Source organism: Apodemus sylvaticus, chromosome 6 (assembly GCF_947179515.1).
Source record: "Apodemus sylvaticus chromosome 6, mApoSyl1.1, whole genome shotgun sequence".
Taxonomy (NCBI): Eukaryota; Metazoa; Chordata; class Mammalia; order Rodentia; family Muridae; genus Apodemus; species Apodemus sylvaticus.
The window spans coordinates 75,405,813-75,477,901 of NC_067477.1; positions in this window are offsets into that span (position 1 = coordinate 75,405,813).

A 72,089-nucleotide genomic window follows, 5' to 3' on the forward strand; every position below is an offset into this window, starting at 1 on the left:
AGTTAAAGATACACTCACAGCAGTTGAGGATATACAGAACTTAGAATAGCTGAGGATATACTCAGAGTAATTGAAGATCCACTGTACCTAGAGCACTTGGACAACAGCTTGACTGTTCCACTGAAGACCCAACAGTCTGAAGACCTCCCAGAAGATCTACTGTGGCCAGGCAAGAAGTCAGCAGCTTCTCTGCCCCTCTGAAGAGCTATAAGTTGGAAAGCCCCACAGATGGTCTGCTACAGCCAGGGATGCAGGCCTACCAGATCAGAAGCGATCCAGGGACAAAAGAGGGAGACTCCAGAGGGTCACCCAGATCAACAAACACCAGGGATATCCAGATGGAAAAAGGAAAGCACAAGACCATAAGCCACAGAAGCCAATATATGAGGGCATCATCAGAACCCAATTCTCTCACCACAGCAAGCCCTGAATACAACACATCTGAAAATCAGGAATCTGTCCTAAAATCCTACCTCATCAAGATAATAGAGTCCTTTAAGGAGGCTATCAATAACTCACTGAAAGAAACACAGAAAAGCACAGGTAAACAAGGGAAGAAATTGAAATAGTGATCTAAGACCTAACAGTACAAGTAGAAACAATAAAGAAAACAAAAATGGAGGCAAACTGGGAAATGAAAAACCTAGGAAAAAAGTCAAGAATTACAAATAAAAGTATTAGCAACAGAATACAAGAGATAGAAGAGAGAATCTCAGGTGTAGAAGATACCATTAAAGAGACTGACACAACTGTAAAAGAAAATTCAAACCATGAAAAATTCCTAACCCAAAGCATCCAGGAAATTCAGGACACAGTGAAAAGACCAAATCTAAGAATAATTGGAATAGAGGAGAATAAAGATTCCCAACTCAAAGGACCTGTAAATGTCTTCAACAAAATCATAGAAGAAAACTTCCCCAACCTAAAGGAAGAGATGACCATAAAGGGACAAGAAGCTTATAGAATACCAAATAAATGAGACCAGAAAAGAAAATCTTCTCATCACATAATAACCATAATGCGAAATGCATAGAACAAAGACAGAATATTAAAAGCTGCAAGGGAAAAGGTCAAGGTAACAAAGATATTCCTAACAGAATTATACCAGCCTTCTCAATAGAGACTATAAAAGCCAGAAGAGCCTGGTCAGAGGACATGCAGACTCTAAGAAAACACAAATGCCAGCTCAGGCTACTATATCCAAAAACACTCTCAGTCAACATAAATGGGGAAACCAAAATATTCCAGGAGAAAATCAAATTCAAACAGAATCTGTCTACTAATCCAGCCATACAGAGGATTCTAGAAGGAAAACTCCAATAAAAGGAAAGTATTTGTACCAAAGAAAGGGAAAAATATTAAGCATCTCACAACAAAGTGAAACGGAGAGAACCAAAAGCACATAAAGTCACCTACAAAAACAAACATATCAGTATCCAATAGTCATCTTTCTTTAATGCATCTCAATATTAATTGACTCAACTCACCTATAAAAAGATATAAGCTAATAGACTGGATATGCAAGCAAGATCCAGCATTTTGCTGCATATAAGAAACATACCTCAAAAACAAAGACATATCTCAGAATTAAATGATAGAAAAAGGTCTTCCAAACAAATAGTCCCAGGAAATAAGCTGGAGTTCCATCTTAAAATATCCAATAAAATAGACTTTCTTTTTTTCCTTTTCTTTCCTTTTTTGTTTTGTTTGTTTGTTTGTTTTTGAGACAGGATTTATCTGTGTAGTCCTAGCTGTCCTGGAACTCATTCTGTATACCAAGCTGACCTGGAACTCAGAAAACCTCCTGCATCTGCCTCCCAAGTGCTTGGACTAAAGGCACGCACACCCAATGCCTGGGTCTAAAATAGACTTTCAACCAAAAGTTATCAAGTGTGATTAAGAAAGACACTTCATGTTCATCAAGGGGAAAATTCACCAAGAGAAAGTATCAATTCTGAACATCTATGCCCCAAATGATAGAGCATGCACATTCATAAAAGAAACTTTACTAAAACCCAAAACATACATTGAAACCAACACAATAATTTTGGGAGAATTCAAGACCCCACTCTCACCATTTGACAGGTCATTGAAACAGAAACCAGAGACAGAGTGAAAGTAAGAGAGATTATGACCCAAATGGATTTAACAGATATTTGCAGAACATTTCACTCTAAAACAAAAGGATGCATCTTCTCAGTACTTCATGGTACCTTTTCTGAAATCAACCATATAATTGGTCATAAAACAAATCTCAACCAATACAAGAATATTGAGATAATTCCCATGCATCTTATCAAATCACCATGGCCTAAGGTTGATCGTCAATAACAGCAAAACCTACAGAAACACATATACACATATGTAGAGTCCAGCTCCTGCATTCTAATGGTGGGTTCCCTGGAAGGAAAAATGGGTATAGGAACAGGTGGCAAGAGAAAACACTTGAAGAGAGACAAAAACAAGGCTTCTGGTTCAACTCTCCATCTTTAATGCATCTCCCCAAGATACAAAGGCAGGCCAAGCCCCTCCCCTGAAGGCTGGAAACTGGTTCTTCTTGTTCTTCAATGAAGCAGCAGATCAGGTTGCTGGCTGCTATTCTTGAGAACAGTGGGCTGGGGGAGGTCACACACATAGAAAGTGAACAACTCTTTTCTCAATGATAACTTGGTCAGGGAAGAAATAAAGAAAGAAATTAAAGACTTCCTAAAATATAAAAAAAATGTTGACATATCAAACCCAAACTTATAGGACACAATGAAAACTGTGCTAAGAGGAAAATCATAGCAATAAGTTCCCTGGTAAAGAAACTGGAGAGATCTTACACTAAAAACTTAACAACACACCTAACTGCTCTAGAACAAAATGAAGCAAACTCACTCAAGAGGAATAGAAGGTAGGAAATGGACAAACTCATGGCTAAAATCACCCAAATGGAAATAGAGAAAAATATACAAACAATCAACAAAACCAAAAGCTGGTTCTTTGATAGAATCATGAATATAGATAAAACCCTAGGCAAACTAACTAAAGGGTGGAGAGGCAGTATCCAAATTAACAAAATCAGAAATTAAAAGGGAGACATAACAACAGAAATGAAGGAAATTCAAAATTATCAGATCCTACTATAAAAGACTATATACAACAAAACTTGAAAATCTGGATGAAATGGATGATTTTCTAGACAGATACCCCATACAAAAGTTAAATCAAGAGCAGGTAAACTATCTAAACAGGCACATATCACACAAGGAAATAAAAGAAGTCATTAAAAACCTCCCAACCAAAAAAAACTCAGGGCCTGAAGGTTTTAGTGCAGACTTCTATGAGACCTTCATAGAAGACCTGATACCAATTTTCCTCAAACTATTCCATAAAATAGAAAGATACAAAACACTATCTCTTTCTATGAAGCCACAATTATGCTGATACCTAAACCACACAAGGACCCAAGCAATAAAGAGAACTTCAGACCAATCTTGCTTATGAATATTAATGCAAAAATACTCAATAAAATTCTTACAAACAGAATCCATGGACACATCAAAACCATCTTTCACCACGATCAAGTAGACTTCATCCCAGTGATGCAAGGTTGGTTCAATACACAAAAATCCATTAACATAATCTACTATATAAACAAACTCAAAGAAAAATATAACACTGGATCATCTCCTTAGATGCAGAAAAAACATTTGACAAAATGGAACACCCCTTCATGTTAAAAGTATTGGAGAGATTAGGAATTCAAGGCCCATACCTAAACATAACAAAACCAATTTACTGCAAACCAACAGCCAATATCAAATTAAATGGAGAATACTTGAAGCAATCCCACTGAAATCAGAGACAAGAAAATAATGTCCACTCTCCTTGTATCTATTCAATATAGTAATAGAAGTACTAGCTAGAAAAATAAAAAGAGATCAAGGGGATATAAATTTGCAAAGAAGAAACAAATGTATCACTATTTGCAGATTATATGATTGTATACCTAAGCAAACCCAAAAATTCTACAGGAGAAATTTTCGTGCTGATAAATAACTTCAGCAAAATGGCCTGATATTAAATGAATTCAAATAAACCAGAAGCCTTCCTTTATACAAATTATAAACAGGCTGAGAAAAAATTTATGGAAAGAACTCCCTTCTCAATAGCCACAACTAATAGCAAATATCTTGGGGTAACCCTAACCAAATGAAAGACTTGCATGACAACAATTTCAAGTCACTCAAGAAAGAAATCAAAGGAGATCTCAGAAAATGGAGAGATTTCCCAAGCTCATGGATTGGCAGAAATAACATTAATAAAAATGGCCATCCTACCAAAGGCAATCTATAGATTCATTTTAATCCCCATCAAAATCTCAACACATTCCTTCAAAGACATGGAAGGAGCAATTTTCAAATTCATCTGGCAAGGCAAAAATTCCAGAGTAGTGAAAAAATTCTTAATAATGAAGAAAACAGCTGAAGAAATCACCATTCCTGACCTCAAGCTTTACTACAGAACAATAGTGATCAAAACTACAAGGTATTCATTCAGAGACAGACATATTGACCAATGGAATGTACTTGAAGACCCAGAAATAAAACCATTCATTAACAGACACTTGATGGTTGACAAAGACACTAAAAATGGAAATAAGAAAGCAGTTTCAATAAATGATGCTTGTCTAAATGGCTGTTTGTATTAGAAAAATGAAAATAGACCCATTTTTGTCACCTTACACAAAGCTTAGGTCCAAGTGAATCAAGGACCTCAACGTAAAACCAGATATACTGAATCTAATAGAAGAGAAAGTGGGAAAGAGTCTTGAACTCTTGAACTCAGGGGGAAATTTCCTAAGTAGAACCCCAATAGCTCATGTTCTATGATCAAGAATTAATAAATGTGACCTCATAAAACTGGAAAGATTCTGTAATGCAAATAACATAGTCATAAGACAAAATGGCAACCTACAGAATGGGAAAAAAAAATAACTTCACTAACCCCACATCCTGCAGAGGGCTAATATTCAAAACATATAAAGAACTCAAGAAGTTAATCATCAAAAAAGCAAACAACCCAGTCAAAAAATGGGGAATAGAACTAAACTGAGATTTCTTAACTGAGAAATCTTGAATGGCTGACAAGCACCTAGAGAAATGATCAAAGTCATTAGCGATCAGAGAAATGCAAATCAAAATGATCCTGAAATTTCACCTTACACAAATCAGAATGGCTAAGATCAAAGCCTCAGGTGACAACACATGTTGGAGAGGATGTGGAGAAAGAGGAACACTCCTCCATTGCTGATGGGATAGCAAACTGGTAAAACCACTCTGGCAATAAATCTGGAGGTTCCTCAGAAAATTGGAAATAGTTCTACCTGAATGCCCAGCTATATTACACTAGGGAATATACACAATAGATGCCCCCACCATGGCCCAGGGGCACATGTTCCATTATGTTCATAGCAGACTTATTTTTGATAGCCAGAAGTTGAAAACAACCTATATGTCCCACAACAGAAGAATGGATACAGAAAATATGGTTCATTTACATAATGGAATACTATGCTACAATTAAGAATGAGGATATCCTGAGTTCTGCAGGCAAATGGATGGAACTAGGAAATATTATCTTGAGTGAAGTAACTCAGATGCAAAATGACATGAATGAATTACAGGGATGGAAATGGAGAGGAGTCTGAGGAAAAGAAGGTCCAGCAGCAGGCTAAAATTGGGATCCAGATTCATGGGTGATCTCAAGGCCTGATACTATTATTGAGGCTATGGAGCACTCACTAAACGGAACCTAGCATAACTGCACTCTGGAAAACCCAACAAACAGCTGAAAGAGTCAGATGCAGATATTTAGACCCAACCAATGGACTGAAGCAGCTGAACTTTATCATTGAATTAGGTAAAGGCCAAAAGAAGCTGAGGATAAGGGCAACCCCATAGGAGGACCAGCAGTCTCAATCAGTCTGGACTCTAGATATCTCTCAAACACTGGATCACCAAACAGGAAACATACAGCAGCTGCTACGAGGCCCAACACACATATAGCAGAGGGCTTCTGGGGTCCATGTTCATTCATAGATGATGTACCTAACCCTCAAGAGGTCCCAGGAAATTTAGATATTATAGTGTACATGATTCAGAAGTATACCCGTGAAGCTGCAGGCATCCCTTTCTACAAAAAGGTATGAAAAATCATGTAAAAAAATGATAACCTCTTTAAGAATGTTAAAAATGGATAGTACATATAAAAAAGGAAAATTTAATTAATATTTCCTATATGGACAAAAACCATTTCAAAGTAGATAAAAAAAATCTCAATAAACTGCAAGAAACTTTAAGCTATTAAATATAAAGTTTGAATGTGGTAACTATAGAAGGTGGAGGGGCTGTTATTACTAGATACAACAGGCTACTGAATAAAAAAAAATCTAGTGCCAAAAATAGTTTGCTTTATTTGGAGTTGTTAGGCAGTGGAGCATATTGATCCTCTTCAAAAATTACAACTCATTGACATTGCTCTAGGGTACCTTCTTTAATTTGGTGGCAAGATCCTGTTGTTCAAGACACCACATATTTCAATCACAGGACAGAACTATAGCTTGTATAAACCTAGAACCTTCACCCAAGTGAAGTAACTTTCATAGTGCTGTGACATTTTATACATACTTTCAGAAAGAAAAATAATAAACAATTTTGTATATCTGTGAAACCTGAAATCTTCAATAATGACTAGCCTGGTAATATCTGTTCACAAATGGAACACCAACATATATTTTATTTGATTTAAAAAATTGTCCACAAGTAAAATATTCAGTGTGGTATCATCAATTGGATCAAAAACATGTTAGATCATAGGGGGTAACAAAGTACTATTATTCAGGCAAATGGGGATAAAACTCAATCCATGTATTAGTGCATACACATATACTAGTTCATCTCTCACTTCTAATCAGAACATCTTTTTGTATTAGATGATGATCAGTACAGAGACATATATATATATACAGAGAATGAGTTACTGCAGTATGGCAGGTCCTAAATGGGACGTGTATATCATCTTTCTCTTCCTCTTTAAGGCTTGGGCATCATTGCAGAGGAGGGATCAGAAAGATTGTAAAAGTCAAAAGTGGTAGATGACTATACTGAAATTGTTTACTGGACATAAAAGCGGAGTTAAACACATGGACTCATAACAGTTGTTTCTACATATACAAGATATGTAGAAGTCGAGAGGCAGTCTGGGAGCTCACAGCACAGCTCTTTCCTGTGGTGCAGAGCTTGGGCTTCAGTCCTGAGGCCTCTGGCAGTGGCCCTCAGGCCTCTCCACTTCGGATCCAGATCAGCCTGAGTGCCAGCACCACATCTCCAGGTCCTGGGGGAGGCAAGTGGGGCTTCCGGGCAGCCAGCAGGAGAAGTCGGTGTGCTCTGGTGAATCCAGCGGGCCCCAGCGGGAGCCTTCAGGCACCTGCTTTGGGATCTGAACAGCCTGGGACTCAGTGCTCGGTCTCCAGGAAGTGCAGGAGACCTGGTGTGCACCCAGAGGCAGTCTGGGAGCTCACAGCACAGCTCCTTCCTGTGGCACAGAGCTTAGGCTTTGGTCCTGAGGCCTCTGGCGGTAGCCCTCAGACCTCTCCGCTTCCAGATCCAGATCAGCCTGAGCAGCAGCACCTCATCTCCAGGTCCTGAAAAAGGCAAGTGGGTTTTCCGGGCGGCCATTGGGGAGAGGTCAGTGTGCTCCTGTGAATCCAGTGGGCCCCAGCAGGAGCCTTCAGGTGTCTACTTCAGGGTCTGAACAGCCTGGACAACAACACCCTGTCTCCAGGCAGTCCAGGAGGTAAGCTGTGCACCAGAGGCCACCTGGGAAGGGGCAGCTTGCACTGGTGAGTCCAGCATTGACAACATCAACTAACACCAGTGAGAACTAGATGGCAAAAGGCAAACACAGGAATGTCCCTAACAGAAATCAAGGCAAGAGGGCAACATCTGAACCCAATTCTCCTTTACCAGCATGTCCTGGATACCCCATCACACTAGTAAAACAAGATTTGGATTTAAAATCACTGGTCATGATGCTGGTACAGGAACACATGAAGGACATACTTAAAGAAATTCAGGAGAAAATGGATCAAAAGTTAGAAGCCCTTGCAAGGGAAACACAAAAATCATTGAAAGAAATCCAGGAAAATACAAAAGCCAATAATGAGGAAACACAAAAAACACTTAAGAAATACAGGAGAACTTTGGTCAACAGGCTGAGGTCATGAAAGAGGAAACACAAAAATCTCTTAACGAATTACAGGAAAGCAAAAACAAGCAAGTGAAGGAGCTAAGCAAAACCATCCAGGATCTAAAATCAGAAGTAGAAACAACTAAGAAAACTCAAAGGGAGACAACTTTGGAGATAGAAAGTCTTGGGAAGAAATCAGTGGACATAGATGCAAATATCAACAACAGAATACAAGATATAGAAGAAAGAATCTCAGATGAAGATACCATAGAAACCATGGACTCAACAGTTAAAGAAAATGCAAAAAGCAAAAAGCTTGTAACCCAAAATATCCAGGAAATCCAGGACACAATGAGAAGACCAAACCTAAGGATTATAGGCATAGATGAGAGTGAAGATTTACAACTTAAAGGGCCAGCAAATATCTTCAATAAAATTATGGAAGAAAACTTCCCTAACCTAAAGAGAGAGATGCCCATGAATATACAAGAAGCCTACAGAACTCCAAACAGACTGGACTAGAACAGAAATACTTCCCGTCACATAATAATCAAAACACCAATTGTACTAAACAAAGAAAGAATATTAAAGGCAGTAAGAGAAAAAGGCCAAGTAACATATAAAGGAAGACCTATCAGAATCACAGCAGACTTTTCACCCGAGACTATGAAGGCTAGAGGATCCTGGGCTGATATCATGCAGACTCTAAGAGAACACAAATGCCAGCCAAAACAACTATATCCAGCAAAACTCTCAATCACCATAGATGGAGAAACTAAGATATTCCATGAAAAAAACCAAGTTTACCCAATATCTATCCACAAACCCAGCCCTACAAAGGATAATAGGAGGAAAACAGCAATACAAAGAGGGAAATTTCACCCTGGAAAAAGCAAGATAGTAACCTTTCATCAAACCCAAAAGAAGTTAACCAATCAAAATTAAAAAATAACTTCAAAAATGACAGGAAGTAACAATCACTATTCCTTGATATTTCTTAACATCAATGGACTCAATGCCCCAGTAAAAAGACATAGAATAACTTACTGGATACTTAAACGGGACCCTACATTTTGCTGCTTACAGGAAACACACCTAAGGGCAAAGACAAACACTACCTTAGAGTAAAAGGCTGGAAGACAATTTTACAAGCAAATGGTGTCAGGAAACAAGCTGGAGTAGCCATTGTAATATCAGATAAAATTGACTTTCAACCCAAAGTCATCAAAAGAGACTCTGAGGGACACTTCTTGCTGGTCAAAGGAAAAATACAACAAGAAGAACTCTCAATCCTGAACATCTATGCTCCAAATGCAAGGGCACCCTCTTTCGTAAAAGAAACTTTATTAAAGCTCAAAGCACACATTGCACCTAACACAATAATTGTGGGTGACTTTAACACTGCACTTTCCTCAATGGACCGATCAGGAAAACAGAAACTAAACAGGGACACAATGAAACTAATTGAAGCTTTGGACCAATTAGATTTAACAGATATATATAGAACATTCTATCCTAAAGCAAAAGAATACCTTTTTCTCAGCACCTCATGGTACCTTCTCCAAAATCGAACATATAATTGGTCACAAGACAGACCTCAACAAATATAAGATCAAACTAATCCCATGCCTCCTATTAGATCACTATGGAGTAAAAGTGGTCTTCAATAGCAACAAAAACAACAGAAAACCCACACACACGTGGAAATTGAACAATATTCTACTCAATGATACCTTGGTCAAGGAAGAACTAAAGAAAGAAATTAAAGACATTTTAGAACACAATGAAAATGAAGACACAACATACCCAAATCTATGGGACACAATGAAAGCAGTGCTAAGAGGAAAACTCATAGCCCTGAGTGCCTCCAAAAAGAAAATGGAGAGAGCATACACTACCAGCTTAATGACACACCTGAAAGACCTGGAACAAAAAGAAACTATTTCACCCAGGAGGAGTAGAAGGCAGGAAATCATCAAACTCAGGGCTGAAATCAATCAAGTAGAAACAAAGAGAACCATACAAAGAATCAACAAAACCAGGAGCTGGTTCTTTGAGAAAATCAGCAAGATAGATAAACCCTTAGCCAGACTGACCAAAGGGCACAGAGAAAGTATCCAAATTAACAAACTTAGAACTGAAAAGGGAGATATAACAACGGAAACTGAGGAAATCCAAAAAATCATCAGATCTTACTACAAGAGCCTGTACTCAGCACAACTGGAGAATCTGGAAGAAATGGACAATTTCTTTGACAGATACCAAGTACCAAAATTAAATCAGGACCAAATAGATCATCTAAACAGTCACATAATGCCTAAAGAAAATGAAGGAGTCATAGAAAGTCTTCCAACCAAAAAAAGCACAGGACCAGATGGTTTCAGTGCAGAATTCTATCAGACCTTCAAAGAAGAGTTAACACCAATACTCTTCAAATTATTCCACAAAATAGAAACAGAAGGAACACTACCCAATTCCTTCTATGAAGCCACAATTATGCTGATACCAAAACCACACAAAGATCCAACAAAGAAAGAGAACTTCAGACCAATTTCCTTATGAACATCGATGAAAAAATACTCAATAAAATTCTTGCCAACCGAATCCAAGAACACATCAAAACAATCATCCACGAGGATCAAGTAGGCTTTATCCCGGGAATGCAGGGTTGGTTCACTATATGGAAATCCATCAATGCAATCCACTACATAAACAAACTCAAAGAAAAAAACCACATGGTCATTTCATTGGATGCTGTAAAAGCATTTGACAAAATTCAGCATCCTTTCATGCTTAAAGTCTTGGAAAGAACAGGAATTCAAGGCCCATACCTAAACATAGTAAAAGCAATATACAGCAAACAGGTAGCCAGCATCAAACTAAATGGAGAGAAACTTGAAGCAATCCCATTAAATTCAGGGGCTAGCCAGGGCTGTCCCCTTTCTCCTTATCTTTTCAATATGGTACTTGAGGTACTAGCTCGGGCAATTCGACAACATAAGGAGGTCAAAGAGATACAAATTGGAAAGGAAGAAGTCAAACTATCATTATTTGCAGATGACATGATAGTCTACCTAAGTGACCCAAAAAACTCCACTAGAGAACTCCTACAGTTGATAAACAGCTTCAGCAAAGTGGCAGGTTATAAAATCAACTCAAGCAAATCAGTGGCCTTCCTATACTCAAAGGATAACCAAGCTGAGAAAGAAATTAGGGAAATGACCCCCTTCACAATAGCCACAAACAGTATAAAGTATCTTGGGTTGACTCTTACCAAACATGTGAAAGATCTGTATGACAAGAACTTCAAGAGTCTCAAAAAGGAAATGGAAGAAGACCTCAAAAAATGGGAAAACCTCCCATGCTAATAGATTGGTAGAATCAATATAGTTAAAATGGCCATTTTGCCAAAAGTTATCTACAGATTCAATGTAATACCCATCAAAATCCCAACTCATTTCTTCACAGAGTTAGAAAGAGCAATTATCCAATACATCTGGATTACAAAAAACCCAGGATAGCTAAAAGTATTCTCAGCAACAAAAGAAAGTCTGGGGGAATCAGTATCCCTGACCTCAAGCAATAATACAGAGCAATAGTTTTAAAAACTGCATGGTATTGGTACAGTGACAGGCAGGAGGATCAATGGAACAGGATTGAAGATCCAGAAATGAACCCACACACCTATGGCCACTTGATCCTCGACAAAGAGGCTGAAAACATCCAATGGAAAAAAGATAGCCTTTTCAACAAATGGTGCTGGTTCAACTGGAGGTCAGCATGCAGAAGAATGCAAATTGATCCATTCTTGTCTCCTTGTACTAAGCTAAAATCCAAATGGATCAAGGACCTCCACATAAAGCCAGACACTCTGAAGCTAATAGAAAAGAAACTGGGGAAGACCCTTGAGGACATCGGTACAGGGAGAAAGTTTCTGAACAAAACACCAATAGCATGTGCTCTAAGCGCAAGAATTGACAAATGGGACCTCATAAGGTTACAAAGTTTCTGTAAGGCAAAGGACACCATCAAGAGGACAAATCGGCAACCAACAAATTGGGAAAAGATCTTCACCAATCCTACATCAGATAGAGGGCTAATATCCAATATATATATATAAAGAACTCAAGAACTTAGACTCCAGAAAACCAAACAACCCTATTAAAAAATGGGGTACGGAGTTAAACAAAGAATTCTCACCTGAAGAACTTTGGATGGTGGAGAAGCATCTTAAAAAAATCCTCAACTTCATTAGTCATTAGGGAAATGCAAATCAAAACAACCCTGAGATTTCACCTTACACACCAGTCAGAATGGCTAATATTAAAAATTCAGGAGACAGCAGGTGTTGGAGAGGGTGTGGAGAAAGAGGAACACTCCTCCACTGCTGGTGGGGTTGCAAATTGGTACAACCACTCTGGAAATCAGTCTGGTGGTTCCTCTGAAAACTGGGCACCTCACTTCCAGAAGATCCTGCTATACCACTCCTGGGCATATACCCAGAGGATTCTCCACCATGTAATAAGGATACATGCTCTACTTTGTTCATAGCAGCCCTATTTGTAATTGCCAGATGCTGGAAAGAACCCAGGTATCCCTCAACAAAAGAGTGGATGCAAAAAATGTTGTACATCTACACAATGGAGTACTATTCAGCCATTAGAAACAATGAATTTATGAAATTCTTAGGCAAATGGATGGAGGTAGAGAACATCATACTAAGTGAGGTAATCCAGACGCAAAAGGTGAATCATGGTATACACTCACTAATAAGTGGATATTAACCTAGAAACCTGGAATACCCAAAACATAATCTACACATCAAATGAGGTACAAGAAGAAAGGAAGAGTGGCCCCATGTTCTGGAAAGACTCAGTGAAGCAGTATTCAGCAAAACCAGAACGGAGAAGTTGGAAGGGGTGGGTGGGAGGACAGGGGGAGAGAAGGGGACTTACGGGACCTTCTGGGAGTGGGAGGGCTAGGAAAGGGGAAATCATTTGAAATGTAAATAAAAAATATATCGAATAAAAAAAAAGATATGTAGAATTCAGTTATTATCCTAGCATGGATAGGAAAGGGTTGTATGGAGTTCCAACATAGGTCAGGAGCTATGGCAATTCACAGATACAAAGGAATAGGTAAAACCCTTGATAGACACCCTATGATTTTCGATATCTCTCTATCATTGCATATTCTACAGAGAATAATTATAGAAGAATAATTTTATTGGGGCTTACTTACACTTCTGAAATCTAATCCATTTGGTCAGGATCATTGCAGCTGATTACCAGGCATGGCATTAGAACAGTAGCTGAGAGCTTTGATCTACAAATTTGATCTACAAATAAACAAACAGGAGGGAGCAGAAAGAAAGAATCCACACAAGAAAACATGAATCATACAGCATTATTCAGACTGATCAAATAAGAAGTAAAGAAAATTAAAGTACAAAGTAGTTAAAATATGCTTATTATCAGTGACTTCACAAAATTAGAAAATAATTACAAGTATACTGTAGCTGAAGGGCTGAGGATGATGATACACACCTATAATTCCAGCACTCTACAGGCAGAATCAGGTGGTCGCCTGTGATTCAAGGTGAGCATGGTCTTTGTAGTAACTAGGCCAGCAACAGCCACAGAACCACATAAAGACTTGGTCTCAGAACAAGCAAGAAAGCTAGCAAGCAAACAAAGAAGCAACAAAAGCACCCCAAATTCAATAGCTTACATCTCATCTAGTTCCTGTAGATAACTGCATTAGTTATCCTTTTTTAAAAAATCATTTTATTCATTTGCATTTCAAATGATATCCCCTTTCCATGTTATCCCTCCAATCCCTCTCCCAATCCCCCCATCTTCCTGCTCCCATTTGCATCTTTGAGGATGCTCCTCCACCCATTCACCCCCTCCTGCTTCACCATTTCAACATCCCCCTACAATATCAAGACTCCACAGGACCAAGGGACTCCCTCATATTGGTGTCAGATAAAGCCATCCTCTGCTACATATGCATCTGGTGCCAAGCATCCTTCCATGTATATTCTTGATTTGTGTTTTAGTCCCTGGGAGCCCTGTGTGGTCCAGTTAGTTGATACTGTTTTTCCTATGGAGTTACAATCCCCTTCATCTCTTTGCAATCTTTCCCCTAGCTCTTCCATTGGAGTTCCTGCCTCAGTCCAATGGTTGGCTGTGAGTATCTGTGTTTGCATTTGTCAGGTGCACAGACAACCTGTCAGGGAACAGCTATATCAGTCTCCTGACAGCAAATCTTTCTTGGCATCAGCAATAGTGTCTGGGTTTGGTGTCTTCAGATGGGATCCATGCCTAGGTGGGGTGGTCTATGGATGACCTTCCTTTGGTCTCTGTAAAAAAAAAAATCTGTCTTTTTCTTGGACAGGAACACTACTTCTGGTTTAAATATTTTGAGATGGGTGGGTGGCCCCATCACTCAACTGGGGACTGTGCCTATCTACTGGAGATGTTCTCTACAGGTTCTCTCTCCTTTGTTGGGTATTTCAGCTAAAGTCATCACTCTGGGTAGTCTCTAGTTTTTCTGGCATCTGGGCTACCCCCAGTTTCCCATTCCCACTGCTACATATTTCCATTCAATTTCCTGACCTTCTGTACTTCTCTACTGTCCCTTCCAATACCTGATCCTGTACCCCCTATTTCCCTCTCCCTCCTTTCTCCCTTTCATATCCATCCCTCTCTCTATCCCCTGTGATTATTTTGTTCCCCCTTCAATGTAGGACTCAAGCATCTTCACTTTGGCTTTCCTTTTCCTTATGCTCCATATGGATTGCAGATTGTACCATGTATATTATGAAATTTCAGGCTAAGATACACTTATCAGTGAGTACACACTATGTGGGTTCTTTTGTGTCTGAGTTATCTCACTCAGGATGATATATTCTACTTCAATCCATTTTCCTGTGAATTTCATGAAATCATTGCTTTTAATCGTTGAGAAGTATTCCATTATATAAATAAACCATGTTTTCAGTATCCATTCTTCTGTTGAGGGACACCTGGGTTGTTTTCAGCTTCTGGCTACTATAATAGCCTTATTTCTGTTTTAAAAGATATGTTTTGACCTGTTTTAATTTTTTTCAAGAATTCCTTATTGATAAAATAATTCCTATTAATAGGGATAAAAATTAATAATCCAATATCAAAGGTTTGGAACAACATAGAAAAAACTACAATTGCTTTTTATTCTTTATATGATATAAAATACCATTCATTTAGAAATTAAATGTATAGTTCCATAAAGTCAGTTGATTAATTACTTTCTGAAAAAATGAAGACACATATTCATATAAAAACTTGTACTTGATACTTCATAGTGCATTATTCATAACAGTCAAAATATGATAATAATTCAATAGCCATCAATTCAGGAATATACAAGCAAAATATGTTATGCCTGTACAATTTTTCATAGAAAAAAATTAGCTACTAATATCAGTGCAAACATTGATGAATCCTGAATACATTACCAAGAAAAGAAAAAAACAGGCACATGAAACTACTTAGGACATGAGTCCAATTCCATGAAATATTCAGAATTAACTATTCTGTAAAGTAAGTATATCAATGTCTCCTTGAGAAAGAAGAGTTGAGATAGAGAAAAAAGTATGTGTGGTGGGAAGTGTCTAGGCATGGAGGTAAAGGTATAGTTACTTAGACAGGTGAAAATACTAAAATTTCTCTTGATGTTTTCAGACTTCCAAAGACAATTTCTAGGATATTTAAAGAATTAGTGATGTTGAAAGGTTACATACCTAAATGGAAGACGGTAAGAAGTAGTCATCAGATATTTATATGCCAATCTAGACCATACCACAAATACTTCAGCCTCACAATATGGAAAAGCCTCTTTTTTCTGCTGTTTCTTGATTATATGTTGGTTCATACTTACAGTTAAATATTAAAATCCAACTGCAATTCTTCTTCCTTTGTGTAATTTAATCTTCTTAAAACTTAAATAAATTAAAAACAATCATACAGCAATTATCATAAAAAAGGTAGCAAATGTCACATATCGACTAAGGGAAAGTGAAGGGGAGAGCAATAAAACTTACTGAATTATTCTATCTTTGCTTGATGTCCACACTGTTTCCAAAGTTCCCATGATCCTCCACACCACTGCTCCTATGGAATCTGTGAGATATTTTCAAGTGATACAAGATGTGCTTTCATAAAGAAACCAGAGTAATCACTAGAGATTTTTTATTAGATGTATTTTTTATTTGCATTTCAAATGTTATCCCCTTTCCTATCTCCTCTCCTCCCCTCAAAAAATTCTATAAGCCATCTCCCCTTCCCCAATCAACCCTCTCCTGCTTCCCTCTCAGTTCAGTGGCTAGCTGAGAGTGTCCCTCTCTGTATTTCTCATATACTAGCAGAGCCTCCCAGGTGACAGCTATATCCAACTTCAGTCAGCAAGCACTTGTGAGCATCAATAATAGTGTCTGGGTTTTGTAAACTGTATATGGGATGGATCTCTGGAAGGGGTAGTCTCTGGATGGTCTTTCCCACAGAATCTGCTCCATACTTTGTCTCTGTATCTCCTCCTGAGGGTATTTTGTTTTCTTTTCTATGAAGTACAAGAGTATCCATACTTTGTTCTTCCTCCTTCCAGGGCATCATTTGATGTGTAAAATGTATCTTGGGTATTCCAAGCATCTGGGCTAATATCCAGTTATCAGTGAGTGCATAATACCATGTGGGTTCTTTTGTGATTGGGTTACCTCACTCAGGATGATATTTTCCAGTTCCATCCATTTGTCTAGGAATTTCATGAATTCATTGATTTTAATAGATAAATAGTACTCCATTGTGTAAATATAACACATTTTCAGTATCCATGCCTCTTTTGAGAAACATCTGGGCTTTTTTTCCAGCTTCTGGCTATTATAAATAGGGCTGCTATGAACATAGTGGAGCATGCGTCCTAATTACATGCTGGAAAATCCTCTGGGTATATGCCCAGGAGTGGTATAACAGGGTCTTTCAGCAGTATCGTGCCCACTTTTCTGAGGAACTGTCAAACTGATTTCCAGAGTGGTTGTACAAGCTTGCAAACCCACCAGCAGTAGAGGAGTGTTCCTCTTTCTCCACATCCTCACCAGCACCTGCTGTCTCCTGAGATTTTGAACTTAGCCATTCTGATTGATGTGAGGTGAAATCTCAGGGTTGTTTTGATTTAAATTTCCCTGATGACTAAGGATTTTGAACATTTCTTTATGTGCTTCTCAGCCATTTGATATTCCTCAGGTGAAAATTCTTTGTTTAGCTCTGTACCCCACATTTTAATAAGATTATTTATTTCTCTGAGTCTATCTTCTTGAGTTCTTTGTACATATTGGATATTAGCTCTCTCTTGGATGTAAGGTTGGTAAAGATCTTTTTCCAATTTGTTGGTTGTTGTTTTGTCCTATTGACAGTGTCCTTTGCCTTACAGAAATGTTGTAATTTTATGAGGTCCCATTTGTCAAGTCTTGATCTTAGAGCACAGGCTATTGGTGTTCTATTCAAGAAATTTTCCCCTGTGCTCATGTGTTCAAGTCTCTTCCCCAGTTTCTTTTCTATTAGTTTCAGTCTGGTTTTATGTGAAGGTCCTTGATCTACTTGGACTTGAGCTTAGTACAAGGATATAAGAATGGATTGATTTACATTCTTCTGTATGCTAGCTGACAGTTGAGCCAGTACCATTTGTTGAAAAGGCTATCTTTTCTCCACTGGATGATTTTAGCTCCTTTGTTAACAATCAAGTGACCATAGGTGTGCAGGTTCATTTCTGGGTCTTCAATTCTATTCCATTGATCTACCTGCCTGTTACTGTACCAAGACCATGCAGTTTTTTAACACTATTGCTCTGTAGTATTGCTTAAGGTCTGGGATACTGATTCCCCCAGTTCTTTTACTCTTGAGAAGTTTTCGATATCCTTGGTTTTTGTTATTCCAGATAAATTTGAGAATTGCTTTTTCTAATTTTGTTAAGAATTGAGTAGGGATTTTAAAGGGGATTTCATTGAATCTCTAGATTGCTTTAGCAAGATGGCCGTTTTTACTATATTGACCATGCCAATCAATGAGCATGAGAGATCTTTGCATCTTCTGAGGTCTTTGATTTCTTTCTTCAGAGACTTGAAGTTCTTGTCATGCAAATCTTTCACTTGTTTGATTAGAGTCACACCAAGATACTTTATATTGTTTGTGACTGTTGTGAAGGGTGTCATTTCCCTAGTTTCTTTCTCAACCTGTATATCCTTTGAGTAAAGGAAGGCTACTGATTTGTTTGAGTTCATTTTATATCTGTCTATTTTGCAGAAGTTGTTTATCATCTGTAGGAGCTGTCTGGTGGACTTTTTTGAGTCACTTAAGTACGTTATCATATCATCTGCAAATAGTGGTAATTTGAGGCCCATACCTAAACAGAGTAAAAGCAATGTACAGCAAACCAGTAGCCAACATCAAACTAAATAGAGAGAAACTTGAAGAAATCCCACTAAAACCAGCTACTAGACAAGGCTGCCCCTCTCTCCCCATATTTATTCAATATAGTACTTGAATTTCTAGAAAGAGCAATTAGAAAACAAAAGGAAGTCAAAGGGATACAAATTGGCAAGGAAGAAATCACTAGAGATTTAAAATACTTTGTTCCAAAACTGTTTATATGCCAGGGAGTGTTAGAATAGTGCATACTCTAGGGTTACAATTTCCACTGTGTAGGTAACAGAGAATTTCAGATCATTCAAAGTACTGCTGTGTGTGTGTGTGTTAATAGAATATCTGACTTACTGTTTCCTAAACTAATCAGTACTACCTGTGAAATTATTAAAACATGATGATACTGTAACATGATGATACACCCAACATTAATGAACCAGAAAAATGAATCTTGGTGAGAAGATGGCTTTGTTAATATAAATATAAAAGATGATGGCTATAAGAAATAATTTTGAGTATGAATTTTCAAGTTGCTCTATGAGTATGCAAATTTATGTGTAGTGTATGTACTCATGTGGGTGCACTTGTATACTCCTGAGAAGAAAAAAGAGGAACACTTAAGTTATATTGCTGTTTTACTCATTGCCTTATTCCTTAGAAATAAGGTTTGTCACTGAACATGTAGGTATGCTGACAACTGGCAAGAAGAAACCTCTTGTCTGCACCACTACAGACCAGTGATTACAGGTATTAATGAAGACACATCATTTATTCCCATGGGTTCTGGAACACAAGTATTGTGCTTGCACAGCAAAATTTTTTAGCCCCTGATTCATCTAACTGGGCTCTAAATTACTTGTATTTAATTATATTAAATTTATAAACCATACTACTCCAAAAACCTTGCAAACAAATGAAAACATTATTCAGCAAAAATAGAACCAAAGTCTTTACAACTTAATGAGATTTCCCCGTAGTTCAAATTGACATTTAGAATTGAAGTTGTGAAGCTTCACATTAGATTTTATACTTTCACTATCAAATACATTTTATGCAATCTTTCATGAATGAAATAAAATAAATCATGACAGAATTATAACTAGGAAAACAATTAGTTTTATATCTCTATCATAACTCATGTTCATTATCTTTATTCATTTTTTTCTCATCTCATATTTTTAGCCTTTCTTGCTCTATTTTTCTCATGTTATACTATACCCACATGTTCATATGCTTACATATATACAGGTATTATTGGCTACTATGAAGGAATATGCAGTTTAGTTCTAAAATTCTGTAACATTTACTATTATACATTTTAAGTGATTTATTTTTCCTGAAACTTTTTCATTTTCATTTTCATATTATTTAATTAAAATATGGTTACATACCTTCTCCCCTTCCCTTTTCTCACTCCAGTGTCTATCATGTCCCCTCACTTCAGATTGACACTTCTTTGTCTCTTATTTTTGCTATAAACATATATGCACATGCATGCATGCATGCACATGCACACACACACACACACACACACACACACACACCCTAAAATCCATTTTTGTTGTTTGATTGTATAGTTGCAAGTCTGATCACTTTGGATTGAATAACAAATTGGAGGCTCAAAACTGTTCCCCATTAATTTCTCCTCTATTAACAATCATTAATTAGCTTTGTTTTTCTTGTTATTATTATTTTTCTAAGAATAGTCCCTATGAGATTTTCCCTTCCACATCAGCATATCTATTGATATTATCATTGTTCCAGTGTTGTTGATTCAACCATTTAGAATAGAGGCAAGTTCAGATCAGATTTCATGGTATTCAGGCTCTTATAATCTTTCTGTCTGCTCTTTAGTGATGCTCCCTGACCCATAGATAGAGGAAGTCAAGCTATAGGTGTATTGACTGACTGAGTGTACAAAAAACAGTGATGTTTTTATTGTGTACAAGAGGGAAAGTTTTTCTTATACTAGAAACCTAGCCCATTATTCAGGGCTTATGAAGTCAGGAATCTAAGAAGAGAATCGACTATAATCATTTTTCTAGACAAGTAGAATTCCTTAACTAGATCCTAAATATAACCTTTATCCAAATATCATTTCCATATATACAAAATTTTTATTATCCATTCATCTATTTATAGAAAACTAGATGGATTACAATTCTTTACTAAATATCTCCATGGTAATACATGGGTTCTTTGGGAATATACTTGGAAGCGAAATAGCCAGATCATGTAGAAGGTTTCTTTCTTTATGTTATCTATTTATTTATAGACATGTTCTTCATTTTCTCTCCCTAGCACATATAGAACCACTACATAAACACGATGGCCTTGAATTTATAGATGTTCACTTGCCTCAGGCTCCTAAGAGTGAGATTATAGAGTGAGTATACAATTTTTATATGAGCTTTATAAAATAGCATAAAAGAGAAAATATACACAAACCAAATTGACGTGAAAGGACATACAATATGCAATTTATGATTTATAATGTGTTAGAAAGCAAATGTTTTAATATAAGAATATGCAATAAAATAGCAGAAATATTCAATATGAATTTATATTTATACATTTATTTTTAAATTATTTTATTATGTTTTAATTAATTATTTTTTATTTACATTCCAAATGTTGTCCCCACACTGGGTCCACACTCCCAGGGTTCTTCACCCCATCCCCCCTCATTTTGCATCTCAAAGTATGTATCTACCATCCCCAACCACATAACTATTTCTTGGGGCTTCAAGTCTCTACTGGAGTAGTCGCATCCTCTCCCACTGAGGCCAGACAAGGCAGTCCCTAGCAACATATATCCCATCCTGGGAGCCTCACACCAGCCCACGTATGCTCTTTGGTTGGTGGTTTATACTCTGAAAGATTCTAGGACTCTGAGTTAGTTGATAGTATTGTTCTTCCTTTGGGGTTGCTGTCTCTTTCAGCTCTTTCAATCCTTCTCATAATTATTCTGTAGAGGTCTCTGATCTGAGTCCAATGGTTGGCTATATCTACATCTTTGTCACTAAGCTGCTGGTAGAGCCTCTTAGAAGACAGCCATGCTGAGTTCATGTCTGCAAGCATAACACAGCATCAGTCATAGTATCAGGGTTTGGAGTTCACCCATGGGATGGATCCCAAGTTGAAAAGTTCACTGGATGGTCTTTCCTTCTATCTCTGCTCCACTTTTTCTTCCTATATTTCTTTTAGACAGGAGAAAAAATGAGTCAAAAATTTGGAAGGTAGGTTGGCGAACTCATCCCTTCATTGGGGGCCCTGTCAATCTACTGTAGGTGGTCTCTTCAGGCTCTATCTCTGTACTGTTGGGCATTTTGTCTATGACCACTGTCATTAAGTACTTGGAGTTCCTCACATCCCAGGTTAACTCCAACCCCAGAAATGTTTTGCTTGTATGTAGATCTAGTTATAGACAGTTGGGAGCTGCAATGTGATTTCTGAAATTTGAATCCAGGTCCTCTGGAAGAACAGACAGTGTTCTTAAGCACTGGGTTATCTCTCAAGGCCAATGAATATATGTTAATTAAAGACAACTTGATATCATCTGCCTTCATGCCTATTCAATTCCTCCTCCAGATTTTCCAGTTGTGTTGAGTATAGGCTTTTGTAGTACGATATGATAAATTTTGGATTTCCTCAGTTTCTGTTGTTATCTCACCCTTTCATTTCTGATTTTGTTAATTTGGGTACTGTCTCTGTGATCTCTGGTTAGTCTGGCAAAAGATTTATCTATCTTGTTGGTTTTCTCAAAGAACCAGCTCCTGCTTTTGTTGATTCTTTGTATGGTTCCTTTTGTTTCAACTTGCTTGATTTCAGCCCTGAGTTTCATGATTTCCGGTCTTCTTCTCCTCTTGGGTGTATTAGCTTCATTTTGTTCTAAAGTTTACTGGAGTTCTGTTAAACTGCTAGTGTATGCTCTCACCAGCTTATTTTTGTAGGCCCTCAGAGCTAGCCTTTTCAACAAATGTTGCTGGTTCAACTGGATGTCAGCATGCAAAAGAATGCAAATTGATCCATTCCTCTCTCTTTGTACTAAGCTCAAGCCCAAGTGGATCAAGAACCTCCACATAAAACCAGATACACTGAAACTAATAGAAAACTAACTGGGGAAGACCCTTGAGGACATGGGCACAGGGGAAAATTTCCTCAACAGAACACCAATAGCTTATGCTCTAAGATCGAGAATTGACAAATGGGACCTCATAAAGCTACAAAGTCTCTTTAAGGCAAAGGACATTGTCAAAAGGACAAAATGGCAACCAACAAATTGGGAAAAGATCTTTACCAACATTACATCCGTCAGATGACTTATATCCAAGATATATAAAGAACTCAAGAAGGTAGACTCCAGAGAGCCAAATATCCCCCCCTTAAAAATGGGGTACAGAGCTAAACAAAGAATCTTCACCTGAGGAATATAAAATGGCTGAGAAGCACCTTAAGAAATGTTCCACATGCTTAGTCATCAGGGACATGCAAATCAAAAGAACCCTGAGATTTCACCTCACACAAGTCACAATGGCTAAGATCAAAAACTCAGGAGAAAACAGGTGCTGGCAAGGATGTGGAGAAAGAGGAACACTCCTCCACTGCTGGTAGGGTTGTAAGCTTGTACTACCACTCTGGAAATCAGGCTGGTGGTTCCTCAGAAAACTGGGAAAGATACTTCCAGTGAACCTTGCTATACCACTCCTGGGCATATACCCAGAGGATACCCCAGCATGGAATAAGGATACCTGCTCCACTATGTTCATAGCAGCCCTATTTATAATAGCCAGAAGCTGGAAGGAACCCAGATGTCCCTCAACAGAGGAATGGATACAGAAAATGTGGTTTATATACACAATGGAGTACTATTCAGCCATGAGAAACAATGAATTCATGAAATTCTTAGACAAATGTATTCAACTGTAAATCCTCATCTTAAGTGAGGTAACCCAGTCTCAAAAGAACACTCATGGTATGCACTCATTGATAAGCAGATATTAGCCTAGATGCTTGGAATCCCCAAGACACAATTCACGTATCAAATGATGTCCAAGAAGAAGGAAGGAGTAGCCCCTGGTCCTGGAAAGACTCAGTGCAGCAGGGTAGGGGAATACCAGGACAGGGAAGTAGGAAGTGGTGGATTGGGGAACAGGGGGAGGGAAGCAGGCTTATGGAACTTCGGCGAGGGGGTATCCAGGAAAGGAAAAATCACTTGAAATGTAAATAAAGAATATATTGAATAAAAGAAGAATACTATTAGTTTTGGCTAGGTCTCGCCTTTTACATAGAAACTAAACTATGGAAAACATTCTAGACTCAGTCTACCTTATGTCAAATTTAGTAATTCCATGAGACCTAACATCTTGCTTTCTGTTAGCTGATCCCAGATATAGCCCATGTTTCTTTACAATATGCAATCACAAAATACTTGTTTGATTATTTGGAATTCTTAGAGAGTACAGGCTAGACAATGGGAAATTATCCTATCTAATCCTTTTCTTTATCGTATTCCATAGGAAGTGAAAAGTTATAAGCCTTCCTTCCATCCTGGGAGAAAGATGTTAACTCTATGGTATGGAAGACCATGTACTTCCAAGGAAGACCTTGGAGGGTACTTACTACATAATGTGAAAATCAAGCACTTTCCTTACTCTTACATTTTATCTCCATTTTCTTCTCTGTTGGTCAGATGATTTATGACAATTTAGATGTGTCTTGTTGACACAACATAGCATATGGCCTGAAAGAAATAAAAGTACATACTTATTTAGAACTGCTTTGTTTTGGTCAGACTGCTATTCATTGTTATAAGAAAAGCTTAGACTTCTTCAACATTTCTACATGTTTATTTTCTGATGAAATTACAAATTAAATAATACCTTACACCTATGTTTAATGACATTTTCTAAGTCTGACTGATTATTACCTTATAAACATGACCAAAGAGTAACTTTCTTTAATCTATTTTTTCCCTCTTTCCTTCACAGCCTATGATATAGACAGGCTACAGGCTGAGCCTCATTGCCATTCAACTTCAAGTTTGAAAATGACAATGATAGTTCAGAATGATAAATCTGAAAAGATGAAAGATAAAGCAGATGTATTACTAAGCCAGTTAACATAAAGCTCCACTATATAGTTGATATAGTTTTTAGTATTTTCATTATTAAAAATACTCATTATTAACACTTTATATATTAGTTAGAAATGAGCGTTATTAATTTTGCTTCTTTCCAGGTGTACCTATCAATGTGGGTTTTAGAAGGAATAATAATAGATATCCTAGATTTAGTTTTATATAAATGAACCTTAATCTGACAGTTAAATAGTAATGAATCAACTTAAATGTTTCAATTTTCTTTCATAATCAACATCATTAATTTCTGGGTCTTGAATTAATTAAAAAGAATGTTCATTCCCCTTAGGTAGCAGCACAAACTTAAATAGAGTATTTATTTCTGGCAATAGTAGCTCAGATCTTCTATAATAATAGAAAAATGTACTATTTTAGGGTCCTCTGACTTCACTGTGGATTTATTTAAAATGCTTCCAACATGAAAGTTTTGAATAATTTATTTTGTTTATGGAATATGATTATAACTTTACATCATTTCTGACAGTGTTTTTATTTAAAATGAATAAATGAAAATAAAGTGTCTAAGATTAAAAATAAAAATTAGTGGTTATTTCAGGTGGGGTGTTAACAGGACAAATATGCTACTGTCACTGTTTACAAAATATAAGGATCTTTTTGTTAATCAATGCATGATATTTTGCATACCTGAATTCTCTTTTTATGAATTCACAAGTATTTGTGCAAGCAAATTGTATATTATTCTATATATTTTGTTTTAAGATTGATGGACTTCTTAATCGAAATCTTACTAATTTCTGCGAATTGCTAAATTAGAAAAATTACGTTGTGGTTTTAATGAAATATAAAATATGTTCTCATGTACCCATGGATTCACTGCAAAGTTTAAACCCTTAAACTTAAATCACAAAAGAATGGGTACTAGACATAAGTTTTAGTAAACCTCTATTGAAACTTGAAAGCTGATGGTAAAAATTCATAAAAAGGTTGCACATTAGGTGTGAATGAATGCCTCAGATTTTCTTGATAGGAAAAGACCACAAGAATACAATTACATAATCCCCTACACAGAGAGAGAACCTAAAACAAGGAATGGACAATTCCTTAAGCAATATAATGTTTATCTATTAGAATCATATTTAAATGTTATTTTTTAATTACATTTTACTGTTGAATGTTTGCATTCATTTGTTTACAGGTTTTCTTTTCTTTGTGTGAGTCTAGTGTTGGAATATTTCCTTTATTTCTTTAAAAATAGGACTCATCAAAAGAAACCTATTAGAGTTTAAGACTAAAATTATCTCATACATTTGCTTACTCTCAGGTCTGCTCCATTTAGGTTTCAAAGATTTGGTGGAACTTGTAACTTCAAACCTCTTCCTTTCACATTGTTTCTCCTAGGATATTTTCCAAAAGAAGAATGGATATTGTTGACAAGGAATTAAATGTAATAATCAGGCAATTAACCAAGGGTGTTTGCTGTACTATATAAAGAGACAAATTAAGACGACCATAGTAGCTAGAAGCCATCTGTTAACCAATGTCAAGTTGATGATAAAGAAAATTGAGTTCCCTTGGCAGTTGGTTTTTCTCCAGCTGCATGCAGCTATAAAAGAGCCATCAAAGACAAATCTGCATTTGTTGTTAATTCAGAAATGCAGTAGGCAGACATTGAGAAAGCTCTAGTGACAACTGAATGTTGATGGCAAAATTCTGAAAAGGTTGTACACTGGGTGAACATTTCAGATATATTTCAAAACTTTTTAAAGAGAGCTAGAAGTTGACAGTGCGATTCTGGTATGTGCCAGCACACATAAAGTTACTCATATTATACAGTAGTGAATGAAACATTTCTGAAGTAATCATGCCAACAAATTTTAGGTTGCGTTTTCTTTTGTTATTTATATTATTAAATGTTTTGCCTGTATGTATAATATATACTAAACACGGGCTTGGTTCCTAGAAAGTCAGATCAGTTCAACAGATTCCTTGGAACTATTATTGCAGAAGGATATAAAGTACCTGATATTTGATCGTGATCTAACTCAGGTTCCCTAAAAGAGAAGCAAATGCTCTTAACACCCACTGTTTGCCACACTAATATCTCCAAAAGACAATGTTTCCTTTAACTATCTATCACTTTTGACACGTAGAATCTTTCTGTCCCCTCTCTTGCAGTGATCCCTGCTCCAAGGGAGGAGTTTACACACACACACACACACACACACACACACACACACACATATATATAAATTTAGGAAATATCGTTGATGGTACCTTGTTATCCTAAAAGAATTTGGTATCTCTGTGTTAATCACAATCTTCTACAAATAGCAGATTCCCTGATGAAGTTTAAAAAATGCATTAATGTAATGGTGTGAATATATGTCATTATATTTAGTTTAATTCTATGTCAAAAAATAATAGCAGATTCTCCCTTAGTGGCTAGGTACTTGAACTGAAATGGGTTTCATCTTGTGAACTTGAACTTAAATCTAATCAGAAAGTGATTGGTTACTCCTGTGCTGTTTGTGTGACTATTGTGCCACTGTACATATGTCTTACCAGGTGTCATCATTGTAGTTTACAGGGTTCATGACTGCATAAACTAAGAATTAGTTTTATCCTCCTAAAATATGCATAGCACCTTCAAGCATTATAAAAAATAACCTGTGGGGATTAAGATTCATGCATAATTGAATACTGAGTCATATATTGGACCACCAACCAGGCAACATAAACCAGCTGATATGAGGCCGCAACACATATACATCAGAGGACTGTTGGATCTGGGTTTAGTCAGGGAGGCTACACTAAACCATCAAGAGACTGGAGGCCCCAGGAAATTTAGAGGGGCAATGGTGTACAGGTGGGAGTGGAGACATCCTCATGGAGACAGGGATATGGGGAGGAGGGATGGGATGTGGATTAGTTGAAGGGTCAACTGGGAAGGATATAAAATCTAGAGTTTAAATAAATAAATAAATAAATAAATATCTTATTTACTTTCTGATCATCTTTGCACAATGTTGCAACGGATGTATAAATTTCTCAGGAGACACAAAGTGAAACTTCAAAAGATTATAATAGTAATACCTTCTTGCATAATGCAAGGTGGATCCAGACCACTGTTCAATAATCAATCAAGATCTTCTTTTGAGTGTGCTTTATAATTGACATTTTTATATGACACTATGACTAGACTTATTCATTTTGCTCAACAGGAAAATTAAAACAAGACATGACTGATAGAATAAGCACAACCAACACCTTCAAGAAACCTAAATTTGCTGAGCACAATGCTTCCTATTAAATGTCAACTTTTTAGCATAAGGAAGGTACCTCTACTGCTCATGAAATTTATAAAATATTGTTACCTCTCATGCTATCAAAGAATACATTCTGAACGTGGCTGGTTATACCCACCACCTGATTGATACCGTCTGACAATGTGTTCAGAATCTAATCTAGTGAGAAGATATCTTAACACAGATATCTGACAGTTATCTCTTGCATACCTGGTCATAGGAACATGGATTTTACATGGCTTCAAAGCAGAAATCTGAGGTGATCAAGAGTTTAGCCTATGAAGCATAAAATTTGATAATATGAAGTCAGAGAAGAATGCAATATATCCCAAAGCAATGCTGCTCATATTTTGCTGAAAATCATTTAGGAAAAAACAAAGCTATCAAAAGTGTTGGGAAAGAAAACAAGATATAGGTGAAAGGCATTTCATTACTGGAAAAGTGTGAATGCTCTACTCTTAGATTTTTCCGTTATATATTAATAATTGAATAACATACTTGAAAATATTACCTTGGATCAATTACAATTAGGCGCATGAAAGCAATTTAGCCACAAATTCAGGAAATATTAACAAAGTTACCTATATTAGCCTTACTTAAAAGATAAGCTGAGATTTTAAAGCAGTGGTTTTCAATCTGTGGGTCATGAGTAATTTGGAATCTTGGGTGGGTTGGGTCAAACAGCATTTATTCAGGGATCATTTACATTATGATTTATAACAGTAGAAAACTTACAATTAATAAGTAGAAATGAAAGCAACTCTATGGTTAGAGACATCACAACCATAAACCACAACAAAAAATACTATGTTAAAGCTTTGCAGCATTAGGAAGCTTGAGAACAACTGGTTTAAAGTACAGATGTGGATCACTCTGGAAATTCACTTGGTTAGCTTACCATTGATAAGGAATTTTATTTTACTGAAAGTAAATACAATTTTGGAATATGAGGGAGGCTCTTTAGAAGAAGTAGAGACTCAGAAGATATCAGAGAGGATAAAAGGGCAAAGATGGTGTGTATGCATAAAGCACTAATTATATGAAGGTGTTAAAAATGAAGTTTTTAAAAACCTAGAGACATGCCATTAAGGAGTCTATTTCAACTTAATATCATCAACTAATATAATCATTGACATATTAATATGAACTACTATATACAAATGTGTCCTGCCCACATAAGATTATATCAATATAGGTATGTAGACAGATGATAAAAAGAAAAAAAGAAAAAAGAAAGAAAGGAAAATAGAAAATTAGGTGAATAGATAGAAAGATAGAAGGATAGAAAGATATATATATACCTTTATACTTTTACTTTCCCCTACAACTTTCCAAATCTGTGACTATGGAAGAGCTGTCAAGTATAATTCAGAACTTTAGTCAATGACATAGAAATTAACACTTGTAATTATTTGTCAAACTAGATGATGAAATTGATTCAACTCTGTCAAGTTGTCAATTATTCTAAAAACCCTTCAAAACTACATTGAGTTGTAACTTTTTTCCCTGGGAATGTTGAAAGTAGTTATGTACATTTCTTTTTTTTAAATATTTTTATTTTCTATATTCTTTGTTTGCATTCCAAATGTTTTCCCCTTTCCTGGATCCCCCCTCCCCATATGTCCCATAAACCTTCTTCTCTCCATCCCTTCTCCAATCACATCCATCCTTTTTCTCTGTCCTTATATTCCCTTCCAATGCTAGATCAATTCTTTCCAGGATCAGGACCCTCTCCATACTTCTTCATGGGTGTCATTTGTTATGCAATTTGTGCCTTGGGTATTCAGGGCTTCTGGGCTAATTAATATCCACTTATCAGAGATTGCATTCCATGTGTATTCTTTTGTGATTGGGTTACCTCACTTAGGATGATATTTTCCAGATAAAACCATTTGCCTAAAAATTTTGTGAATTCATTGTTTCTAATTGCTGAGTAGTATTCCATTATGTAAATATACCACATTTTCTGTATCCATTCCTCCTTTGAGGGGCATCTGGGTTCTTTCCAGCTTCTGGCTATTATAAATAAGGCTGCTATGAACATAATGAAGTATGTGTCTTTATTGCATGCTGGGGAATCCTTTGGGTATATGCCCAGGAGGGGTATAGCAGGGTCCTCCGGAAGTCTCATTTCCAGTTTTCTGAGGAACCACCAGACTGATTTCCAAAGTGGTTGTACCATCTTACAGCCCCACCAGTAGTATAGGAGTGTTCCTCTTTCTCCACATCCTCGCCAACACCTGCTGTCTCCTGAGTTTTTGACCTTAGCCATTCTGACTGGTGTAAGGTGAAATCTCAGGTTGTTTTGATCTGCATTTCCCTAATGAATAATGATGTTGAACACTTCTTAAGGTGCCTCTCGGCCATCTGAATTTCTTCAGGCGAAAATTCTTTGTTTAGATCTGTACCCCATTTTTTAATAGGGTTATTTGGTTCCCTGGGGTCTAACTTCTTGAGTTCTTTGTATATATTGGATATTAGCCCTCTATCAGATGTAGGGTTGGTGAATATCCTTTCCCAATTTGATGGTTGCCGTTTGGTCCTTTTAATAATGTCCTTTGCCTTACAGAAACTTTGTAATTTTATGAGGTCCCATTTGTCAATTCTTGATCTTAGATCATAAGCTATTGGTGATTTGTTCAGGAACTTTTCCCCTGTGCCCATGTCCTCAAGGGTCTTCCCCAGTTTCTTTTCTATTAGTTTCAGTGTGTCTGGTTTTACATGGAGGTCCTTGATCCACTTGGAGTGAAGTTTAGTCCATGGAGATAAGAATGGATCAATTCTCATTCTTCTGCATGCTGACCTCCAATTGATCCAGCACCATTTGTTGAAAAGGCTATCTTTCTTCCACTGGATGTTTTTGGCTCCTTTGTCGAAGGTCAAGTGATCATAGGTGTGTGGATTCATTTCTGGATCTTCAATTCTATTCCATTGGTCCACTTGTCTGTCACTGTGCCAATACCATGCAGTTTTTAACACTATAGCTCTGTAGTATTGCTTGAAGTCAGGGATACTGATTCCCCCAGAATTTCTTTTGTTGTTGAGAAGAGTTTTAGCTATCCTGGGTTTTTTGTTATTCCAGATGAATTTGAGAATTGCTTTTTCTAACTCTGTGAAGAACTGAGTTGGGATTTTGATGGGGATTGTATTGAATCTGTAGATCGCTTTTGGCAAGATGGCCATTTTTAACTATATTAATCCTGCCAGTTATGTATATTTCTTAGACAAAAATATATTTCATTATTTAGATATATAACTATTTACCTTAACTTTTTGTTCTTGTAGAATTTATTAAATTGATGGAATCTATCTGATGTATTTTTCAACAATAATATTTTATTGTGTTATATTTGTGAAATAGATGAAAGAAGCCATAAATTACAATAGTATCAGAAAGTCTCCCCTGACTATTAATGTGCCTCTTTCAAGATTCTCTGTCTTTGGGAACAATTTTGGTTTTTATACCCTAGCTTACTCAAAATAATGCTTTGTTAGTACAGAAAAAAATAAAATATTGAATCCTTCATTTTAAAATTATTTTCTATTTTATAGTATAAAATAACACTCTTTCCTCTATCCATACTATCTCATCAACCCTTTCTTACTCTTTTTCAAATTCACTTCTTCTGGTTTTTAGTTGTTAAATATACATTTGTATATACATGTACACCTAAGTTTATAAAGACAACTTTGTGCTTCAAATTTCTTTGACATCCTTGTTGATTTACTCTTCTTTTTTCTAAAGGGTAATAAATATATCTAAATGGGGCCCTTAGACCTTGGCAAATCAGAGTAATCATCCTGTTTGAAATCTGAACGATTATCTCGTTCAATTGAATCTGCTAAGTTCACTTTTGAAATTTAAATAATTGAGTCACAGTTCATGAGCATAGAATTTTTTGTAGTTGCAATTTTTCTTAAATTTCTAACTTGATGAATCACAATTTGATAGATATTTACAAATCCAGATTTATAACTATATTCATGAGACTGATATGTAAGCATATTTTTCATCCTACTAATAAATTTTCCAAGTTTTCCTATATATTCAAGATGATATATTCACATTTCATTGTGAATTGATATAAATTTCCTGTGGATATAGATAATACAAATGTTTAAGACTTGGAGAGAACTTCTCTTGGGTTCCAAAAGACTTCTTGGTGAAATAGCCTACTGCATCAATCTAGAACATAAAATTAATGATATCGACAGACACTAACAAAATGCAAATCAGCTATTAGATAGACAGCATACTAGACAAGCTAGCTATATCTTTTCTTTGTTACTTTATTAAAATCAAACTATCCTCATCCATTTATACACACATATTCATATATATATGTATAAATATATGTTTCTCTCTGACATTATTATTAATTATTATTATGATGATGATGATGAAATAATGATAGAAGTGTCAAGGTTCAAGTATTGAAAGGACATGGAAATGGAATATGCAATATATAATAATTATTAACTATTTAAAAATGCATGGACTGTGAGGAATGAATTTCTATATTCAATCATTTTATCTTATGTCTCAGAAAAAATAATTTTGGTCAAATTTTGAGTTGACAATAATCCAATCATAGTCCTGATGGGAAGCAGAACCAGTTTCCATTTCACTTCACTAAACTGTTAGCTGATCTCTCACTATTAATAATCAGTGCATGCATCCATCATTAGCAGAGCTTTAAACATCAGAGGTAATGTTAGAAACCACTGTATATTCGCAGAAGCCCTTTCAGCCTTCCTCAGTTAATAATTAGGTTATAACTTTACAAGAAAGCACACACAAAACACTGGGTCATAGCTTTAAAGTTATAGAAGCAATAAAACCACCCAAGGTTAGGCCATTATTCTTAAATGACTTATAAGCAGTTTCATTTTATTGCCAAACATTTTTATAATTCTTTTTTCCAAAGACAAATGTGCTCAGCTTGATTTGTGTTTGTCTTTGCATTTAATCATGTTTGCAGTCACTTTTGAAACTCACAATTAATCCTCCTTACATTTATGTAGCACTTCTAAATTTTTCTCTCTAAATTTATCTTAGTGTTTGATTGCTTATTACATTTCTATAATGTTGTAATAATAATATACCCTAGTGCTCTGAGTATCCAGACAGAAAATATTTTACAATTGTATTATTATATTGTTCACATATTTGCAAGTAATGCATAAAATGAAAAACATGAAAACCTGACACAGATCCTAATTTCTCAGAAATGCACATGGAGTGGAATTCTTAATGTAAAAATAGATTAATATTTGCACAATTATTTGAAAATTAGGGCTAAATGTAGTTATCTGTCTTCAGTCAGTTGAGACTGGTTGTGGTTGGGATGGGAAGAGATAATGGGCATGAAGAAGCAGATAGTTTGTTATCATTTATGAAGATTCATTCTTGGAAGCAAAATAAAGAGAAAAAACATGCTCAGAGAAACAATAGGAATGACAATGAGGCAATTAAGAGAAAGTTATAATATTATTTCTCCTACATATTTAATATACCAGCATACAGATTTTTTAGAATGTGTGAAAATTTAGGCTGAATAAGATGCTTTTTGAATTACATTTGACTTTATATTTGTTAAAGTATGTATGCATAGAATGATAGACATACATTGACATATAGTTCTTAAACTATTGCTCCTCTGCAAGTTGAGAAATTTGAATAACATATTAATTAGAATTGTCAAAATTTCTTTAAATGCAGAACCAATAGGATCAGAATATATATTAGGTGAAGATAAATATAATAATTATTCCTGTCTTAAAGAACTGCAGGGACAGAAATGGAGAGGAGTGGGTAGACCAGGATAGGAATAAAATCTGGAGTGTAAAATAAATAAATATATAAGTACATATATACATACATACATACATACATACGAATGTACGTACATATATACATACAAGGAAGAAAAGCTAGATATCTAAACAGCAACAATGTTTCCTGGACTTGAGACAAAAATTGGTTTAATAACTTTTCCATTTTTTATACAATTTCTCACTATCTTCACTATCACTTTCAAAATAGGAATCATTGATAGAGACAGGCCATATACTGACCTTCTGTTCCGTTTTGAAGTTGAATTTAATTTTACATTGTCTATTACAATGTGTACACAGTGGCATGGAAATTATAGCTAAGCTGATGTTAAAGTTAGGGAGTTATAGCAATCATATTTATTGTCACTTGAATCTCTGTGATTACAATGTGACTTCATACTACATTTCTAAAATCATTTAGTGAGTTTTGTTTTTCTAACCAAGTATTCTACTACGTGTATAAATGTTTATAGCAGTGAAGATTAACAATTACTATGATTTTAAAAGTGTCTACTTCATAGTTCTTATTCACAATATTTAGAAAGAAAAGGGGGAAATACCTTTAATCCATATAGATCACTGTAAAATTCTATATGGGAGGCACTGTATTCTCTGCTGCCCTAATGAGGAGGTCCATCATATTGATCCCTTCCGTACTCTGTAAGGAAAATAATTGCCATGACAGCCAGAAGAGTCTGCTGTATGGTTGTTGACCAAGCCCATGTTGCAGTTGAAGAAGAGGTTAAGGAGAATGATCCTGTTGTTTGCCTTGCTGTTTATTTATGTGCTTGCCAGGCTTGAGGGCACTTTGCAGTCAGACACTGTTTTCACTTTAAAGTGGGTCTGGAGGTTCTATGAAGAAATGCCTTACACTATACATTAAATTCAGTAGCCCTAATAACTTACTATAGGATAGTTACAATATTAATAAATAACTTGTACCTCAATACATTATTAATAAATATATTTTCAAATAGCGTAATTTATAATAATGCATATCACTTAGATAAAAGTATATATTTAAAGGAATCTATATGTGAAAAAGTACAATATGCCTAATAATCAAGACACATAAAATAGAAAAATTGTGTTTATGGATTTTCTTAGTGCTTAAAGTCAACATTGTTAAAAAATTTGTTTAATTAATGTCTACAGCTAGTGTGAAAGCAGTTAAGGCTATTGATTCTGATAAATACTGACAGGCTATTAAACATTTTATCAAAAACAAAGTAATTACAGTTTTGTAAAGTGAGCAAAGTTGGAAGACTCCTAATGTTGACTACAAAGGAATGCAATAAAGAATGACCTATCAGTGGGAACTTAGCAACCTGAGTGAAGAGATTCTGGAACTCTGAGTCACAGAGTCCCCATTAGAAGAGAATAGGCCAAGCATTGTCTGCAAGTGCCTGGCTGGCAAGCCCACCAGTGCCCTGCTGACTTTAGCATGGATTCGTTTTTGGTTTTTTTTTTTTGTTTTTTTGTTTTTTTTTTTTTTTTGTTATTTGGTTGGATGGTCTGGTTTTTTGAGACAAGTTTTCTCTGTATAGTTCAGGCTGTCCTGGAACTCACTCTGTAGACCAGGCTGGTTTGAACTCAAAAATCTGCCAGCCTCTGTCTCCCAAGTGCTGAGATTAAAGGCATGCTCCACCACTGTATAGCTGGATTCATTTTTTAATAATCCCACAACAGATGGCAAACCAAGGTGTTAGGCAAGAATTCACTAGAAATTTAAAATTATTCACCTCAGAGTTAGAGTTTTCTGAGTGAGAGAAGTTGGTGCTGGGAGACTCAAGAACAGGAACCTAGAAAGAAAGAAAGAGGACTCTGAGGTCCCCTGCTGTGGAGAGAGAAGAGTTGACTGCTCTGAGTCAGAAAATGGAAGCTGTATGCACCATGGGCCACATATTGACTTAAGTGTGGATTTATAAAACTGGGATTATTTGCTTTTAGGATAGGTTTTATTAAAAATATTTTGTCCGAAGCACATGGGGAATTTTGCCCATGGTTCTGAACTAAGGGGAAATAAGGCACTGACTGCAAGTAGAGAGGGCAGTGATAATTGCCTGCTATGAACAGGTATTAATTAATAATGTCTGTGGCTCCAGATAGAGCTCTACAGATAGATATTATAACAGGTATTAATGAAATAAATATCTGTTGCTCTAGGTAGAGAGCCAAACAGATAGGTGGTATAATAGGAGACTGCTCTAGGCAGAGAACTTAACAAGTAAAAACTACCTGCTTCCTATAGGCAGATATTAGTGAAAGTTTTAATTAATTGTTTTAAAGATGGTATAAAGTTATATTGCTTTAATAAGTATTACAAGACAGTCAAATTCTGTCTAATGTGGGCTCCATGGGAATTTTGGGTTCAAATCATGGTTTGACTAGCTGTCTGCTTATAAACAGCTATAAATAGAATTGTGAATCCATTGTTTTAAAGATGGTAAGGTCTTCAGGATAACTATATATAGTCTTTGAATTTGGGGTCTATGGAATTTTGAGTTTATTTCATAGCATGGCAAAATAGAAAATGCCTAAGAATAGGCAAATACAGTATTTTGATTTAATTCATTTGTTTTTAGATTGCTTTAATTTTCAAAATGGGTCTGATTTTGTGTTTTGTGGTTATATTACTCCACAAAACAAGGATATGCTTGTTTGGCAGAAAGGTTTTGTCTTTATGATTTTTAGAAACCTTTATGATTAGGTTCTGGACATCTTCAAGAGCTATATGGAACAGATTTGATAGAGGTGACCCTCACAGAACTAGATTCCAGAGAATCAAAGGAAAAACAGTCATCTTGATGATACTAAAATTTTGTTTTGAGATTTGTACATTACAGAATATAAAGCATTGGTGAGATCAGTCAGACATGCTGAACTGACCTGCTTGAACTCATGGTCTCATGGCTTTCTGGCTGGATCCAGTCAAGTCACAGACATCAGAGACTTAACCATTGGTGTGGCCTTCTTAAGGCCAACCAACTCCCTCATTTTTCCCTACCTTCTCCCCTTCAAGAAATCTCAATGCCCATATTCACTTTGAAGAAGTTATAAAGAGTTATTGTTTCTGTTCCTTGGACTTTGGGGATAGAGGTGGTTATTCTAAGATTATTTCTCTGGGGAATTTAGAAAGGGTCATAACGAGAACACAGAGGAAATGGCTAGAACTGATTGTATAGCCATAATCTCATTTGGTAAAAATCTTTATAATTGTTACTAAGTTGAAGTCATAATTTATTATTTTGGTACAGAATTTATTTGGATGCAAAATCAAGGTTTTCATTGGTATAAATTTCTTCTATTGATGCAAAGTATTTAAAGTATAAGGCTTAAAACCAGTCCTTCGGTAAATGCCATTATAAACTGATCTGGGATATTTGAGCCTGTGAGTTAAGGGCCAATGAGCAAATTCATGGCTCAGAGATTATGTTTAGGTTGTTTTCAGATATTTTAATTACAAATAACTGGGGATAGTTAATGGACTCTTCCAGATAACTTTACATAGATGGTTTTCAAAAACATTAGAAATCTACAGAATGTGGTATTTCATGTTATTTATTCACTTGTTGAGACAAATCTCCTAACAGCTCCCCATTTGTGGATTAAAAGAATCAGCTGAGCATTATACCTCCAGGTGAGGTGGTATTTGTGGCTAGGTGGCCACTGTGCAGAAATTGCCTATCTCTTCTATAGACGTGTACTGTCCTTAAGTGGAATAAGTTACAGGTTAGGACAGTTTAGTTCTGCTGAGACAGAAGAAGTTAGTCCTTAAGAATAATTCCTGCTTTTCAAGGTCTGTCAGAATATCCTGGGCTAAAAGGCTGATGACTAATGCTCCAACTTCCTGACTTTCTGGGACTGTATATATAGGCAGCTATCACTACAATTTCTCTCATTTCTGTAAGCTGTGTAAGGCTTCCTATATTTTCAGATATTGTTTTTCATTCCTGGAGGTCTAATGTGATTGAGAGACTGCTTATAGTCTCATACCCAACCCAGGCTATTTACATTGAGAGACCAGATCAGAGAGGATGGTTTTCAAATGGCATACTATCTAAAGCCAAGACATAAGTCAGGTGTAGAGTCTTTTAAGTTAGGATAAAAGAAAATATGTTCTATTTTTATTAAGAAAAATGATGGATGGGTATTAAGACTATCTTGTACTTTATAAATTACAAAATGGTAATAGTTGTGCTCATGTTATGCCTGAGATAAAAGAGTCTTTTAAGTGAACAGAAAGAGGGAAGTGTGGTGGATGGACCTGGTGCTGTCTGTATTTTGATGTTAATTTCACTCTCCCAGAAGGAGCTGTCTGGAAAGAGGAATGAGTCACATACTACCTTGACTTCTTGTGAACCTTGCCCAAATAAATAAAGGAACCAATCACTGGGTGAGTAGGTGGGACTTCCGGGTTGGACCAGGAAAAGAGGAAGTAGGAGAAAGATAAGGGCTTTTGGATAGGGATAGTGAAAGGACTGAGATGTAGCTACTAGTGTCTCACAGTTTATATGGAAAAATCCTTGAGTATTCACCACAAGAAGATTTAGATTTAATTCGCTTAGAAGATTAGGATTCTAGTTGATGCACCAAGTGATTGCTAGAGTTACCATTGTTTCTGAACAACAAAAACAAGAAGTCAGGTTTCAGAGGGCTGCCTAGTGCCTGGTTCCATTTATATAAACAATTACAAAAGTACAGCTGTGCACACTTTGAGAAGAGACAGTAAGATGCCATAGTAATTACAGATACAGCACTGGAACATGTTGATGATAGAACTGCCCTATCCTGAGCTAATTGCAGTAGGTACAAAAGTCCCTATATTTGTGAAAAACTGATAGATGTCATGTAAACCAAAAGAGTGAGTATTAGTTCATATAAGTTAAAATTCCAAAGAATCAGTGCAAATTTCAAATGCAGAACTCGTGTTAGTCAGAATTGACAACAGTGACACATAGCTGGAATAAGGAGATTAAAGAAGGTAAGATTAATTTTGGCTCATCCTTTAGAGGTATCAGTTTATGGTCGCCTGCTTCACCTCACCATATTTCTCCAACCAGGAGTCACAGTTCACAGTTTTTGATTCCCTTTATAATTTACATTATGTATGGGATTGACCATGATAAGTAATATTTTCAATTTAAAAATGCAATGCATATTTGCTGTAGTAAGAAAGGTTTCCATGAAAAGGCTTTATTAAACATCACAATTTCCATCATGACCACAACTCAACAAGGTCCTTCAATGTCTCTGTACTTATTTTTTTAACTTTGTGGAACCCAAATTCCTACAAATTTCATGGATTGAAACAAAGGAATGGCTAACAAATTTGAAAACAAAAAAGACACGATGACCACAAGGAGATGCAATCATGGTTAGAATTGCAGAGCTTAACTAATCATCAATTTCTTTATAGAAGCGCCATTTAGATTTTAGGCTTCTTTCAGGTTCACTTAAACTTTCATTTCTATGTATTATACTAACATACATATCCTAAAGTCAATTGATTTCATGAAAAATGCCTCTGTGTGGCATTACACAGTCCACCACACGTTTTGAAGGACCAAAGAGTCCATTTTGCTCTGTTTCTCATAAGATGTTCTAATTAATGCATCAGTATTCTGAGCCTGTGTATATTTTAAACAATACTGTAAGAAAACAAGAGATAAAGAAAGCTTATTGAGGTTGAGAGAAGATTTACACCTCAATAAAGAAATAGATTTCACTTTAAGTACCCAGGAGATTATTTTTATAAGGAATAATAATAATAGGTTTTTTAAAAAACTACTGCTTATTGGCCTTTATGTTTAGAATATTGCTTTCTCAATATAACCCCCATTGAGGAAAATGCAATATTAACAAATGATAAAGTTTGCTGTAATTCTTAGTATTTTAATAAACATGATCATAACATGCTAAGTAAATTAAACTCCTTAATCTTTTCCTTTATTTTACTCTGACACTGCACTGCTGCAGTTGGAAAGTGATCATTCTATAGACAAACTCACTAATCATCCAAGATTGATTAAAAAAAAAAAAACTTTTGCACATTGCCCATGACCTCAGAGCTCAAGTCTTTGAATAGGAGATTAAGACTTAATTATTTTGATGTTCAAGTTCACTGCCATCCATCTGCCACTTCACCCATTTGAAAGTGTAAATTGCTTGAGCAAAGAGGGTGCATGCTTTCTCCTTTCCATTTTAAAGAATTTGTATTCTCAGCTTCTAGGTGAAACATAATACTGTAACTAAATGCTAATCATATGGGTTTTTTTTCTTGGTTTTTGTTTTGTTTTGTTTTTGCTGACAAGGATAGAAAAATGAGATTACCTAGAATAATAAGAGAGAGCCTTGTGAATAAATCAATAAAACTCTAAGTTGTTAATCTTCCTTTTCAGACATAGAACAAATGGCTTTTGATAATGTAGATTATTTAGAACTAAATGATTTCTGAATAGTTCTTTACTATATTATTTAAATAAATTGTTTTTATATGTAAGAATGTTAAAATGCTGAAAAAATCCTTTTTTTATCATATCCACTATTCTCACAATTCTCCAGCATGCATAGTACTAGTACCACCCAGGAACTTAATATCAGTTCATATATAAACATCCAGACAAGGTTTAGTTTTACATAAACACTATTTTAAAGCATTTTAACAGAAAATTGTTCCTTACTGTGTTCTTGAAAATCACTCTGTCTGATGATACAAATCTATACATGCATAATTAATATACTTTAGAAAATGTTCAATTAAAATGTGAACAGAAATAGCTAAGCATGGTATTAACAGTTCCCCTCTACTCTCCCCTACTAAGAATATCCATTTTCAGTCATCCAAGATTTTATCAGGAGGACATACTCAATAGATGCACTTTCATAAGAAGTCATTGGGGCTTAAATGCCAAGTCCATGAGATTTTCACTATATTTATTTTGTACATGTTTTTAATTTACATATGCCTCCATCTATAATATGCTAAAACTAATAATTGTTGAGGAATATCTACTCACACTGTAAACACTGAGATTATATACAATAAATAGTAAATATATATACAATAAAATACAATACATACAATAAATAAAACACTGACCAAAAATAAATTTTTTATATTACACTCTCCCCATCTTTCTTTTCACAGAGGCAATTTTTGGCAACAATTAAATAGTACAAAGAGCAGGTATGTCTTATCCCAATTGCTGGAAATTGCTATCAATTTGATTAGGCAATCTTATCTATTTAGAAACCATAATTTGTTTGTGCATTTTAACATTAGCATGTTAACACTAGCATGTTAACTTAGATGTATCCAGGTAAATTTTATGTTAACATTAATCTAAAACAAAAAACTAAAAGATCCATTTCCTGGATTTATTTATATAACTTGGGTGTTTAGTAATTAATACTTCGTTCTCTACTCCCTTCATTGGAGAACCAGGTGTATTCTACAATATTATATTGTAGAACTAACATTCAAATCTGGATTTCATTGGCTTAGTGGTTAAAATTGTCAATGTAAAATTTCCACAAGAGTCTTAACTCTAACGAAATTGTCTGTCTGTCTGTTTGTCTGTCTGTGTGTGTGTGTGTTTGTGTATGTGTGTGTGTGTGTGTGTGTATGTGTGTGTGAGAGAGAGAGAGAGAGAGAGAGAGAGAGAGAGAGAGAGAGAGAGAGAGAGAGAATCATAAAGAAGTATCAGATTATTTGGATTCATATAGGGGAGAACAAGAGTGGATAATGAGGACTAATGTAGTCAGTGTACATGTGTTCTTGGATAAAACTGGCATCAAAGTCATAACTTTCTAGAATGAATATGTACTCCCCTATATTATAATATACTCTAATTAAATATAGTGGACCATACACATAAAACATTCTTGAAAGTAAAGGGTAGTATTTGTTGAAAACATAGCTTTGTGTAGAGAAAAAAAATGAGAGAATGTATATTGGAGGTGAAATGAGTACAAAAACAAAAAATAAAAAATGAGGGTCATGAAATGGAATGAAAATATTCCAGTAGGCATAGCTGTGTGTGAAAATGTAATACATAAAGGCAGGAGATACTCTCTCAAAGATAACAACCAGAACGCAGCCAGCAAATAAGTCTGAGGAAGAGCAAGTCTGTAGGACACTGAGGATATAAAACACACAAAATAGTATAGTCAACTAAGGCAAATTAAAGAAGACCAAGAGAATCTTCAGCATATCGATTTTACTGAAAATAGTTATGGATTGACTAATAAAATTTGCACATAAAAAGTTACCTTTAGGTGTCGATTATGGTGGATGGGGGATCAGGGAAGACCTGAAAGAAGTTGGGAGAGGGGAACCATAATGAGAATATATTGTATGGAAAAAAACCTATTGTCAATTTAAAATGTCACCTTTACTGTAAAAAAAAAAATTCCTAATCATGGATAAAGTGGAAAATGTGTAAATATGGTCTTACTAAATAGTCACTCCAAAGTAATCTTTAAAGTTCTGGGCCAAACTGAGCAGTAAAAATAGACAGTTAGGAAATTCATGTATTCCTAAACTTATACAGTTTCTCCTAATATCCTTATACACTGACTCTGTAAATACTGGTCTACCTTTTCTTTTCTTCTAGCTTAGATTTTGTGTGATATAAAGCATTGGATTATAAGTTAGTTTGGATCCACCAGCATTCGTTCCACTCTATTATGGGTATTCTCTTCCTCATGGGGCCAGTGCTAGATCAGAAGGAACAGCACTGTAGCAAGGTAGAACCAATATTTCTTCCTTTTTGACTTGAAACTCAGCAGACAGCTCCCCAGTTTGTGGTTCTAGAGAGAATGTATCACATAGATACATTGTGATAGAATGTATACACATCCTTGTAAACAACTGGTACAAAATAGAGACTATCTACCACTAATCATGGAACAGAGGCTGCTAGAGGTTTAATGAAATATATATATCCTTCTCTATATATATATGACATCACCACAAAAGCTTAGGTGCTTTTCCAGGGATAGTCTCTAAAAAGTTTAAGCTCAACATGTGCTCATTATTTCCAATTTCACATTTTAAAATGAGGAAAGGCTTATGCTTCAATTAATATATGAATTGTTGTTTAATTTTAAGTTATAAAATCTTATAGAACTGTCCTTTAAATTTCCAAAGTACTATCATTTTACTGTTACTAAGACAGTATATCAGGCAAGCAATTATTACTTGCTTTTCTACATATCTACTCCTTGATAGACTACAGATGTGAGCATAGATTTTAAAGATAAATCGCTTTTGTGTCTCCTTCTATTTCTCTGTTTCTTTCCTTCTTTACTTTTTCTATGATGTTTATTTCAAATTGCCAATGTATGTAGCTGTAAAAATCTGTCTCTATAATAACTAATTTTAAAAACATTCTTCAAACATGTGAATATTAAATGCTTTGAAATGAACATAAAACCTGTCCATATAAGGGTAAATTGGATACAGTCATTGGAAATAAATAAAAATTTAAAAAAATGTACAGAAGACAAAAATACAAGTAGATAAAGAGCAGGTGCAGATTACCATGTGATCTATAACATGTAAGGGCCTTTCAAGTAGTAAATACAGGGAAAATCTTGAAGACTAAAATCTTATTAACAATAATTATGTATGCAATGAGTTGAGAAGAGGAGGACAATATTGAACAAACAAACTAAGGGGAGGAAAGATGGGGGAAAATAAGACTGTTTATTGAGTAAACCAAGGATTGTACACACTTTATGCACAATGTTCATCTTTCTTAACAGAAGACAGTTTAAAATGCTGTAAGCAAGAAAGATTTTTTTTTTGATGGTCTACAAGGCTTATCAGATAAGCCTTGTCTATCTCTTTAGTCTTATCTTTATTTTTTGATATATTCTTTATTTACATTTCAAATGATTTCCCCTTTTCTTGATTCCCCCTCCCTGCAAGTCCCATAAGCCCTCTTCCCTCCACTTGTTCCCCCATCCACCCCTTCCCACTTCCCTGTTCTGGTACTCCCCTACACTGCTGCACTGAGCATTTCCAGAACAAGGGGTCACTCCTTCCTCCTTCTTGGATATCATTGGAAATGTGGATTATGTCTTGGGTATTCCAAGCTTCTAGGCTAATATCTGCTTATCAGTGAATATGTACCATGAGTGTTCTTTTGAGACTGGGTTACCTCACTTAGGATGATGTTCTCCAGCTCCATCCATTTGTCTAAGAATTTCATGAATTCATTGTTTCTTTTTTTGTTGTTGTTGTTGTTTTGTTTTTATTTTTTATTTATTTATTTTTTTACATGCTAAAATTATTTATAAAAATAGCATAGTTACATGTAGAACTTATATCCATATTCTTTCCCACAGTTTAAGTCATATCTACATTATTTTTAATGCTTAATTCAATGTAAATACTGTATTTTTTATTCGATATATTCTTTTTTTATTTTTTTTATTCGATAAAATTTTTTATTTACATTTTAAATGATTTCCCCTTTTCTAGCCCCCAACTCCCTGAAAGTCCCATAAGCCCCTTTCTCTTCCCCTGTCCTCCCACCCACCCCTTCCCACTTCCCTGTTCTGGTTCTGGTTTTGCGGAATACTGCTTCACTGAGTCTTTCCAGAACAAGGAGCCACTCCTCCTTTCTTTTTGTACCTCATTTGATGTGTGGATTATGTTTTGGGTATTCCAGTTTTCTAGGTTAATTTCCACTTATTAGTGAGTGCATACCATAATTCACCTTTGAGTCTGGGTTACCTCACTTAGTATGATGTTTTCTAGCTCCATCCATTTGCCTAAGAATTTCATGAATTCATTGTTTCTAATGGCTGAATAGTACTCCATTGTGTAGATATACCACATTTTTTGCATCCACTCTTCTGTTGAGGGATACCTGGGTTCTTTCCAGCATCTGGCAATTATAAATAGGGCTGCTATGAACATAGTAGAGCATGTATCCTTATTACATGGTGGGGAATCCTCTGGGTATATGCCCAGGAGTGGTATAGCAGGATCTTCTGGAAGTGAGGTGCCCAGTTTTCGGAGGAACCGCCAGACTGATTTCCAGAGTGGTTGTACCAATTTACAACCCACCAGCAGTGGAGGAGTGTTCCTCTTTCTCCACACCCTCTCCAACACCTGCTGTCTCCTGAATTTTTAATCTTAGCCATTCTGACTGGTGTAAGGTGAAATCTCAGGGTTGTTTTGATTTGCATTTCCCTAATGACTAATGAAGCTGAGCATTTTTTAAGATGCTTCTCCGCCATCCGAAGTTCTTCAGGTGAGAATTCTTTGTTTAACTCTGTACCCCATTTTTTAATAGGGTTGTTTAGTTTTCTGGAGTCTAACTTCTTGAGTTCTTTATATATATTGGATATTAGCCCTCTATCTGATGTAGGATTGGTGAAGATCTTTTCCCAATTTGTTGGTTGCCGATTTGTCTTCTTGATGGTGTCCTTTGACTTACAGAAACTTTGTAATTTTATGAGGTCCCATTTGTCAATTCTTGATCTTAAAGCATATGCTATTGGTGTTCTGTTCAGAAACTTTCTCCCTGTACCGATGTCCTCAAGGGTCTTCCCCAATTTCTTTTCTATTAGCTTCAGAGTGTCTGGCTTTATGTGGAGGTCCTTGATCCATTTGGATTTGAGCTTAGTACAAGGAGACAAGGATGGATCAATTCACATTCTTCTGCATGCTGACCTCCAGTTGAACCAGCACCATTTGTTGAAAAGGCTATCTTTTTTCCATTGGATGTTTTCAGCCTCTTTGTCGAGGATCAAGTGGCCATAGGTGTGTGGGTTCATTTCTGGATCTTCAATCCTGTTCCATTGATCCTCCTGCCTGTCACTGTACCAATACCATGCAGTTTTTAACACTATTGCTCTGTAGTATTGCTTGAGGTCAGGGATACTGATTCCCCCAGACTTTCTTTTGTTGCTGAGAATAGTTTTAGCTATCCTGGTTTTTTTGTTGGATTGTACACACTTCATGCACAATGTTCATCTTTCTTAACAGAAGACGGTTTAAAATGCTGTAAGCAAGAAAGATTTTATATTTTATGTTTAGATGTATTAATTTTATTTTGTGTGTATGAATAATTTGCCAGCATGTATATGTATACCCAGTGTGTGTCTGGTTACCATATAGGTCAGAAAAAAGTAATAGAACCCCTGAGATTGAAATTACAGCTGTTTGTGAGCTACCATGTAGATGCGTAGAACTGTGCAAGTATAAGAAATGCTCTTTGCCTCTGTTGTAGCCCTCCAATGCCAGATGTTCTGTTTAAACACTCCTACTGGTTCATAGGAATAGAACTCATTGGACACACAAAGTTACATGTATATGAAACTAAATACAAGCAATTATACCTAAATTGTGGTAGGTTTATACTTTCAGTGATTGAAGTTGAAAACTAAATATATTCAAGAGAAAGACAATGTTAATGCCGGCATTGGAAAAAATATACTCAATGTCACAAAAGACTACAAAAATAGAAAACTGGCACAAGGATATACATATTTTCAATAATAAAAGAAAATATTAATAGCAAACTTCTTCAACCAAAAGACACAGAGTAACAGGTGAGATTGGAAAAAGAAATCCTGATCTTTGATGCCATATATATATATATATATATATATATATATATATATATGTGTGTGTGTGTGTGTGTGTGTGTGTGTGTGTGTGTGTGTGTGTATAATTTAGAATTAAATATATATATAGAGAGAATTATATAGAGAATATATTTATAGAATTATATATATAGACTTTAGAATTAAAGCATGTAAAATATGTTTTTTTAAAAAAAACTAGGAAACAAGAATACTACTATATTACTTTAATTATTATATTTTGTAAGATTCTTTTCTGGGGAGATAAAACACAAAAATACACCCACCCCACTTAGGGACATGAGGACAGCATAAAATTATGAAACTGTACTTGGTTGGTGAACAAATTTGTTTATTGGCTTTACCTAAAAGAATATTGGTAAGAAATTCAATATGGTATCAAGAACGATGCAGTGACAGCTGCATTATTAATCTCCTGACCACGAAATATGTTTGATGATGCAAAAACTCTGTAAACCTTGGGCTTTATACAGAATTTGCAGGTAGATTTCGGTATAGGTTGAACAGTCTTTCCCAATTGGTATGTCCAGCCAGTCTTTCCCATTTTCTGTTGTTTACTGCTTCTAAATCCCTGGGTATTAAGAATCCTATGAATTCCACACACACCCCAAGCTTGAAGATTGTTTACTTTCTGAGTCTCAAGAGCCTTATGTCACTCTCACCCAAGGATGGAATGTTTCAATTCAGAGGAAACTACATCACAACATATTTTCGTAACTCTTAAAATTGGTTTCATATTAAAAAATGTTCCATATTTCATGAGAAAACAATCCCTTTTACAAATCTGTGCAACAGTGATGGAGTCAGATTCATAAGATAAATGTTATTAGGTATGACAACATAGATTAATCCCAGCAAACTAATAAATGTGACTCTATATTTAAACTAACCATTAGATTGATCAGGAGAGAAACTTGTAACAGAGAAACATCAGATATACATAAATTTAAGCATTTTCTACTACACAATCAGCTATAGGATTGAGTGATGATTTTAATAGAAATATAAAAGGCATTTTACAAAATTCAATACTTCATGATAAAATGAGGGATCATATCTGGATATTATAAAGAATGTATGTGATAAAACTAAAGATAATACCATGGTACATAGAAAAAGTTTGCTGCATTCCCACTATGAAAAAGAATAAAAAGGGTACAACTCTATCCACATTTGTGTAATATATTGTTTGATGACTTAGGAAAATAAGACAAAATTGAAGAACTACAAGGAAAATATTTCTGATAAAATTCAATAAATATATAGAAAAACATGTTAAAATTGAAGATTATCATGAAAAATAATACAGATAAAATAGTAGACATAAAAAATTACTAAATTAATTGAAAGAGGAATTACAAACATTTTCTGATAAAATTGAAGATTCACATGAAAAATACTTGTTAGTCTATGTCTTCTTATTGGGGAATTGAGTCTATTGTTGTTAAGAGATATTAAGGAAAAGTGATTGTGGCTTCCTGTTATTTTTGATGTTATTTTTATGTTTGTGTGGTTACTTTCTTTTGGGTTTGTTGGAAGATTACTTTCTTGCTTTTTCTAAGGTGCAGTTTCCCTCCTTGTGTTGGCTTTTTCCTTCTATTACCCATTGTAGGACTGAATTTGTGGAAAAATACTGTGTAAATTTGGTTTTACCATGGAATATCTTGGTTTCTCTATTTATGGTGATTGAAAGTTTTTCTGGGTATAGTAGTCTTGGATGGCATTTGCGTTCTACTGGTGTCTGTATGAGATCTGCCTAGTCTTCTAGCTTTCATTGTCTCAGGTGAGAAGTCTGGTGTAATTCTGATAGTCCTTTTTAAGTTACTTGACTTTTTTCCCTTACTGCTTTTAATATTCTTTCTTTGTTTAGTGTAGTTGGTGTTTTCATTATTATGTGCTGGAGGGGGGACTTTCTGGAATTGGCTTTGCTGCCCATCAACTAATAAATGAATAATGAAATTGTGATCATATTCCTGCTGTTAATTTATTCAGCTATTAGAAAAAATAAAAGCATAAAATTTGCTGAACATTGATGAACATGGAAAAATATGGAATGAGTTAACTTAAGCCTTGATTGGAAAATTCTGCACATTATGCCTTATATAAAGATCCTATGTTTGAGTTCTCAGGTTTGTGTGTTTAAGTAAGAGTAACTATAAAGGTCAGGAGTCTTAAAAGAGGCCATTATGGGAAGTAAGGAAAAAGGCGTTAAGGAGGGTGAATAACAGGACATATGTGATGTCAATATAGACCAGGTCTATACCCAGCTAGAAGAGTTCAAACAAAAATGGACGTAAGGGATAGGACTGCAGGGTAGTGGGAAGCCCCAACAAAAACTAAAAATGACGAACACATTTTATTAAACACCTACTATTTCATTGGTGTTTTATGAAAATGAATAATTTAAAATAGTTTAGAAGAAACACTGGACAATTGACAATAGCCCTTCAAGAAAATCAAGATTATTAAACAAATATGACAGTAAAATGTATAGAATACATTACTAGAAACTCAGGGAGCTACCATTCTCCTCCCCACCCCACCCCCGCCCCAAACATCACAGGATTTGGCTGTTTACGGAAACTCATGATTGGTAATATATCTGATCAAGACTTCAGTGTTTTAAGAGAGATCCTACAGTGTTTTGGCTAAATGGGCACATCTGTTTCGTCTTGTCATAGAAAGCTATCAAAATTCAGCTCTAGTTTTCAACTTGATTCATTTAATTGAGAGAAATTATTTTTAGTATTATATAACTTCACAAATGAGAATATAAGACATCATAGTTTGAAGGATGTGATATCATGTTGAGAGAAATTAATGTCATTGTAAATATTTCTAATTATACCTCAAAATGTATTTCACTATAAATGAATAAAATGGCATCATAGTCAGCTGATTATGGCATCACAATAAGCAGGTTTTGACATCATAATGAATTGTATGACATCACCAATATAAACATGATTTTCAATGGGATTGCCTGTGGGCCAAATGATAGGGTATTTTCTAGATTGCTAATTGATATGATAATTGATATGCTAATTGATATGCACTGCTCTTTATTGAGCAGCATCACCACTCAGTAGATTGCCATGGCTTACATCAGAAAGGTAATTGAGAAAAGAGGGGAAAACTTTCTGCTATAATCTTTGCTTTATTTTCTGCTTACAGGTTCTAGTGTGAGCTTCTGCCTTAGCTTCCCTCAGTGATGGACTCTCTCATAAGTTGTTAAAAAAACAAACAAACAAGCAAAAACGAAAAAACAAACAAAACCATTAAGACAAATACCTTTCCTCCACATTTTACTTTGCATCAGAGTTTTATCACAACAACAGGAAGTAAACTAAGTGACTCGGAACGTACAAACTCAGCTAGTCAAAATGAGAAATAAGTGACTGCCCAGTGCTGGACCTGTTGGACATTTATTTCACTTTCCTTAAGGCTCAGGAAATTTATATCACATTCTCTAAGGTTTGGGAATAATTTGAATGACAAGTTATGAATGATATGAGAACAGTGCAAAAGGGTTGAATGCCACAGAATGTCTTATAAGTACACCATTGTCAATGCACTCATAAGCTCATTTCAGATCTTGATTCCTGCACAAGAACTGTGTTGAACTGTTGTCATTACTATTTAACTATGTATGGAGGAAGAGCTCAGGAGACCACACCCCTAACTAAAGGACTCAGCAGTCAGTGGCTTCTTATGGTGGAGTATCATTCTCTCTAATGAGATAGCCCATAAGTTTCCTATGTTGCAACAATTGTTCATGTTCATTTACACATATCTAGTTCAAGTCACCAAAAACAACAAAAGGCATCAGATTAGTAAGGGGCTTCTTGGGAATGGAAACTTTAACTAATGAAACTGAGATAATTGGTAAAAATCAGAGGGTGATATTCAGTACAAAATTATCATAGAATAAACAAACAAAAACATACATTTAAATACTGATGCTTCATTCATAGAAATAGGCCAAGTGCAGACATTTTAGTGAATTTAATTCAAGAAATATCACAGATGAATCACAATCTGTGAAAGTTGCTTATGTGTTTAATAATGGTTTAAATTCATTTAAATAAATGGATTTTGTTGATACTTAGGTCAGAATTGTCATTATGTGCCCCAGCACTGTTAACTTTTGAGTGTCACCAATGAAGAATGTATCTTTTGCTACCTATATAAATCTACAGCTTGGTTATCTGTTAAAACAAAATTATCCAAATTTAACAAAGAGGAGAAAAAAATTTGTAACATATCTGCTGCTAAGGAAAACAAATCACCAGGTTCCACTAAGCACAGTACAAGAGAGTTAGGAATTGTTTGACTTTAGGTTTTATACTGAGGATATATATTATCACAGTAAATTTTTGAAGCTAATAAATAACATACCATAATCATGGGTCGACAAATAATGGCCAGATATTCTTATTCAATTTAATATGGAAATGAAAAACAATGAAAAAGATGCTGACATCTAATAAAGATGTGTGTCTTAATCACCATGTCTATTGAAAATCAAGGAAAAGTGACAGTTATTTGTATAAGTATGTATTATCAATATTTACCTTAAAAATCAATTCAAAAGCCTTTGTAGGTAGTATTCCAATCACCATTAAATTCACAAAACACATATAAAAGTAGTTTTGTGATCATCAGCATGGTTACAAGATGAATTTACTAAAAAATTACATTGCATTTCTGTTTAAATAAAATAAAACTTTTCATTCATAGCACAAACCATTACTGTTGAGGGCATGGTGATTTTTCTGGTCAGGGGTTCTAACAGGACACAGACAGGAAATGTTGCCAAGGCCTTCCATTTTTTCAGTGAGAGTCATGTTTCACTCCCATCAATCCCAACCTACAGTTATCTAACATGATTCAATGAGAGATGGAAGCGTCTAACATCTTTTTTTTTTTTTTTTGATGATTGAAATTCATCATGGATTGCTACTTTCTCCCTTATGCCCTCATTGAAAATGTTGAACAAACCAGAATATGATTTAGAGAAATGAAAGAAAAATCTATTCAGTTATAACTTACTTTGATGTACCAGGGTATATCATTCAATATACTCTATAATATAATCTGTTATATTATAATTTGCTTACTATAATATTTTAAAAATAATCTGTTATCTCTACATTTAATTTGATATTGGCTGTTGATTTGCCATAAATTACTTTCATTATGTTTAGGTATGGGTCTTGAATTCCTGATCTGTCTAATACTTTTAACATGAAGGAGTGTTGTATTCTGTCAAATGCTTTTCCTGTATCTAAGAAGATGATTGTCTGATTTTTTCCTTGAGTATGTATATATAGTGGATTATGTTAATGGATTTTTGTATATTGAACTAACCTTGCATCCCTAGGATCAAGTCTATTGATGGTGGTGAATGATGGTTTTGATGTGTCTTGGATTCAGTTTGCAAGAATTTTATTGAGTTTGTTAAATGGATAGACAATTGAAGCAATCCCACAAAAAACTGGGAATAATACAAGTATGGCTGATTGCCCATATCTATTATATATGGTACTCCAAGTGCTAGCGAGAACAACGAGGCAACAAAAAGAGATCAAGAAGATTCAAATTGGCAAAGAAGAAATAATGGAACCACTATTATACCCAGGTGGCACAAGGAGACAGCTAGCCATGCAGGAGTGCAGACAGGCATGTGGGTGCAGGTAGGACTACCACTGCTGCTCAGAAGAACCCACCCAAAACCCTCAGGACACAGGAACCTAAGGTTGGCCTTCAAAAGGAGCCTTCTGGTTCCTGTCTGCAGCTAGAGTCAATCCTCTGCCAAAGAGCTCCATACTCAAATAACTCTTGGACAGAGTGAGCCTCCCAAGAGTGCATACAGGCCTGTGAATGCAGGTATGACTACCACTGCTGCTCAGAGAAACCTGCCCACTATATAAACAAACTCAAAGAAAAAAAAAAAAAGCACATGGTCATTTTGTTAGCTCCTGAAAAAGCATTTAACAAAAATCTGCATCCCGTCATGTTAAAAGTCTTGGAAAGTTCAGGAATTCAAGGCCTATACCTAAGCATAGTAAAAGCAATATACAGCAAACCAGTAGCCAACATCAAACTGAATGGAGAGAAACTAAAAACAATCCCACTAAAATCAGGGTGTAAAATCAAGGCTGCCCACTCTCTCCATATCTATTCAATATATTATTTGAAGTTCTAGCTAGAGCAATTAGACAAAAATAGGTCCAAGGGAAACAAATTGGAAAGAAAAAAGTCAAACTATCACTATTTGCAGATGGTATGATATTATACTTAAATGACCTGAAAAAATTCAATCAGAAAATTCCTACAGCTGATAAATAACATCAAGGAAGTGGACAGATATGACATTGATTCAAATCAATAGCCTTCCTTTTTTTTTTTTTTTTTTTTTTTTTTTTGGTTTTTTGAGACAGGGTTTCTCTGTGTAGTCCTGGTTGTCCTGGAACTCACTTTGAAGAAAAGGCTGGCCTCAAACTCAGAAATCTGCCTGCCTCTGCCTCGCAAGTGCTGGGATTACAGGCATGCACCACCATGCCCAGCTTTTTTACTTTTTTTTTTTCAGTAGCCTTCCTATACTCAAAGGATAAATGGGCTAAGATATAAAGTAGGGAAATGACACAGTTCACAATAAACACAAATAACATAAAATATCCTGGTGTTACTCTAACCAAGCAAGTGAAAAATCTGTATGACAAGGACTTCAAGTCTCTGAAGAAAGAAATTGAAGAAAACCTCAGAAGATAGAAAGATCTCCCATGTGCATGGATTGGAAGGATTAATATATTAAAAATATACAGATCAATGCAATCACCATAAAAATCCCAATTCATTTCTTTATAAAGTTAGAAAGAGCAATTCTCCAATTCATCTGGAATAACAAAAAACTCAGGATACTGGGAAAATAATCTCAACAATAAAAGAACTCCACAGGAAATCAGCCTCCCAGACTTCAAGCTATACTACAGAGAAATAGTGATACAAACTGCATGGTATTGGTACATTGACAGGCAGGTAGATGAACAGAAGAGAATTGAAGATCCAGAAATGAACCTACAAACCTATGGTCACTTGATCTTCAACAAAGGAGCTAAAACTATCCAGTTTGGGGGGAGGAGCCTTTTCAAAAAATGGTGCTGGTTCAGCTGGTGGTTAGAATGCAGAAGAAGGCAAATAGATCCCTTCTTATCTACTTATACAAGTCCCAAGCGTATCAAGGACCTCCACCTAAAACCAGACACACTGAAACAAATAGAAAAGAAAAAGGGGAAGACCCTTGAGGACATGGGCATAGGGGAAAATTTCCTGAACAGCTTCACCAATAGCTTATGCTCTAAGATCAAGAAATAACAAATGGGACCTCAGAGAATTATAAAGATTCTGTCAGGCAAAGGACACTTTCAATAGAACAAAACAACAACCAACAAATTGGGAAAAGATATTTACCAACCCTACATCCCATAGAGGGCTAATATCCAATATATATATGAACTAAGAGGAACACTCCTTCACTGCTGGTGGGATTGCAAGATGGTGCAACTACTTTGGAAATCAGTCTGGCAGTTCCTCAGAAAACTGGGCATGACACTTCCTGAGGACCCTGTTATACCACTCCTGAGCATATACCCAGAGGATTCTTTAGCATGCAATAAGGACACGTGCTCCACTATGTTCATAGCAGCCCTATTTGTAGTAGCCAGAAGCTGGAAAGAACCCAGATGTCCTTCAACGGAAGAATGGATACAAAAAATGTGGTATATTTACACAATGGATTACTATTCTGCCAGTAGAAACAATGAATTCATGAAATTCTTAGACAAATGGATGGAGCTGGAGAACATCATACTAAGTGAGGTAACCCAGTCTCAAAAGATCAATCATGGTATGCACTCACTGATAAGTGGATATTAGCCTAGAAACTTTGAGTACCCAAGACATAATCCACATATTAAATGATGTCCAAAAAGAATGGAGGAGTGGCCCCTGGTTTTGGAAAGACTCAGTGCAAGAGTATAGGGGAATTCCAGAACAGGGAAGGGGGAAGAGGTAGATGGAGGAACAGGGGGAGGGAAGAGGGCTTATGGAACTTGTTGGGAGTGGGGACCCAGAAAAGGAGAAATCATTTGAAAAGTAAATAAAAAAATATATCAATAAAAAAAAAAGAAGTTAGACTCCAGAAAACCAAATAATTCTATTTAAAAATGGGGTACTGAACTAAACAAAGAATTCTCCATTGAGGAATACTAAATGGCTGGGAAGCACCTAAAGAAATATTCAACATCCTTAGTCATCAATGAAATAAAAATCAAAACAATGCTGAGATTCTACCTCTCATCAGTCAGAATGACTAAGATCCAAAAACTCAGGAAGCAGCAGGTGCTGGCAAGGATATGGAGAAAGAGGAACATTCCTCCACTGCTGGTGGGCTAGCAAGCTGGTACAACAACTCTGGAAATCAGTTTGGTGGTTCCTCAGAAAATTGGACATATTACTACTGGAGGACCCATCTATAATACTCCTAGGCATATACCCAGAATATTCTCAAAGATGAAATATGAATACATACTCCACTATATTCAAGCAGACTTATTTATAATAACAAGAAACTGGATAGAACCCAGATGTTCCTCAACAGAAGAATGGATATAGAAAATGTGGTACTTTATACAATGGAACTACTCAGCTATTAAAAACAATGAATTCATGAAATTCTTAGGTAAAACTAGAAACTATCATCTTGTGTGAGGTAACCCAACCACAAAAGAACACTCATGATATGCACTTACTGATGACTGGATATAAGCCCAGGAGCCTTGAATATCCAAGTTACAATTCACAGGCCAAATGAAGCTCAAAAGAATGAAGACCACAGTATGGATACTCTGGTCCTTCTTAGAATGGGGAACAACATACCCATGGGAGGAGATACAGAGACAAAGTATATAGCAGAAACTGAAGGAAATAGCATCCAGAGACTGTCACAACTGGGGATCCATCCCATATGCAGTCACCAAACCCAGACACAATTGTGGAGGTCAGCAAGTGCTTGCTGACAGGAGCCTGATATAGCTCTCTCCTACGAGGCTCTGCCAGTACATGGCAAATGCAGAGGTGGATGCTCTCCGCCAACCATTGGGCTGGGCACAAGGATACCAATGGAGGAGCTAGAGAAAGGACCAAAGGAGCTGAAGGACCTTGCAGCTCCATAGAAGGAACAACAATATGAATCAACCAGTAAGGAACAACAATATGAATCAACCAGTAACCTCAAGGCTCCCAGGGACTAAACTAACAACAAAAGAGTACATGGAGGGACCCATTGCTCCAGCTGCATATGTAGCAGAGTACTGCCTTGTTGGACATCAAAGGGAGGAGAGGTCCTAGGTCCTGAGAAGACCAGATGCCCCAGTATACGGGAATGCCCAGACATGGAATCAGGAGTGCGTAAGCAGCAGGAAGGAAAATGGGATAGGGACTTTTCAGAGGGGAAGCCAGGAAAGGGGATAACATTTGAATTGTAAATAAAGAAAATATCTTATTAAAAATGGATTATTATTTGAACATGGTATGATAGTGTGAAAAAGCACTCCCCAAAAATTATACCAGAGAACTTCAACAGCTGATTAATAATTTCAGTAAAGTGTACAGATATAAAATTAACTCAAATAAATTGATAGCCTTCCTTTACAGAAATGCCCACACAGGCTGAGGAAGAAATTAGGTAAACAACTCCCTTCCCAATAGCCACAAATCATATAAAATATCTTGGGGTAACTCTAACCAAACAAGTGAAAGACATATATGACAATAACTTCAAGACTCTCAAGAAAAAAAATCAAAGGCAATATTAGAAAATGGAGAAATCTCCCATACTCATAGATTGGCAGAAATAATATAGTGAAAACTGCAATCCTACCAAAGGTAATCTACAGATTAAAACCAATCTTCAACACAATTCTTCAAAGACATTGAAAGAACAATTCTCAAATTCATCTGGAAAGGCAAAAAAACCAGGAAAGTCAAAACAATTCTTAAGCATTAAAAAAAATGGCTGGAGGAATCACCATCTCTGACCTCAAGCTTTATTAGAGAGCAAGAGTGAACAAAACTTCATTTTATTGGTACAGAGACAGAAATATTGACCAATGGAATAGAACTGAATACCCATAAATAAAACCACACACTTATGGACACTTGATCTTTGACAAAGCATTCTAAATATATAAATGAAAAAAGATAGCATCGTCAATAAATGGTGCTGGTCTAACTGGCTTTCTGTATGTAGGAATATGAGAATAGATCCATATTTGTCACCTTGCACAAAGTTCAAGTCCAAGTAGATCAAGAACCTCAACATACAACCAGATACACTAAATCTAATAGAAGAGAAAGTGAGCACCAAAAAAAGCAAACAAACAAAAAACAAAACAAAAAAAACCCAACAAACAAAAAAAACAAAAAAGCAAAACACAATCGAAAAATGGGATATAGAACTAAACCAAGAATTCACAACAGAGGAATTTCAAATGGGAAAGAAACACAAAATAATGTTCACAGTCCTTACTGACCAGGGAAATGTAAACCAAAATGACCCTGAGATTAGCACTTACACACATCAGAATGGCTAATATCAAAACCTCAGGTGACCAAACATATTGCCAAGAATGTGGAGAAAGAGGAACCCTCCTTCATTGTTATTAGGATTGCAAACTGGTACAACCACTTTGGAAATCAATTAGGAGGGTCCTCAGAAAATTGGAAATAGATCTACCTGAAGACCCAGCAATATTACTCTTGGGAATTTACCCAAAGGATGCACCACTGTGCCACAGGGACATGTGTTCCAATATATTCATAGTGGCCTTATTTGTGATGTCCAGAAGCTGGAATTAGCCTAGATGTCCCATGATAGAAAAATGGATACAAAAAGTGTTGTTTATTTACGCAATGGAATACTATTTAGCTGTTAAGAATGAGGACATCCTGAGTTTGGCAGGCAAAAGAATGGAACTATAAAATATCATCCTGAGTGAGGTAACTCAGACCAAAAAGGACATGCATGGTATGTAGTCACTAATAAGTACTAGTCAAAAAAAGACAGACAGACAGACAGACAGACAGAGAGAGACAGACAGGAAGGAAGGAAGGAAGGAAGGAAGGAAGGAAGGAAGGAAGGAAGGAAGGAAGGAAGAAAGGAAGGAGGGAGGGGGAATGAAGGAGGGAGGAAGGGAGAAAGGAAGGAAAGAAAGAAAAAGAGAAAGGAAGGAAGGAAGAGAAAGAAAAAAGAGAGAAAGAAAGAAAGAAAGAAAGAAAGAAAGAAAGAAAGAAAGAAAGAAAGAAAGAAAGAAAGAAGAAAGAAAGAGAGAGAGAGAGAGAGAGAGAGAGAGAGAGAGAAAGAAAGAAAGAAAGAAAGAAAGAAAGAAAGAAAGAAAGAAAGAAAGAAAGAAAGAAAGAAAGAAAGAAAGAAAGAAAGAAAGAAAGAAAGAAAGGTACAGAATGTCCAAGATACAGTCCACATTACTTAAAAAGTTCAGTAATCTAAAGGGTTCAAGTGAGGACACCTCAGTCCCACTTGGGAGGGAGAAGAAAGCAATCACAAGTGGTGAAGGAGGGAGGAACCTGGGAGGGAAAGTGGCCTGGGGGTGGAGGAAAGAGTGGAACCTGATCTGGTATTGAGTGAGGGAAAAAGACTGAAACTCTGCTGGGGCAGCAGAAAGAATGGCAACCTTGGGAGGTAGGAGGTTGCAGGGATCCTCCAGAATGCACCAGAGACCCAGTAGGTTAGAGACCCAGGACTCAAGGGGAGGGAGCTCAGATAAAATGCCCTCTAGTAGGGATAGGAAACATATGAAGCCCACCTCCAACAGGAAGACAGGACATGAATGAGGAAAGAGGTTGACATCCACAGTCAAAACTCTGACCAACAATTGTTCCTGTCTGAAGGAACTGCAGGGATGGAAATGGATAGGAGCCTGAGAAAAAGAAGGTCCAGTAAAAAATCCCAAAGTAGAATTCAGCTTAATGGGGGTCCCCAAGGCCTAACTCTATTACTGGGGTTATGGAGTACTCACAAAAAGGGGCCTATCATGAGTGCACTCTGAAAAACCCAACAAGCATCTGAAAGAATCAGATGAAGATATTTCCACCCAACCAATGAACAACAGCTGCTGACCCCTGTGGTTGAATTAGGGAAAAGCTGGAACAAGCTGAGAAGGATGCTGACCCTGTACGAGGACCAGCAGTCTCAATAAACATGAACCTCAAAGATCTCTCCTACACTGGGCCACCAACGATGCAGCATATACCAGCTGATATGAGGCCCCCAATACTTACATGGCAGTGGACTGCTGTGTCTGGGTTCAGTCAGAGAAGATGCACCTAACCCTCAAGAGTATGGAGACCCCAGGGAGTTTGGTGGTTTGGTTGGGTGACTGGTGAGTGGGGAGGACATTTGGAGACAGGGGAGTGGGGAAGAAGTATGGTATGTGGAACAGTTGGAGGGTGGACTGCAGCAGAGGTGGGGTAAAATTTCTGAAGTGTAAAAAATAAAGAAAAGAAAAAGTAATCTGTTACATATTATTTTTAATTTGTTATATTATTGAACTTCTTTACTATCTCTAGAAAATGAAATATACATTGTAAACTCTAAGTACAAAAATATTTTCTGATTTGTTTAAAATTCTAAATACAATATACATAAAATGATCAGTAATGTACAATTGTTAAATGAATGATTAAAGAACATCATAAAGCAAAACAAAACAACCAAATAGCCAAAGATAAATAAGTTCAATTCTAAAACTGAGTTGCATAGAAGATATGCAAGAGAGAAGCTCCTCAATTCATTTGTATCCTTAAATATTACTTCCAAAACTCAGCAAAGAAAAGCCATGACAGACAAAACTCAGTTATACATTTAGATGCAGAAAACACAGCTAAATTAACAACAAATTAAATTAGTTATATACAAATTAATATTGACTATACATGATGAATTCATGATATAATTAGATATTCAATTAGTACAGTTTAAATATGAATAGAAAATAAAATCACAACATAAATAATTAAAATTCTTATATATTTAATGTGTGCTTGGCATTTAGAATACACAGCAGATCTGGTACTTTTTCATAATATTACATGGAGTTCTAAAAGCTCATCAGCCTCTCAGAAATGCAGGATCCTTATTGATATTATTATAAGGCATAGCTTAAAAGTTATACTAGGCAGAAAAAAGGAGGGAGGTGATTGGAGAATGGGTGGAGAGAAGAAGGTTTATGGGACATATGGGGAGGTGGAATCTGGGAAAGGGGAAATCATTTGAAATGTAAACAAAGAATATAGAAAATAAAAATATTAAAAAAAAGTTATAGTAGGGAAAGATACATGTCTGTATTACTGCTGCTCAAGAGGTTATCTCAAATTTTTTGATAGTTTTTTCTGATAGAGCACATAATTTTTCTGATAGAGTTCTTAGCATTTATTAATATAGTATTGGAACTAGTAACAAAATTTATAATGACTTCTTATTTAAAATGAGTAGATATCCAAATACAAATGCATTGTTATTTTCAGCCAAGCTCACAGAATAAAATAATATAAAGCATCAACACAATTTAGAAATATCCTTCACTACTGGAGGAAGGTTGGAGTCAAAGTTAGTCCTCACAGCTCATAGCCAAGATTTCTCCCTAAGGTATATACTGTGGTAGCAAGAGTCTGGTTTGTTAGGTGAAAATGGAAAAGGAATGCTAGAAACTGATGCCAAAATGAAAGTGGATCTGGAAACAAGTTGTTTTGAATAGTATCACGCATTAAATGAAATATTTTAATATTATTTCAAACTTTTGATGACTCATTTTCAAGATGAAAATATATCATCATCTTAGAAATATGTAAGACTAAAAACTTTAACAGAATCAAAATAATATTGTAAATCAAGTTATTTTTAAGATTAAGTTTTTAATGAATGGAATAATCACTCAGAGTAGTTAAACAAAAATTTAGGTTCCTGCCTATATTTCTGACTCAGGGATAACTTGATAATTTCCGGCTTGCCCAGAATTTATCATCAGAATATGTACAGCTCTAGTTTTTTTATCAACAGGACTGCATAATAAAATAAAGCAAAATAATCTGTGATTAAAAGACTAGTAAGATAAACCAGATAACTTTGAACTGATTACACATAAATACCCCTGACTTGATAAAGTATAATATATGAATAGAAAATTCCAATACATTAAGAATTCAGCACTTTTAAAATGTAGCTAGAGAAAGTTTGTCTAAACATATAATGTCTGTTAGGACCAGAGGGCAACTGCGGCAGCAGTGGCAGGATCAGAGAACAGCTGCTGCAGCAGAAGAGAGACCACACCAGGCCAAAGAGTTCTACGTGGGGTTTACTGAGGAAAGGGGCAAAGGTGGCAGCAGAAAGAAAGAGGGGAAGAGACAAAGAGAAGGAGGGAGGTGTTATTCCCATATATATGGATGGTGATGGGATCGCAGGTAAAGGTGAGCCCAGTGAACTCTGGGAACATGGTGGCTGTTGCTTTGGCAACAGGTGTATAGGTCTTGGTGTTGCCTGTGATTTCACAAATGTCACAAGTCTCAATACCAACATTCTTCCCTTATTATTATTATAAAGAGAAGGAAAAGAGGAGGGGGAAGTCTATGGTGAAGGGGAATAAGGGTGTTGTGTCTCTTAAACTGCTTCCTGCTGTCTAGAGGTGTCGTCAATTTTGGGGTGCAACTGACTTTCACCATTGGGATCCACTTGGTAAATGTTAGCATCAGGAACCTCTGTGGACAGAGGTTCTTCTGTGGGTAGCGGCTGGCAGTCCTGTAACAGGAACTGATTAATAGTTTGGTTAGAAATGTTTTGTATTTGTCATTGAAGGAATGTAGATAAAAGATTAATGAGGCAGGGAGCTAACAATAACACCAGGAAGATGACTAGAAAAGGCGTTACAAAAGGGAATATCCACTTCCATATAGGGTTTTTGAAGATGTCAAAACTGGAGGTCTCATGATCCATGAGATTCTTTATGTCTGACTGTAGCTCCTGGATTTTATTTCTCACTATCCCTGATTGGTTGATGTAGAAACAGCAAATTCCTCTTGGAGGAAAGGCAAAGACCACCTTCTTTAGCTGTCAAGATATCTAGGCCCCATTGGTACTGAAGCACCACAGCTGCCAAAGAGTAGATCTGTTTCTGGATAGTAAGCATAGTTTTAGTCATTCCTTGAAGATAGCTTTCAAACTGGGAAGTGAATGTATTATATTGGAACATAGAAGTTGTTATCCCAGCAACTCCAGTATCAATACCTATGCCTATTCCTGTGGCATGACCTGAACTGCCCTCTTATGTCCAGCAGTTATCATATCTACAACTTTGATTGGCAGGGACTCATTTCCCTGGTCTACTCCCAGATCAGGGAAAAGGAGTACCAATATGCAAACTCCTGACCAGCTGATGGGTAAGCAATGATACCTAGGTTTGACACGCTCTGGATTACAGGGCATTGTAGCAGAGATGATATATCAAGGCTTATGGTTATATTGCAGTCTAGGGAGCTTAGTGGGCCTACAGAACGTGTCCCAGAGGTCTTAAAACAGATTGCCATGCCAAAGAGAGGGACAGAGGTAAGGTATGCATGCAGTCATGGCAACATCAGAGTCAGGACAGCTGACAAAAGGTGAGGTAAGGTTACTTGGCAATATCACCAGAGAGGCTGTAAGTGACAATTTTGAGTTGATTCCAGGGAGTACGCACAATCAGCAATCTTTAAAGTGACCAGGCCTGGTGACATTAAGGAGCTGGCTTGCCGAGGTCAAGGTTTGAAGCAAAAGGCAAAATGACAAGTTAATGCCACTTATGAGGGGTGCTGTCAAAGAGGTAAGGACTTCCAAGGAGTGTGATTATCTCCCCTACTCTTCCATTATCTAGGCATATATATTTAGATATATAGAGCTATTATATAATATTAGATATATTATAGATATATCTAGAGATATATTTTCTGTGAATATGGGTAGTACTTATTGGAGAACTGGACTGATTTTTATGGTTGAGCTTACCAACAACTCCTGTCTCCCACCTGGAATCCCATGGATCTTGTATATAGAAGAAAAGTGTCTTGTAGTGTTGAGAGAAGAAATGACTGACCCGTGATCCTAGCATATGTATCTGACAAGAACAATATGGGCAGCCCCCATATTTGTCTGGTGATTGTTTACAATAATCTTTTGTCTGGTCAAAGAGAAAGCAAGTATAGAGATCATAATGATTAGATGGGATAACAGATACAGGGATAATAGTGATTTGGATTGGTTTGGCTATGGAGCAGTTTCCTGACCCTATTTGGAAAGACTGTTATCTGTGGGTGGTTCTTGAACCTCGACTATCCAGATATAAGGACTACCATGGATGGAAATGAAGAACCGCAGGAGAAGGACAAGAAACCCACGTCTAATCCAATGAGGTCTAGCTCAGCTTCCAGAGTGAAGTCTCATTTTCTGGGATTGGGGAAAAGGTGGGTGGTTTCAGCAACCTCCAGAGATTAACAGACTATGGTCCTGTTAGGGTCAATGTGTATGAAGAAGAGTTATTATTAGGTGGAGGGATAAGAGGTTTAAGGTGAGATAAGTGGACCCAATGAGAGAACCCTTTGGGCTTAGCTTCTGTAGGAGTCACGAGAATCACCTTAAAAGGGCCCTGCCGTTTGGGAGACAGGGGAGAGGGCTGATGAGTTGGAGGGGATAGTAGGTAGGACTTGGTCACCAATGTTGACAGGCAGTGGACAGGAGACAGTCTGTAGCCGTGGTAGATGGTGGTCAGCAAAATTCTATAGGAGAGAACAGAGGTGGCAAAGTAATGGGGTGAGGAGATGGTCTAGGAGAGGAGAGCATTTAGGTGAAAGACCAGGAGTTAAGACCGGATATCCATACATGAGTTTAAAGGGTGATATGAGAAGAGGTCACTTGGGGAGAGTTTATAGCTTGAAAAGAGCCAGAGGTAGAATTTTTACCCAGTTAAGGTGAAGTTCCTGTGACAGCTTAGCAAGAGTGGTTTTTAAAGAGTGATTAGTTCTTTCTAAGTTACCTGAAGAGTGAGGATGGTAGAGAATGTTAAAATGCCAGGGTATGTCTAGGGCCTTAGAAAGAATATGAGAAATTTGGGAAGTAAATTCTGGTCCATTGTCTGACTGAAGGGAAGCAGGGACACCAAATCAGGCATTGATCTCTCAGAGGAGGAGATCAGAGACTGTCTGGGCCCTTTTGTTAGTTGTGGGAAATGCTTCTACTCACCCTGAGAAGGTGTCCACCAAAAGCAGGAGGTACTTGACATGTTAGACAGTGGGCATGTGGATAAAGTCAAGATGCCAGTTGGTTCTAGGAAGGGAACCTCTAGCCTAATGGGTAGGAAAATGGGTGCTACAATATCTCAAGTTGGGGTCTGACATATGACAGATTTTACAAGAAGTAGAGACAAATTAAGAAACTTAGGTCCTCAGGAGTAAGCTGTAGGTGGGTCTTAAGAAAAGAAGACAACTCTTGGCTGTTAGGATGAAAGAGTTGGTGAAGATAGGACAGAGTTTGGAGAGTGTCAGGGGGTGAAGGTAGAGATGTGGTTTGTACTGTAATGATGTCCTGGGGAAGATGAGATGAGTTCAGGCTCCTAAGGACCGCAACTCTAGCTGCCTCATCAGATTGGTTGTTTCCCTTGGAGACAATAGAATCATCCATCTGTAGGGGTCTGCAATGTACAATCCCAATAGCTGTGGGGAGATGAGTGTCCTTTAGAAAGGCCAAAATGTGGTTTGCATTAGTTACTGATCCTCCTTTTGTGGTACGTAACCCATGATCCTTCCAGATAGCAGCATGGGACAGGAAGATATGGAAAGCATATTTGGAATATGTGTAGATGTTGAGGGATTGTCCCTGTGCCAGTTGAAAGGCACTGGTGAGGGCTATTAGCTCAGCCTGTTGATTAGTAGTGTGCCCAGGAAGGAAAAGGGCAAAGGTGAAGTGTGTCCCCAAAACTCTGTCAGGACTGAGTAAGTGGCCCTGGTGATGGGCCACCCACACACCATGATAGCTACCCGGGGCTCCCTGCTGGTGATGGGTGTGCTCAGGCCAAGGGAGCTCTGGCCCCTTCAGTCATCCATAGGTCAGCCTAGGAGGTCAGCAGGATGAGTACCTAGACAGGATGTCCTTCTGTTCTGTGAAACACGAGGGCAACCGATAGGCCAATGTCCCTCATGATGGCACTTAGGACATGGTCCTCTTGGTTTGTGAGTGTTAGGGCAAGCCTTTGCCTTGTGACATTGGTGATCACATCTATAGCAGGGAGCTGAGGTTCCTGAGCCTTAGAAGGCCAGGGGCCCAGGGTAGTGGCTGGAGCTGGTTGGACAGTCATTGCCAGCATGTGGTGCTTTGTTTTTGGGCTTTTTCATCCCTATCATGGTACACCTTGAAGGCCAGTGCCAAGACTTCTGCTTGTGGAGTTAGGGGCCCCCTCACCAAATACCTAAGTTTAGCTTATATGTTGGGGTAGCTCTGGGAAAAATAGTAGGTCATCAGAATTTGCTTACCTTCTGGATTTTCAGCGTCCAGATTAGTGTATTCTTAACAAAGCCTTTGTGAGGTATTCTAAAATCTGAGATGGATTCTCCTGCTTGTCCTGGACAACCTCTTGGAGATTTTCAAAATTTACTGGCTTTAAGGCTACTTCTCTAAGACCTACCAGAAGGCATGTGATAAACCTGTCTCTGGCTAAAATGCAATCTGTGGAATTGTAATTCCACTGAGATCATTGTCTCAGATTCGATTGGATATGTTCTGTCTGTTTGGTAAATTTCATCTGCATGTGTTCTTTCCTCTTCCCAAACTCGGCTGCATTCATCAGGAATTAAATTATTAGTAAGAATCATATGAACATCATGGAAAGTCATGCTATAAAATTGAATGATAAACTAGAACTTCTTAATAATGTTGGAAGAGTTAGAGGTATAGGAACCCAGTCTACTTTCTATTTGAGAAAGTTCACTCAACAAGAAAGGAACATGTACTCTCACCAGACCATCAACTCCAGCCACTTCCCTTAAAGGAAGGATCGGGGCTGCATCAGGTGTTCTTGGAGGAGGATAAGGACTTGGGGGGTCTGGCTGTAGCCTTGTAATGTGTGAAAGGAGGGGAAAAGTTGGTGCCAGTTCAGGGCATTTGGAGTGACCTGTAGCTGACACAGAGGGAGAGGAGGGGTCTGGAGACATCAAATTAGCAGGCTCCAGAACCCGGGGTGAGAAAGAGAAACTGAGGCTGCAGTTTGGGTTTTTGCAGGCATGGAAGCAGGTCTGCAGAGGATGGGATGTAGTTCATCAGTGGGATCAAGCTTATCTAGTGGAAGGTGGGTAGGTTTCATGGCTAAGTGAAGCTGGCTTGGGGGACACAAAGAACAGAGGGAGGGTTTAGAGTGGAGATGGGTGAAAGCTTGAACATATAAAACCTCATTCCATTTACCGGATTGCTGACAATATGTATTAAGATCCCTTAAAACTTTTGGGTCTAGAGTGCCATTAGGTGGCCATTTGGAATTATTATCTAATGGGTATTGAATCCAGAACTTGTAGAGGTTTATCAGTTTTGAGCACCTCAAATTGGGTATTAGTTTCAGAGACTTCAGATTTTCCAAGAGACATCTCAGTGGAGGTGCTTAGAGGTACAGTCAAAGACAAGTTAGCGCTCATTTGGGTGAAAAGAATAGTTGCTAAATAATCTGAACCAGCGTCCTGGAGGACTATTAGCAACACAGTTATGGCCAACCTAGAAATTCAGGTCCTCACATTAAATTCTAGAGGCCCTGGGACATTCCCCAGGAATGGCAGAAAATACCCAACCTGGTCCAGGATTTTCTGTACCTGCAAGAGCTAAAAAGGGAAGCTAGGTTGCTTCCTAGAGAGGGAGTCACCCAAGGGCCTAATATCCTAACACAAATGTCAGCCAGAAGGCCAGTTGTATAGACTTGGCATCGGAAGCCAACCCTTCCACAAGAGGCTGGCTAGGCCCTATCTAGGCCTAAGGTTCCCTCTGGCCAACAGGAAAAATTCCTTACCAATTAATATAGCCAGTGTATGTTTGTGGGAATTTGCAATCTGGAAATGTGGAACCATTTGGTCAGTTGGCCAGGAGGCAATTCCAAGTGGTAGGCCTAAGTGCACAGCTCATGTTATAGAAATCTGTGAGTCTCTCAGTGGTGGCAGCAGCAATAATCTGTGCAGTGGTGGAAATACTCAAGTTGGATGACAGCAGGTGCTAGCAAATGGAGTCCTCTTGGTGGTGTAGTAGTGGCTGCAGGTGGTGATTGTGGTGGCATCAGTGGCAGCAGCATCTTCCAGGCTGCGCTGGATGAAGACTGCTGGTCACCTGGGTCCACAGCGCCCCGCTCCCCCTTTTAATGAGTCCCAGGTTTCAGCGCCAATGTTATAACCACACCAGGCCAAACAGTTCCATGAGGGGATTATGGAGGAAAGAGGCAGAGGTGGTAGTAGAAAGAAAGAGGGGAAGAGAGAGAGGGAGAGAGGGAGGTGCTACTCCCATATATATGGATGGGGATGGTCTCAGGTAAAGGTGAGTCCAGTGAACTCTGGCAACAGGCATATAGGCTGCACTGGCGCCTATGTGAAGTCAAAGGTGTCACAGGTCTCCATACCAGCAATGTCCTTAGGTGACATCCTATATCCTGTTTTGTGGTTCAGATGAATATGGCATAAAAATGTTTCTAAGTCACCAGGCAGTGACGGTACAATCCTTTAATCCCAGCACTTGGGAGGCAGAGGCAGGTGGATTTCTGAGTTCGAGGCCAGCCTGGTCTACAGAGTAGTGAATTCTAGGACAGCCAAGGCTATACAGAGAAACCCTGTCTCAAAACAAAACAAAACAAACAAAACAAAAAAAAAACAAAAACAAATGTTTCTAAGAGTTTTAAGCAACATATGAATATTGTTTTAGGAGACATTCTTGAAGCAAGATGTTATAAGATGTATGTTTCAAATATTTATTAAAATGCAAATTTCTTATTTATTTTTCTATTAGTGGCTAGATAACTCTGTGCAGGAGATATTCTAGAATACTTTCTATCGCTCCTACAAGCAGCACACAGCAGTTATATGATGCTTTCTGCTAGAAGATGTCTACATATTTTATAATGAAAGATTATCAAAATGCTCTGTAGCCTGCATGCCATCTTCCAGATAAGGAGAGCCTAACTTTTTATCTTCTAAAATAAAATAATCTATTATTATTACCATTTCTAATTATTATTTTTATTATAGGTGTCCTATATGTGCATGGGGTGGCCACCTTGAGATCATTGGATATCTTTATACATACACTTTTCTCCTTCCATCTTACAACAGTTTAATAAACTCAGTTTACCAGATTAGTTTAGGACACACCTCTAAGTACTGAGCCACTTCCTAGGTCCTTATTGTTCGACCGTCAACACAAAAATTAATGATTTAAGTAGGTTTTAATATACTTAATAATGACTTAATAATTTTAAGTATGTCTTATGCTACTTTTCCTAGAGATGGGAGTTACACCTACTTAGTGCTCTCAAAACAGGTATATAAAAGGTAGAACCTTTTTTTACAGAGCTCTCAAATTTTGTTTTCCACTCTATTAGTTTTGTATATACTGATGAAAGAATGCCAAGAGATTGTGAGACTAAATTTATCCTATCACACAATTATATGTTTTATAAAAAGGTCTTAGTATTTTAATAACAAAGGAATATGTGTTTTTTTCTCTCTGTATTTTTTGTTTCCTTTTCCATATGTAATATCTTTGGAAAACTGTGATATTATGTTGTACCTATGTATTCTCTGAAGAAGTTTGTATAAAATCAGTACTATTTCTGTTCTCTAAAGTACATCAATAAAATAGGCTAATCTCAAACTCTTCATCCTGAAAACTTTTTGATGAGTTAATTTTTGTACAAAGATAGAACGAATCTGATTTTCAGTTTCATCTTGTATCAGTTTTTAGCTGAAATTTTCATGTGCACTTAATTTTATTTTTATAATGCTTTCTTTTACTGTTATTTAGTATTTATAATTTAAAATTAGATTTGAGGTAATTATCAGAAAAGGGCCAATAAATTAATTTTTACAGTTATACACAAAAGGAAATGAGTCACTGGTCTAAATGTTCATGTACGTAAAACTCATTATCTTTGCTTTATTTTTAAGAAAACATTATATAGATATGAACTCTTTTTGAATTATTAGTAATATTATTATAGCAATGTTTTATTTCAGAGCTATATTATACTCTTTTCTTATAATATTCTTGACTTACTTTACTAGTATTTTATAGGTATCCCTTTCTTAACATTTATAACTCTAAATTAAATAAAATACAATTATTTAAATTGATGAAAATGAAAATGCAAACTGCAATCCTACTCTTGAATCAGAAATCTGTCGATGCTAATATGCAGATATGCTGCAATCAGAATAATATACCAATATTCTATTTATATTATATGGTCAAGAAAGTGAATTTTTAATTATACATGACCAAAGTCTTTTTTTTCATTTTTAAGAAAATAAATAAAAACATTGTGTAATGCATTTTGCATTTCATTTGTCTTTTTACCACTTAGATATTATATCTAAAGAAATAAAGAAAATAAGCAAATATGAAGAAAATATCATATGTCATTTTTTTAATGTTTTTATTTTCTATATTCTTTGTTTACATTCCAAATGATTTCCCCTTTCCAGGATTCCCCCTCCCCGTATGTCCCATAAACCTTCTTCTCTCCATCCCTTCTCCAATCACCTCCCTCCTTTTTCTCTGTCCTTATATTCCCTTCCCATGCTAGATCAATCCTTTCCAGGATCAGGACCCTCTCCATACTTCTACATGGGAGTCATTTGTTATGCAATTTGTGCCTTGGGTATTCAGGGCTTCTGAGCTAATTAATATCCACTTATCAGAGATTACATTCCATGTGTATTCTTTTGTGATTGGGTTACCTCACTTAGGATGATATTTTCCAGATGAAACCATTTGCCTAAAAATTTTGTGAATTCATTGTTTCTAATTGCTGAGTAGTATTCCATTGTGTAAATATACCACGTTTTCTATATCCATTTCTCCTTTGAAAGCAAATAAAATACTGTGCATGTGTTTCCATTGTTTCCAACATGAGTTGGCCCATTTACCTTTAAAACATAATTAACCATTTAAGCATCCACTAACAATTAAAGTGAGTTTCAAAAATTAATCTGTCTTTAAGGAAGTAACCAATTTTATTGGTATTTCTCTTGAGATTGCTTCCATACTTGAAGCAAACATGGAATACAAAGTATTGCCAACACATACAGATGGAAGAATGAATTGCATGGTGAATTGACCTCCCCATGCTGAGGCTTTCTCTTCATCTTCACACATAGGTCCCATTTTAGGAACTTCTGGGAAGTTTAATAACATGTCCAAGAAGATCACATTACACACATCTCAAAAGCAAGACAGAGATTCCAGCAAAAAGGCAGCACCAGGATCCAATGAAGATTCGCATGTAGAAAATATCCTTAGTATTTCTACTATAAACGTATTATGTCTTAGCTTCAAAGCTTCTGAATAAAAAGTTTTACATGACACCAAACAGAAAAAAATTCCATTATATTTTGTGCATTCTTCTAACGTCAAGGTAGACAATGTTTTCTTAATAATTGTTGAGAAAATAAGTTGAGTTATAGTCTGGAATTTTTTTTGAGATTTTTTTTTCTGCTTTAATGAGTACTTCATGTAAGTAGTAGACTCAGTGATTCTTTTTATATTTAAAGCTATAATGTATCTAATTACTATGATTTGTACTACATTGAACATTAGGCACACTAATGGATTTATCAAGAACAATATTTAAAACTACTTGTCTTCCCTTTGTTACTTTTCATCATGTTTCCTTAAAAATTCCTCTAAGCTAGTAATGAAATGAAAAACACTTTGTTAAAAAAATTATTTATTTTTTATTTTTACACTTCATATTTATTCCCCCCTGACCTTCCATCCTCTGACTGTTCCACATCCCATACCGTCCTTCCACCCTACCCCCCCAATCTCGAAGTGTATATCTCCACTCACCCCAGCACCTGGCCTCTAAACTCCCTGGGACCTCTAGTCTCTTGAGAGGTATGTGCATCATCTCTTAATGAACACAGGCCCTGTAGTCCTATACTGTATGTGTGCTGGAGGTCTCTTATCAGCTGGTGTATGCTGCCTGTTTGATGGTCCAGTGTTTGAGAGATTTTGGGGATCCAGATTGATTGAGACTGCTGGTCCTCCTACAGGATTGCCTATCTCTTCAGCTTCTTTCAGCTTTCCCTAATTCAACAACAGGAGTTAGCAGTTTCTGTCCATTGGTTTGGTGCAAATATCTGCATGGACTCTTTCCACTGCTTGTTGGGTCTTCCTGAGTGCAGTCATGCAGGTCCCTTTTTATGAGCTCTCCATTGCCTCAGTAATAGTGTCAGGCCTTGGGACCTCCCCTTGAGCTGGATCCCACTTTGGGTTTTTCACAAGACTTTCTTTTCCTTAGGCTCCTTTCCATTTCCATCCCTGTAATTCTTTCAGAAAGGAATATTTATGGGTCAGAGTTTAGATTCTGGGATTCTCCCCAGCCCCTGGGGTCCCTCAGTTGATGCCCTGTCTTCCTACTAGTGGCAATCTCTATAAGTGACCTCTTCCTACTGTAGTGCATTTCATCAAAGGTCAGTCCCTTTGAGTCCTGAGAGTTTCTCACCTCCCAGGTCTCTGATGCATTCTAGAAGGTCCCCCAAAACCCCTGTCTCCTGAGGTTGCCTGTTTCTATTCTTTCTGCTGTCCCTCAAGGCTTCAGTCCTTTTCCCTCATTCAATACCAGATCAGGTTCCCCTGTCCTGACAACTCACTCCCCTCCTGTGCACATTACCACCCAGGTCCCTTCCTCTGTCCCCACTTGTGATTGCTTTCTTTTCCTTCCCAAGTGGGTCTGAGATGTCTTCACTTAGGCACTTCAGCTGTTGACCTTTTTGAGTTCTGTGGACTGTACTTGGGTATTTGTAACTTTTGGGATCTAATATCCACTTATTAGGGTGATATACCATGCATGTCCTTTTGGGCATAAGTTACCTCACTCAGGATCATATTTTTTAGTTTCATCCATTTGCCTACAAAACTCAAGATGTCCTCATTCTTAATACCTGAATAGTATTCCATTGTGTAGATGGAACATATTTTCTGTATCTATTCAGTCCTGGGACATCTAGGTTGTATCCAGCTTCTGACTATCACAAATGAGGCCACTATGAACAAATATAGTAGAACATGTGCCCCTGTAGCATTGTGGGCTATCTTTTGGGTATAGATACATGAAGCAATCATGATAAAATCAGGAACAAGACAAGTATGTCCACTCTCACCATACTTATTCAATACAGTACTCGAAG